This window comes from Pelobates fuscus, chromosome 1 (assembly GCF_036172605.1).
Source record: "Pelobates fuscus isolate aPelFus1 chromosome 1, aPelFus1.pri, whole genome shotgun sequence".
NCBI lineage: Eukaryota > Metazoa > Chordata > Amphibia > Anura > Pelobatidae > Pelobates > Pelobates fuscus.
Genome location: NC_086317.1, coordinates 201,053,544 through 201,125,632, shown reverse-complemented (window position 1 = coordinate 201,125,632; position 72,089 = coordinate 201,053,544). Strand labels below are relative to the sequence as shown.

Sequence of the window (72,089 nt, the reverse complement as noted above, 5' to 3'; positions counted from 1 at the left end):
CAGCAACCACGCATAGTTTTGGGAAGCCAGTGAAATACGGGTAAAAACCGTAGAAGAATCTGACTTTGTACGTCTGGAGATGGAGAATGAAACTCCTTCGGGGGGAAAGGCGAAGCCATTGCACTCAAACGCTCTAATGTCTGAAACTTGATGAAAAGAGACAAGACATAAAAGTAAATTTCGCCAATAGTTGGAGAAGAAAGAGATCGACGTTGTTTGGCCAGTTTTGTAGAAAATGGAGGACTATACTCAAGTCCCAGAGATAAGAGTATTTCAGTGCTGGAGGACGAGCCAACTTGGTGCCCTGTAGAAGTCTGCAAACTAGAGGGTCCTGGCAAACCGGAGATCCATGTAGAGGAACATGCGCAGCCAAAATGGTTGAACGTACCAGATTAATGGAATGGTAAGAGCATACTAACTCAAAAAGGTGTGAAAAAAACTTCAATACAAAGGGAATAGGAGCTGTTAGGGGATCGGAGTCCTGTACCATACACCAACAACACCAAGAGTTCAAGGCAGACAGATAGCACTTTCAAGTTCCAAGGGCCCATGAGTCCCAGAGGAGGTCCTTAGTCATCTGCGATAAGACGCCACTGTTCCAGGTACCCCAGAAAGAGTCCAAACCACCAAGTAGAGATGGTCTTCCAGTACCATGGGATGAGGATGGCACTGTGAATGTGACAGGAGATCTGGGATGGACGGAAGGAGGAGCGGATCCTGTCAAGATAGGTTTCGAAGGTCCGGAAACCAAGCTTAGCCCTGCCATAAGGGTGCCAGTAGCATCAGCTTGACCTGCTGTCAGCAAACTTGTAGTAGAACTCTGGAAATCATTGCAAAGGGGGGGGGGGGAAGCATAGGCTCCTTGTTGCGGTCACTCTTGAAGAAATGTGTCCACAGTCGAGCATTTAGTGCTTGCGTCCCAGATGCTTGCGTCCGACTTTACGATAAAGTCCGGAGTAGGACCAAAGATCCAAAGGTTGGTGGGGTGGAGAAGGAAACTCAATTGAGTAGCCCTGGACTGTATTTAATATTCAAGTGTCTGAAGACAGACGTTTCCACCTTTTGAAACAATGAGATGATCTGCCAGCATGACAAAAAATGGAAAGGTAATTAGGAACATGTCTCACCTGTAGGTCTTTTGAAAGCGACCTCGGGCTCTACTCCCTCTACCACGATCAGATCGTTGGCTGTAGAAGCCATGTGAATGGTAACTTGGGAAGAATGAGGGTGATTGGGATCTTCTTTGGCCCGATGGCCAGAAACGGCTGGATGTTTGACCCAGCTGACGGCCAGCCTTGGTAAAAATCAGAGAGGGGTTTTGATGGAAGACTTTCCTCATGGAAGATTGTGCTTTATTAAGCATTGTGTATAGATTTACATGTTTGTGGAGCTCTTTTATAAAAGGTTCTCTAAATTGCAGGCCTTTGGCCAAGGGATTCAGCTCTTTTGATCCGAGATCTGAAAGCTTGGTGTCCATGCACAGGAGTACCACTTTTCTTTCGCTCCATTTAAAGTGAGACAAATCACGGACGGGTCTAATGAACCCTCCTAAAAGAAGGTTTCATCTGCCAACATTAGGATTTTGGCATGGTGTGACATATTTATATATATATAAACTGAGACTCATACAGTAATTAAAATTTCGAGCAGGCACGCAAGATCTAAGATGGCTGGTGGGATAGACCCAAGATGATCACCATTGGTAAGAAAGGGCCGATGGAGATGTTCTCCGCGGCCCCAAGAGCCCAAGAAAACTCGAGGCAGAGAAACAACTGCAGAGATCCCGGGTAATAAGGAGCTAAAATAAATGGAAAGGACAGAAAAGTATTGTAATAGATAAAGATGTGGAAAGTGAAAGGAATAATAAAATGTGGAAAGGGAAAAAACCCAAGTAAATAAACAAAAAAGTAAATAAGTAATAAAAATAATAAGTAAGGAAATATAACATATATAATGAAATATATGCCACATTAACCCACAAGAATACAGGAGAGAGTGGCACTCTGACCTGTGCTGGTGAGGAGCTGCAAAGAAAGAGGAGAAATCTTCTTGGGAACAGAGTCTTATGGAATGTTTCTTTTTTCTGATTGGTTAACTCTGTTGCTATGTTAAATTGTGCTGCTTTGGAGGTTAAATAAAGAGAGACTTAAGCGAAATATGAAGCCTCCTGTCATGTGATAAAATTATGATTTATCAGGTTGGTACTACTATTCCCTCTGACCCATTCAATGTTTGGATAATTAAAATCTCCCATGATTACCACATTACCCAGTTGTACAGCCTTGTAAATAGCCTTGAGATAGCAGTTGCTCTTCCACATCAGTATAATGTTTGGGTGCTTGAAACATAATCCTATTATTAATTCATATCCCCTGTTTCATCCTGTAGCGGTACTTACCCTTTCCAGTGGCCGGCCGGGGTCCTCTTTTCAAGCCGCGCGCGGCTCTGCTGCTGCACGAGCCGCGCGCGTCACTGTTCTTGTCCCATTTGGTCACTGTTTTTGTGGTCACTGTTTTTGTCCCATTTCAATTATATTATCACCTATAGGCCAGGTGATCGCAACACTAAAGCAGACGCTCTGTCCAGACAGTTCGAAACTGCTGACAAACAGGAGATTGATGTTACTCCTGTCATTCCCCCAGACAGGATAATAGCTACTACTATTTTGTCTATTTCCTCGTCCCTCTTGCAGACCATACAAGCGAAACAAAGCATGGCACCTAGCGAGAGGCCTACTGATAAACTATTCATTGATGTTCCCGAGAGACGGGAAATTCTGTCGATGTATCATGACACTAAGACTGCTGGACATCCTGGTATTTCCTAAACGGTGTCAGCTGTTTCTCTGTATTTTTGGTGGGATTCCTTGCGCAAGGATGTCACCGACTATATAGGTGCTTGTACTACTTGTGTCTGTATGAAATCTTCTCGTAGAGTTCCTTGTGGGCTGTTGCATCCGTTACCCGTTCCCGAGAGACCTTTGTCTAACCTGTCCATGGATTTTATTGTTGAATTACCCCCTTCGAATGGTAACTCAGTTATCCTATGATAGTGGATCATCCATGATAGTGGATCGGTTTTTCAAGATGGCTCACTTTGTGTCTCTTTGCAAGCTGCCCACGTCTAAGGAACTGGCACTTATCTTTGCTAGGGAAGTGTTTTGGTTGCATGGCATTCCCGTATCTATTGTGTCCGATAGGGGTAGCCAATTTATTTCCAGGTTCTGGAAAGCCTTTTGTTCGGAAATGGGTATTACTCTCTCATTTTCTTCCGCTTACCACCCCAAGTCTAATGGAGCTGCTGAACGTGCCAATCAATCTCTGGAGCAGTACCTTCGTTGTTTCATATCCCATCATCAGAACAATTGGGCTGACCTTCTTCCTTGGGCTGAGTTTGCTCGGAATAACGCTACTCATGATTCTTCTGGCAAAAGTCCTTTTTATGTTGTCTATGGCCAGCATCCCGTTGTTCTTCCGGCTGCTTTCTCCTCACAGGGCATGCCAGTTCTGGATGAGCATTTGGCTGGTTTGCGTAACACTTGGGAGCAGGTTCAGCGTTCTTTGGCGGATTCCGTTGCTCGCCAGAAGGTGCAGGCTGACAAGCATCGCCCCGGGTGCCTTCTATGAAATTGGCTCCCCGCTTTATTGGTCCTTATCGTGTTTTGCATAAGGTTAATCCTGTTTCGTAAGCCTTGGGTCTTCCTAAGAATCTGCGTATTCCTAATGTATTTCACACTTCATTGTTGAAGCCTTACGTACGCAACCGCTATACCCGGCATACTCCTCCTCCCCCTCCTGTTTCTGTGGAGGGTCATGAGGAGTTTGAAGTTTCTGCAGTTCTTGAATCTCGTTTCCTTAGAGGTCGACTTCAATACCTGGAGCATTGGAAGGGCTATGGGCCTGAGGAGCACAGTTGGATTTCCGCTGACGCTGTTCACGCTCCTCGTCTTGTGCGTTCCTTCCATTCTCGTTTTCCTGCCAGGCCTGGCCCTCCCCGCCCGGAGGGCGTGTCCTCGGGGGGGTACTGTAGCGGTACTTACCTTTTCCAGGGGCCGGCCGGGGTCCTCTGTTCAAGCCGCGCGCGGCCCTGCTGCTGCATGAGCCGCGCGTGGCTCATCCGACGGCTGCAACATGAAGGCAGGCAGTGACCGCGAGAAGTGGTCACGTGTCCCGCCTGACTCTAAGAGCGTGCCGCGGGTCTCGGGCGCGCTCTTAAAGGGACAGTGGGAGCCTAAATTAGCAAAGGCCTCCCATTGGTCCCTGTCATGCCACATTCCCCATACACTTACCTTTCGGGGCGTGGATGTGACAGGGACCAATCAAAATAGATGTTAAGATATTTATACTCACCTCTTTCCCTTAGTTCCTTACCCTATCGTGGTTTCTGTTTCAGTTCCCTTTAGCGCTTGTTGTACTCAGTTGTGTTCCTTCGTACCTGACCTTGGCTTTGTTTTCTGACTACGTTATCTCTTTATTCTTATCTGTTCTGTTTGCCGGCTTGCTGTTTACTGTGTATCAGACCCCGGCTAGTCCTAGTTTACACTGTCTCTTTGTGCCCTTAACCTCGGATCGCTCCTGACTCTGTACTTCTCCTATATACGTCGAGTCCGGCCACTCTAAGGTCCGGTAGACGTATCTTCCCCCTGTGTTGTCTTCTGTTTAGTTGAATCCTGCGTGTTGGGGTATATTTTCGTTACACCTCCCAGGCATATTTCTACCCATAAAGCTTCCACATCCTCACATATATCATCGCATACAATTAATTTGACACTGCCACTTTGCTTTAAATCAGGTTTAATATACATACCCTCGAACGTTTCTATTTTTTTCTATCCTTCTTAAAAATATATACCATATATACTAGAGTATAAGCCGAGTTTTTCAGCACATTTTTTGTGCTGAAAAAACCCAACTCGGCTTATACTCGAGTCAGAGTCTGTATTATGGCAATTTGCATGCCATAATACAGACTGGGGGAGAGGGGTGCTGGCAGAGCTGTACTTACCTTTCCTGCAGCTCCTGTCAGCTCTCTCCTCCTCCGCGCCGTCCGTTCAGCACCTCGGTCAGCTCCCAGTGTAAGTCTCGCGAGAGCCGCGGCTCTCGCGAGACTTACACTGGGAGCTGACAGAGGGAGCTGCACAGACCGCGCGGAGGAGGAGATAGCTGACAGGAGCTGCAGGAAAGGTAAGTACAGCTCTGCCAGCACCCCTCTCCCCCAACTGAACTACCAATGACACTGGACCACCAGGGAAGGAGCCCCCCTCCCTGGCCAGCTAGCAAGCAGGGAGGGGGGACGAAAAAAAAAAGATAATTAAAAAAAATAATAATAATAATAATTAAATAATAAATAATAATAAAAAATAATAATATAAAAAAATTAAAAAAAATAATAATTAATAATATATCAAATGCCCATCAACACATACACATACACAAACACACACTGCATCACACACTCACACTTCATTCATATACACACACTGCACTCACACACACTGCATTCACACACACACTGCATTCACACACACACTGCATTCACACACACACTGCACTCACACACACACTGCACTCACACACACACTGCACTCACACACACTGCACTCACACACACACTGCACTCACACACACACTGCACTCACACACACACACTGCACTCATACACACACACTGCACTCATACACACTGCACTCATACACACACACTGCATTCATTATATACACACACTGGAAATAAATATTCAATTAATATATACGCACACACACTGCACTCATACACACACACACTGCACTCATACGCACACACTGCATTCATACGCACACACTGCATTCATTATATACACACACTGTAAATAAATATTCAATTAATATAATTTTTTTAGGATCTAATTTTATTTAGAAATTTACCAGTAGCTGCTGCATTTCCCACCCTAGTCTTATACTCGAGTCAATACGTTTTCCCAGTTTTTTGGGGTAAAATTAGGGGCCTCGGCTTATATTCGGGTCGGCTTATACTCGAGTATATACGGTATATCCATTGCATTTAGTCTCTGGTTGGTCTTCAGCTTGCTCATAATATTGTACAAGACCAGAAACGTTGGTGGCACAGACTTTTCTCTTCACATGATAGATCATTCAGCACAAGCTCCCCATTCCTTCACTTTCTTCCCATATACCTATTCAATCCTGTGTATGTACATACTGTAGTTATCTACTGCTCCTCTCAACATTTTTATCGTTTCCTTGAATGTGTCTTACGGTGGTTTCCTCATTTCCTCTACTCAGACTCAACTTTTAAGCATCCCTATTGACATTCCTGAATCATATTAGACTGCAAATTTCTATATCTTGCTCATATGGTCTCGCAGAGTGGATTAACTTACTGACTGCTAAGTTCTGTCCTGGGGAATTTAGTAGACGCTCAAATTTTTTTACTTGGACTTGAATCAATATTTGCTAAATCTCTGCATCCTCTTAGCTGTAGTCAGAACAGATGTGACATGCTTGGGATTGGTGTGGACACGGATCCTTTTAGAATTGTAATAAGATCAGTATTGTATTGTACAAACGGAAACCAAGATAGTTATATAGGCATTTAGGAAAAGTATAGGAAAAGTAATTTTAAGTGATAGCAGTTAACTTTGTATCCAGTAGGTGACAGCAGAGTATAACCAAGCACAATAGCAAAGATTAAATAAAAAGTTCTCAAGACACAGGAACGAAACCCATCAAGCCAAGTCTGTCAGGTTTATTCGCTAAACACCAGATTTTTTTTCTGAATGGACATAATCTGGTGATAATTCCCAATTGCCATATTCTGACTGGAATGACAATTCTCATATTAACTAAAGCTAATACCAGTGGGAATTTGATCAACCAGACCCCATCTGTTAACAACTGACCAGATGCATTCAATGTTATACAGGCTGCACACTTACTACTTTACATTGTTGCAGAGTGTCATTTCTTCAGTGTTGTCACATGAAAAGATACAATAAAATATTTACAAAACTGTGAGGGTGTACTCACTTTTGTGAGATACTGAATATATAATTAAATTACAGAATAATTTTTGACACATGAGAGGTAGGCCTTAAATAAAACCTTTTAAAGAAGATTCCAAAGACCAATCTGCAGCTTTTAATTTTCAAGCCTCCTGCTTGAAAAAGCTTAGTAGACATATAGAGATGTCAACACCTGCCATAAACATAGTTTGTCTCACCCACCTGGTTTAGTCTGCTTGCCTTCAGCAAAACTGCGGGCTTTCTTTTGCATCATCTCTAGAAGATGTAGAAGTAATAGGGAGTAAAGGTTTACGAAAATAAATTAATAGTTGAGACAAATTAGAGTGTCTTATAGAAGAGGTTTTAAGCTCATAAGTTTGAAGACAATTAACCACACACAAAAGAGAATGATCAGGGAAAGGGTAAAAAACAGAATGCAGATTAGTTTTAGTACATCTAACAATAGAAAATTGAACATCATCCGGTGTATATTGTCTAGGTCTAAAGCCTTAACATTGGAAACTCTTTTGAAAGAAATTAGACAAAGTAAAACAGTGAGTTTAAAAGAAAGATAATGAATCATTGTCACCCCAAGTTTAGATTGATTGGAGAACCAGATTGACATCCCAAGTAGAATTATATTTAGGGCATGGAGGGCATTTGAATTTAATGCCCTTTAAAAGTCTGCATACTAGGGGGTGCTTGCCAACAGGAAATTACTCAATTGGGTTTGCTGACATCGTTGAACGATATACATGAATAGTGCGTTATGCTTTACCCGAATGAAATTACAAATACAAAAAAAATTAGGATTTGCTAAATTGAAATGTACGGGATCCGCAGCCCGTTCCAAGCACCAATTAAGCCAAATTTTCCAGGCTGATCCATTACTTGCACGGGTACATGGTGCCCATGCTTCTGAGAGTATGTTTCGAGTTGAATCTGTGTGACTCAAAATTAGTGATGCCATTAGAGGTCGTTGGTCTGATATTACCAGGGGGTGAAGATTCCTTGTGTTTCAGTTGGGACCAGGCTGGCCAGGTACAGCTCAAGGACAGGAGCTGCAATAGCAGCTGCGGGATGTTCTACTACAGTACGGATTTCCATTCACAAGTGCTGGGAGGAAGTGACCTGAGATCACCTCCTCTACGTGCTGCAATGCATAAATTGAGGATTGTCTTTTTATTATTATTATTATTATTATATTTATATAGCGGCAACAAATTCCGTAGCGCTTTACAATGGGTGGACTAACAAACATGTAATTGTAACCAGACAAGTTTGACGCACAAAAAACAGAGTGGTTGAGGGCCCTGCTCAATGAGCTTGCATGCTAGAGGGAGTGGGGTAAAGTGACACAAACGGTAAGGGAAGTAGATAGGTAGAATAGTATTCACTGAAGACTTAGTGTGGTTTTTTTTGTCGCCATTAACAGTTTAATTGATATGCTTTTGTGAAAAAAGTGAGTTCTTAATGATTTTTTTTAAGTAGTGGAGACTGGGTGAGCGTCTAACGGAGAAGAGAAGGGCGTTCCACAGGAACGTGCAGCCCTAGAGAAATCTTGAATGCGAGCATCAGAGGTGGGAGTACGAACACAGGATAGACGCAGGTCTTCGACACATACTTGTGTATTAAGAAGGATAGAGTAGCAAGAACCAGAATTTTATATTGAGTCCTATATCTTACGGGAATCCAATGCAGGGACTGACAGAGGGGTGAGGCATAGGAGGTGCAGGCGGACAAGAAGATGAGCCTCGCCGTGAATCCTGATAGGCCAGAGCCTGTTTGGCTCTAGCAGCCTTGAGTACCGTGCAAATACACCACGATTGCCGTGCATGGCACTGGTGCCATAGGTTGCCTACCCCTGCCCAAGGGTGTACAGTAAATGCGTAAGAGGAAAAATGACAGCTAAACACAAACAACGCAGAAATGTAAAAAGAGCCTTGGAGAAAATTGAAAAACGGTCTGGTCACTAAGGGGTTACATTTCTTTGCTGCTGGAGTTAAGTAAATAAAGTTTATGCATAATATGAGCCTTCTGTCTTGTTATAAAATCAGTGCTTACTGCCCAATCAAGATGTTTTTTAAAAGATAATTTTATTAAAGGACATGGAGGCTCATATTAGGCTTTATCTATTTCTTTATTCCTCAGCAGCAAAGAAAGAATATTAAGATATTAATAGAAAACAAAAACAAATACCCTTAAAGGGTTAACCATATAACATATTCAACCAATGGGAGCAGTCCTCCTTTCATTTACTTCCATGTGACCCTGAGCCACTCCTCTTTCTTTGCTGCTACCTCAGCTAAGTACCTCATATTTTTCTTGGTCTGCAGATTTGTGATTGTATATTGTTATTAAAGACCAATCTACTGTAATTGTCTGTGTTTTTATTTGGTTGTCTATTTGGGGTGGGCCCTTTGCTTGTTTTTTTGGGGCTCCCCCCCCCACCTTTGCTTGGTTTTGTTTCCCTCACAGGGTTCTCCACCCCCTCTCCCAGGGCTAACCCTTACCCCTTGCGACTTCGGGTTGTTCATAACCTGGTTTAGCAGTTCGCTGGATGACCTCGGGGTTCCAAGGTTTTCCTCAGGGTGAGTCTCCCTGGCCGCCATCCAGATTGCGGCCTAAACCGCTTCCAGCGCCGCCCGTGCATGCGCGGTTCGCTCCCGCGCATTGCGTCAGCCATGTTGTGACATATTTTTTGCAGCTCATTCAAGGGCGTGGGTGAGCCGATTGGCTGCCTGGGTTGTCAGGCAGTTTATCAGTGTTCCCCAGAGGCCATTTCTGAGGGAACACTCGGCAAGTTAGCCATAAAAGTTTGTGCTGCCCTAATTGTTCTCTGCCCTTTAGTACCTGGCTTTAGTTACCCCTAGGGCTGAGCAAGGGAGGACTGTTCCCTTTTGCTAGTCTAGTGCCATTATGCAGAACCCTTCTGATATGCAGGCTGCTACTTCCAACGCCTCAGTTAAGCCCAGTAAACACCGCCTACCCACTATGTCCGCTGGTCATACCACCTCTGGGGGGAAAAGAGGAAGCGTCCTAGGAGCAAATGAACTGAGGAGTTCCACTCACTCCTGGATGCTACAATGAGCAAATCAGTTACCCAGGCCATTTACACTGCCATGGGAGTGATGTTGGACAAGTTGTCCCACTCCATCTCTACGGCTATCATAGCGTCTAGCCATGCCTCTGGCTCGACACTTCCTGCAGCCTCTGATAATATGCCGATGGTTCCTAGCAGCCTTAAGGCTACGAAAAAATCCCATTATGTGGGTAAAAATACCTCCAAAAATGCTTTTACGGACAGGTTGCGCCCTGTTGTTACTGAGGACGTGGTGCTCCCACATAAAAGAGCCACCCACCGGGTAAAAGTGGTGCGTACTTGGAAGAGGGCTAAAGCCCGGTCTGATTCGTTCGACTTTGATTGGGACTCAGAGGAGGTTTCTGATGGGTCCGATGCGATCAACCCTGTTTACTCGGAGGACTCATCTCCCGAACGCAGTGTGACTGCGACGCCAGCTATTGAAGCTAGACGGGAGGCGGATAACTATCTTAGACCCTCAAGGGGAACCCCTTTTTGACCCTGATGACCTGCATAACCCTCGTTAGGCTGAATGGTACCCCACGGACCATGGCCAAATACATTACAACTAGAGTTAGAAAACCCCTAGATAAGGCCCGAGAAATAAACTTAGAGCGGACTGCGGAGTGCCCACATCCTATGGTCCCTGACATGGCCTGTGTTACGCCAAATGTGATCACCCAACTCCTGGGATAATCCGGGTGGAAGGCCAAAAGGGATTGGACTATTCCCTGCGACACTTTCAGGACAAAGTCTTAGACGTGTTAGGGCCTGTAGCCAAGATCTTCGACATGGTCGAAGCAGCCTTGCCCGAGGGGGCACCAATAGACCTTTTGGCCATCAGAGGATGGATTCAATGTTCCATATGCTTGATAGGCAACGCTAACACCGCGTTTGGCACCAAACGGCGTAAAGCCATCCTGATGAAAATTGAGCCAAAACTCCTCAATCTGGCAATATCTGAGCCTGGCACACAGGCAAAAGGTCTCCTGTTTAGAGATTATTTTGTTAAAGACCTGGGCAAATATGTCAATACCTTCACGGCACTAGACAAAGCACAAACGAATATGAAACGTGTGTTCTCTTAGAAGGTTTTCGGTGGGGCTGGCAGACATTGAGGCCGTCTGTATGGCCGCTCTTCCTGGATTTCGTACCGGGGCTATTGGGGCTCCGTCACATCTAGATTTCAACCTCCGGAACCCAGGGTACTGTCACCTTTCTTCCCGACCATGGGCAGGTCGTGGCAACCCCGTGGGACCAGGGGATCCTCCTATGGCTGTCGGCCTTATGGGGAGTTACTTACCATCACACACCCTTTCTCTGTCATATGTGGGGGGCAGGCTATCCCATTTTATCGATGCATGGCACAACATCAGATGTTTGGGTCCTAGATACCATTCTAGGAAATCTGTTATGCTTCCTATGGATTTGGAGTGGAACTCAACTGCAGAATAGTGTTTGAGGAAGTGATGAGAGTATAGGTCGATGGGGAGGTTCCTGTAGACTTAAGGAACATAATATAGAGATAGTTTGATGAGAGTTCCTGTAGCTTTAAGGATTGCAATATGAAGATAGTTTGATGAGACGAGTTCCTGTAGCTTTAAGGAATAATATAAGAAAGTAGTTCATTGAGACGAGTTCCTGTAGCTTTAAGGAACACAATAAGAAGGTAGTTCGTTGAGACAAGTTCCTGTAGCATTAGGAATACAATAAGAAGGTAGTTCGTTGAGACAAGTTCCTGTAGCTTTAACCCCTTAAGGACCGGCCTGTTTTGGCCATGTTGTACATTAAGGACCAGAGCGGTTTTAACACTTTTGTGGTGTTTGTGTTTAGCTGTAATTTTCCGCTCTCTCATTTACGGTTCCCATACAAATTATATATTGTTTTTTTCAGGACAAGAAGGGATTTCTTTACATACCATTATTTGTATCATGTCATATATTTTACTTTAAAAAAAATAATAATAATATATGGTGAAAAAAAAAATGTTTTTGGACTTTTACTTGAAAAATCTTTTACTTATCTACAAAAGCTAATGAAAAAAAAATAGATTAAAAATTATGTCCTGAGTTTAAAAACACCCAGTGTTTACATGCTTTTTTTTTGCAAGTTTTAGGGCTATATGTACAAGTAGGAAATTGCTGTTTCAATATATATTTTTTTAAAATTTATAATAGTGACATTGTAACACTGTTATCTGTCATAAATCCCCGAATCACACCTCACATATACATATATTTTTTTTAAAGCAGACAACCCAGGGTATTCAATATGGGGTATGTCCAGTCTTTTTTAGTAGCCATTTACTCACAAACACTGGCCAAAGTTAGCATTTATATTTGTGTGTGTGTTAAAAATGCATCTAACGATGCTAAATTTGGTGTTTGTGAAAAAGTGGCTACTAAAAAAGGCTGAACATACCCCATTTGCAATACCTTAGGTTGTCTTCTTTTGTAAATGGTATGCCATCATGGGGGTAATTCTCCTTCCTGGGCTACCATACGCTCTCAAAGGCAACATAACCAATCTGACAAATTTCAATAAAAAAAAAAAAAAAAGAAAGGAAAATCAAGCATTATATTTGACCCTGTAACTTTCAAAAACACTATAAAACCTCTACATGTGGGGTACTGTTATACTCGGGAGAATTCGCTGAACACAAATATTAGTGTTTCAGAACAGTAAAATGTATCACAGCAATAATATCATCAGTGAAAGGGCTGTTTGTGTTTGAAATAAACGTCACTTTCACTGACAATATCATCGCTGTGATATGTTTTACTGTTTTGAAAGACTAATATTTGTGTTCAGCGAAGTCTCCTGAGTAAAACAGTACCCCCCCATGTACAGGTTTTAGGGTGTCATAGAAAGTTACAGGGTTAAACACAGTGCTAGCAAATTAAATTATCTGGACTTTCGGCATGGGTTGTCAGGCATGTCCCTCAAATTGCAATCAATAAAATTACTTAATTATGTAAAAATATTACATAAACACGTAGAATTTAAATATATGTACATATTTATATATTTGAAGTCTACGTGTATATTTATGAAATTATTTATGCATATGGACACATTTATATTTCGTATTATATTTATTTATACATAGATACCGTATATACTCGAGTATAAACCCACACGAATATAAGCCGAGGCCCCTAATTTTACCCCAAAAAACTGGGAAAACTTATTGACTCAAGTATAAGACTAGGGTGGGAAATGCAGCAGCTACTGGTAAATTTCTAAATAAAATTAGATCCTAAAAAAATTATATTAATTGAATATTTATTTACAGTGTGTGTATATAATGAATGAAGTGTGTGTGTATGAGTGCAGTGTGTGTGTGTGTATGAGTGCAGTGTGTGTGTGTATGAGTGTAGTGTGTGTATGAGTGCAGTGTGTGTGTGAATGAATGCAGTGTGTGTGTGTGTGTGTGTGTGTGTATGAATGCAGTGTGTGTGTGTGTGTGTGTGTGTATTGTCAGGGTATTTATATCGGCAGACATTTTGTGCTATGATAGAAATTAAAAGTGTATATTCTGAGTCACTCTGAACAGACCAGACTCCATTTTGTTATTTTCAAGTTAACAAAAGACACAAGATTTCAATCCCTTCTGTAAAACTGACCGCTTTGCCAGAGATAAGGAATGTATAGTATAAACAAACCAAGTGATAAGAGGCTGTCTAAAATGCTAATGGAATAGAATAAATTCTAAACCCAGACATTGTGACAGAGAAGATTAAATAATTTAATTTTACTTTCTATATCTAACAAGATCCCATTGTATTGAAGGGGTCATATTTAGTATTACGAACTATCATATTAGGAATTACTACAAAAAATGGAAACACATAGTCTGGACAAAACTTAAAGAAACCGTTTGATCTGACGAGTAAACTTAAAATATAGTAACCATAAAGATAACGAAAATGACGTCAAAATAGCCACCAGGAAAAGTTAACTCTTTCCTGGATAGGTATGTTTAGTGGGGCGAGACTGCCCTCTATAGAACAAATATTAAGTTGCTATCTAAAAGGTAAGCACACCTCCAATTTTATATTGGTCTACGAACAGAGAATCTTTCCCTTTAAAAAGTTAAGACAAAGGGAAGAGAGAGGTAATCAAGAGAGAAAGCAGGGGCAAGGCAGTCGGAAGCAGGCTAAGTGAGAAGCAAGCAGAGTAAGAGCGAGAAAGAAACATTCATTGACACTTAGCAACCTGAGAACATCTGGTGAGAATATCTATTTAACTGGTAAATATACTGGTTTCATTTAATTAATCTAATTTAATTAAAATTTTCTAATAGCATGATATATGACTGGATAGATCACAATCATATTTTGATATTTAGAAATCTTAATTAATAAGAAATACTGTAACGGACCGTTTCACTTACAAGAGGATAAAACCCAGTTTAGGCGATATCCCCCTTTTCCATAGACCAGCAGTTACTGCAAGCACCAATCTCCCGGACTGCAAACTGTACAAATTTTCCAACTCCCGAACTGGAAACACACGAACCCTGGAATAGCTGAACAGGAAAAGCATATAATCCGCTTACACTCCTGGCAGTCAGCATACAATCCAATTCCCCCCAAAACGAAACGACACATCGGTTTGAGGGTCAAGCAGAATCTCAGGTCTGGAACACCCAGCCTGCTTTTTACTACAGTTGTGCACATACAGGACACACTCAGGGGGAGGCATAAAACAACCAATCAAGTAACAGTACAACCCACACATCCCCTCCCCTCAGATAAGCAATTAACATAATTACTACATACAGTAAAAATACAGTTTCCCCACATACTCTGTAACTTTTAAACCATACATCACATTCACATAAAAAATACATATCCACAATCAATCCATTCAGGGGAACAACATATTAAAAAATGGCATGAATCAGACCAGGGGTTCAAAAGTTAGAAAAAGTATCTTTTGTTCCCCCTGGCTGGTAGTATTTTAATCTGACTCACACAGTAAAAGTAAAAACATCCCCACAATGCATCCTGGTTTCCTCCCTTCTGCCCTGGAGATAATTGGAGAAGTAGACAAAACTCCATTACACATGTGGGACCTAAATACAGGATTATGTTTTAAAATATATACAGTTACTTTTTATACATTAAACACAGACATGTAACATATCCCCAGATAGCTCAGGTCTGCGTGCACATTATTAGGTGAATGGCACGCAGACCACACAAATACAGTTTAATTGCCACGGAGCCAAAGTCTTTCCCATAGTCTTTCATTATATGAATAGACCCCATGGCATAGCTATCTGGGGGTATAATTGCTCACACTGGGCAAGTACCGAATGGCCCCACTGTGTTTAAAGGGCCAGAATGAGTGACATGCACTCTGTTAGGGCCGAATACGTTTTGTAAAAGGGCCCAATCTCCCAGGGCCATAGTCCAAAGGCAAGAGGCGGGCAAGCAGCCCCCTCCAAGGACACGTGGCGAGGTCGGTTTTGCCACAAATACATTATTAAACTTTTTATTCTGCAGATAGAAACAATAATTCTGTATTTATGTGACATATCACATGTTAGCATATTGTGATATTTATCCGGCGTATTGATTTGTTCTAAAAAAGATTAAATATCTGTTTAGGCAAATTAAAATTCAGCTTGTAGAATTTCGTAGATTTCTTTTATTGGATGGGTCCAGGAAATGAGTAATGAACTGGTTTAAATGTTATTTTATTTAAAATTTACATAAGAATAGATCTTAATTACATAGGAGGTCTAGCCAGCATTGAAAGGGTTATTCTAACTGTCAGCTAAAGTTTTATGGCTTTACGCTGCACGCTGAGGAATTCTGTTCTCTGTGTGAAACTTTTTGTTTGTCTCTGCGAAAGGCAGTCGTAAATCTTGTCTTAGCCATTAGGAGATGTTTTTATATTACCGTATTGTATTGCATACTCATGTTATACTGAATTTCCATTGATTATTGTCACGCATGTTACTTATTATCATTATTTGAATATAAAAATAAATTGTATCTATTTTTATAACAAATTGTGATTTTATTTATATGAAATACATTTCACTTACACGATAACGATCTTTGGGATCTGAGAATTAAAATAGTGGGTAATTCTCAACTGTTTACTATTATTATCCCATAAATATCCCCACAGTATGAATGCAGTGTGTGTATGAATGCAGTGTGTGTGTATGAATGCAGTGTGTGTGTGTGTGTATGAATGCAGTGGGTGTATATGAATGCAGTGTGTGTGTGTGTATGAGTGCAGTGTGTGTGTGTGTGTGATGCAGAGTGTGTTGCAGAGCCTTGGTGGGGTTTGGGCATTTTTATTATTATTTTTTAAATTATTATTTTAATATTATTTTTTGTTGTTTTATTAGTAATTTTTTTTTATTATTAATATTTTATTATTATTTATATATTTTTTTTTTCGTCCCCCCTCCCTGCTTGATACGTGGCAGGGAGGGGGGCTCTCACTCCCTGGTGGTCTAGTGGTGTGCCCTGTGTAGGAGGGGGCTGGCAGGAAGCTCTTACTTACCTGTCCTGCAGCTCCTGTCAGCTCCCTTCTCCTCCGCGCCGGTCCGGTCAGCTCCCTCTGCAAGTCCCAGTGTAAGTCTCGCGAGAGCCGCGCTATGACCCCGCGGCTCTCGCGAGACTTACACTGGGAGCTGGCAGAGGTGCTGACCGGACCGGCGCGGAGGAGAAGGGAGCTGACAGGAGCTGCAGGACAGGTAAGTAAATGCTCTCTGCAGCCCCCACAGCCCCCTGTCTCTATTATGGCCATAATACAGACATTGACTCGAGTATAAGTCGAGTTGGGGTTTTTCAGCACAAAAAATGTCGAGTATATACGGTATATATATCATTTCATTCTAAGTGTATTTTAATATAAATATATATATTAATATCAAAATACCGTTAGAATTACATATATATATAATTTAATTATAAGTGTATTTTTATATTAATATATGTATATATAAATATAAAAATACACTTAGTGTGACGAGACCAATCTCGCCACATTGCATTGGAGGAACCTGGTCGCCCGCCTGCTGCCTTTGGATTATGGACCGGCAGCTAAAGGGTTAATTTTACTGTGCAGAAGGATTTATTTCTCCCTTTCTGCACAGCCGTTTGGTAGATTCTATCTACCGAACAAACAGCTTCTTTTCAGCCTCCCCAGAGCCGTGGGAAGCCGGCCGGCGCTGTTAATGGGCCACCCAGAAGCTGGAGTGCGCCCTCCATTTACCTCCCTGAAGCCGCGGTTATTAAGAAGCGTGTGCCGGCAATTGACTTCCCAGTAGCTGCGGTTAACCGCAGCTTAATTGATTGTTACTGGGTGGTCGCGGTTACACTTAGCCGCCACACGATGGCGGTGTTCTGGAGCTCCCCGGGCAGCCAGCGCTTTTCTGCCCGGCTTTCCTGCACTATAAGTGGACACTTTTGCGTGCAGGCACTGCTGAGCCTCCAGCCCCCTGGTTCTTATTCGGGACTTTGAATTTATATCCCAATCTATGTGGAAGTACCCAGATAGCCTGCCATGGAGCCTGTTCATGGAATTAAAGACTTTGGCTCCATGGCAATTAAAATGTATTTGTGTGGTCTGAGTGCCATTCACCTAATAATGTGCACTCAGACTTGAGCTATCTGGGGATATGTTAAATGCCTGTGTGTTATATGTAAAATGTAACTTTATGTATTTTATGGTGTTTCACTGTCTTTGTGTCCCCACGTGCATAATGGCGATTTGCCTTTGTCCTGGGAGATAATTGAATTACTTCTCAATTATCTCCAGGGCATAAGGGAGGAAGCCAGGATGCATTGTGGGGATGTTTTACTTCTGTATGTCCTGAAATGCTAAATGTCTGTCTTTCGTTACAGTCTTCCATCTGGTCCCCTAGGGGAGTGTACACCAGGTGGGAGACCTGCATAAATACAGGGGCAGGTAGCCCTCAATTAACAGACCACTGCTTGACCCTCAACACGGAGCCTTGTCTCGTTCTTGGGGGGATTCACTGTATGCTGATAGGGACTGATTGCCAGGAGTGTAAGCCGCTTGGGAGCTTTTCCTGTTCGTCTGCTAGCAGCTATTCGTGAGGTTCCAGTTCGGGAGTTTGGAGTGCTACCTTATTCCCTTGTATGCAGTTCGGGAGTTTGGTGCATTCACTTATATCCAATTCGTGAGTTTTGGTGATTTTACAGTAGCTGTGCCTGTCTTTGAAAAGGGGATTATCGCCTAAACGATTTTAACCCCTTGTCTGCTGAAACGGTCCATTACAATTGGTGGCAAGCGGCGGGATCGTTCCTACAGCCAGAAGGACAGCTACAGGAGACACCATTTCTTGGGATTTTTACAAATTGAGGGTAACGCATGTCTGAGTACAGCGACCCTGACAGCACCAGAATGGAACCAGCAGTGGAATATGATGAGGGTGACATGGATGACCGAGATGCAGTCCGTAAAGGCATCTGGTACCAGGCACTGGGTATTGTGGAATACCAGCGGGACGGGAGATTCCCCAAGGAAGACCAGCGGTTGCAGAAGCGAGTAGCCCTGCGGATGCCCTTCCTGGGAGAACAGCCCCTGTAGGGGATTGGGTGAGGAAATTGGAACACCTAGTATGGCAGGAGATGTGGCTAGAAGATGCCTACCAGCAAAAGAGTTTTGGCACTTCTGCCTGGATCGCAACATATCTGTACAAGCAGAATACCTTCCGGGTTTATCCAACATCGCAGCAGACATATGTAAGACAACAGCGCCTGGCGACTGAACCACACAATATTCCTGCAGCTCCAACAACTCTGAGGCACGATTCATATCGACCTCTTCGCCTCCGGGCTGAATTCTCAACTCCAGTCATTCTTCAGCTGGAGACCGGACCCAGATGCCCTGGTGGTGGATGCCTTCCTCCAACCTTGGCCAAACAAACGACTCTATGCATTTCCTCCCTTCTCTCTACTGGCTCGCACCCTATTGCATCTAAAATGCTCCCAAGCATCACCGGCCATGATAGCGCCGTTCTGGACGGCACAGCCATGTTCCCTTCGCTAATGGAAATGTCTATCGACCTTCTCAACTAATCCATGGACCTACTATCGGATCCCAATTGGAACTCTCACCCCCTTCTGGTTTAGAGGCATCTAAGACTTCTGGCATGGCTCCTCTCCGGGGACATTGGGTCGTGCCGAACGTTTCACAAGCAACTTGTGACTTATTGGCAGGAGCTTGGGCACGTATTGATCCCATACGTGCTTCTGTAAACCACATCTTGAGTTTCCTTACCGCCCTGTATGACCAAGGTTTGACCTACTTCACGATAAACGTATATAGATCAGCGATCTCAGCTGGTCACAACGGAATGGATGGTTTCCCGGCTGGGAAACACTTGTTGGTCTGTCGCCTTCTGCGAGGCATTAGATTTTCACATCCACCCCAACCCCGATACATGGCTCTGTGGGACGTCAACCTAGTTCTTCATCTGTTGGAGGATTGACCTACAAACCTGGACCTTACGCTCAAACAAGTGTCTGCAAAATTGGCCATGCTCTTGTGTTTAATTTCCTGCAAAAGGGTGTCGGTTGTCCGAGCTCTGGATATTGACGCACATTCCTTCACTCTGACTGGTGTTTTGTTTAATATCACCAGATGTACGAAATCGAAGATTACTTCAGTCTTCTACCCCTCTTTTCCTCATAATGTTAATCTCTGCCCGGTGGCATGCCTCCAGGAGTATGAACTACGGACTCAGTCATTCAGGAACCCAACACACCACGACTTGCACATAGAAGGCTTATCAATAAACTGCAATCTTTGAGTTTGGATTCCAATATTGTTGAATGGGTAAGGCAGTGGCTGAGTGACAGGCAACAGAGGGTTGTAGTCAATGGAGTATATTCGTAGCTTGGGCTTGTCACCAGTGGGGTACCTCAGGGATCTGTACTTGGACCCATTCTCTTTAATATTTTTATTAGTGATATTGCAGAAGGTCTTGATGGTAAGGTGTGTCTTTTTGCGGATGATACTAAGATATGTAACAGGGTTGATGTTCCAGGAGGGATAAGCCAAATGGCAAATGATTTAGGTAAACTAGAAAAATGGTCAGACTTGTGGCAACTGACATTTAATGTGGATAAGTGCAAGATAATGCATCTTGGACGTAAAAACCCAAGGGCAGAGTACAGAATATTTGATAGAGTCCTAACCTCAACATCTGAGGAAAGGGATTTAGGGGTGATTATTTCTGAGGACTTAAAGGTAGGCAGACAATGTAATAGAGCAGCAGGAAATGCTAGCAGAATGCTTGGTTGTATAGGGAGAGGTATTAGCAGTAGAAAGAGGGAAGTGCTCATGCCATTGTACAGAACACTGGTGAGACCTCACTTGGAGTATTGTACGCAGTACTGGAGACCATATCTTCAGAAGGATATTGATACCTTAGAGAGAGTTCAAAGAAGGGCTACTAAACTTGTTCATGGATTACAGGATAAAACTTACCAGGAAAGGTTAAAGGATCTTAACATGTATAGCTTGGAGGAAAGACGAGACAGGGGGGATATGATAGAAACATTTAAATACATAAAGGGAATCAACACAGTAAAGGAGGAGACTATATTTAAAAGAAGAAAAACTACCACAACCAGAGGACATAGTCTAAAATTAGAAGGACAAAGGTTTAAAAATAATATCAGGAAGTATTACTTTACTGAGAGGGTAGTGGATGCATGGAATAGTCTTCCAGCTGAAGTGGTAGAGGTTAACACAGTAAAGGAGTTTAAGCATGCGTGGGATAGGCATAAGGCTATCCTAACTATAAGATAATGCCAGGGACTAATGAAAGTATTTAGAAAACTGGGCAGACTAGATGGGCCGAATGGTTCTTATCTGCCGTCACATTCTATGTTTCTATGTTTCTATGTTCCTGGCTTTGAAACAACCTCATCACCCAGTATCCACTGTGACTTTGGCCCGTTGGGTGAAATAAATAATGTTGTCTGCCTACAGTGACACATCAGTTTATGGAGCTCATTCCACTAGAGGCGCTATGGCTTCAAAAGCATTCACATTGGGTTATATATTCGTCAGCAGAACACATCTCTTCTATGGTTATTTCACAGCTTTAAACTAGCCTAATAAGAGCCTCGTTATCCTTTAATAAAATTACCAGATTTTACTAATTACATGACGTAAAGCAGGGCTCGAGTCCTGCAGGAACGCGTGGGAACGGCGTTCCTGCACTTTTTTCACAGCAGGAACGCCGTTCCCCCTGCAGGCACTCAGGGGGCGGCAAAAAAAGCCGCCCCCAAATGCCCTGTGTTCCCCCTGTCATGGGGGGGGGGGACCACCTGATTGCCTGTTCCACCCTCCCCCCGGCGGGCTGCTCTCTCCCTGTCACACGCGGCAAGGGAGCTGTGTCCTCTCTGCTCCCTCTCGCCGCGCGCCGTTTTCTGATGCAGGAAGGCGGAATATGACGTCATATTCCTGCTCCCTGCATCAGGAGACAACCCACGCGGCGAGAGGGAGCAGAGAGGACACAGCTCCCTTGCCGCGTGTGACAGGGAGAGAGTCGCCCGCTTCACTGCAGCCCCACTGGACCCCAGGGACCCATCCATGCCAGCTTTCCTAAAAGGTAGGGAGGCTGGGTGGGTGGGAAATGTTAATTTTAATAATTTGTATATATGTATATCTGTGTGTATGTCTGTTAGTGTATGTGTATGTATGTCTGTTAGTGTATGTGTATTTAGTGTGTGTGTGACTATTAGTGTGTGTCTGTCAGTGTGTTTGTGTGTGTCTCTCTGTCAATGAATGAGTGTGTGTCAGTGAATGTGTGTGTGTGTCAAATCAGTGACGTCTGTGTGTTACTGTCAGTGTGTATCTGCCAGTGTGGGTGTCTGTCAGAGAGTGTGCTTAGAGGGACACTATAGGCACCCAGACAACTTCAGCTCATTGAAGTGGTCTGGGTGCAGTGTCCCAGTCCCCTTAAACCTGCAAGTGTAATTATTGCGGTTTCTCAGAAACTGCAATAATTACCTTGAGGGGTAACTCCACCTCTAGTGGCTGTCTATCAGACTGTCTAACTGATGCTGGACGTCCTCACCCTGTGCATGAGGACATCCAGCATCTGCTAAATACCCATAGGATTTTAACCCCATCAGTGTCGAGTGGGGGAGGGGGGGCACTACAGGGAATTATAGTGCCAGGAAAACAGCTTTGTTTTCCTGGCACTATAGTATTTCTTTAAAAGGAGCAGGAAAAGGTGGAGTCTAAAGAGGAAGGGGTGGGTTCTTAATCAGGAAGCGGGGGGAGCCCATGACAGGAAGGGGTGGTAAATTTAGATTAGGGGGTGCTCAGGTATAGTCATGCCTAGGGCAGCACAAAATTAAAATACACCACTGTGTGAGTGTCTGAGTATGTGTGTGCGTCTGTAAGTGTCTGAGTGCATGTGTGTGTCTGTGAGTGTATGTGTGTGCACGCGTTTATATATGCAAACGAGTGGGTTTTTTTTTGTGTGGGGGAGTTCCCACACTTTTTTCCCCAGGACTTGACCCCTGACGTAAAGTCATGATTTTATTAAGGACACGGAGGCGAGTATAAGCCCATCCAGAAGACAGGTAAGTCTTACGTTTTGTCTTCCCACCCAAATTTTTGGCATCATGCATGGTTTTGACTTCACTTTAGTTTGGTTTACCGAATACTTAGAATAAGTATAATTTGTCTTTTGCTGGACTCACGCTGACATGTTCAATTTTATATGTTTTAATTGTCACGGATACAAATGTACGACATCAGTATTAAACATATTTTACCACCTGTTTCTCTGTCTCTTACAGCTTGAACCTTTACAATGGGTTAATCGGGACCGTTTTTCTTCCCATGATTGCAATGGAGGTGCTCTCTAGGATCCACTACCATTAGATTATGTTTACGCATATTTCGGATGTTGGACTCTTGGTCATGTTGAGTCAGTTGTTTTATCTCGGTTGCTTATCATTGAATTTTCGACTTCGGCATCATCAAGAAAGAGGAATGGCTTAGGGTCACATGGAAGTATATGGAATGAGGACTGCTCCTATTGGTTGAATAAGTTATATGTATATGGTTAACCCTTTAAGGGTATTTGTTTTCTATTAATATCTTAAGATTGTTTCTTTGCTGCTGAGGAATAAAGAAAGATAAAGCCTAATATGAGCCTCCATGTCCCTAATAAAATCATGACTAAAACTACAGGGGGAGGGCGAGAGAAGTTGCAGTAAAAAATTGACACTTCCAAGCAGGAATGTTTCAGACACTTTAACTGCATCTATTGAGGAGCAGTGATACTGTCATGGTAACTTACTAAAATAATTCAAAGTCAATTTAATATTTAAGGCCAGAGTAGCTGTAGTGAATGCATAGGTGACTTAGAAAAGTTTTCCAGTTCAGCTATTTTGACCTTCAATTTAAAATTCACTATGAATTCTCACTTTGGTGAATAACCCTTTTTGTTTTACCACTACTATGCCTGTGTGGGAATGAAAGATAGTGTCATTGATCTTGTGTGAGACTTCAGTGGCGGATCCAGAGCCTGATCTCGGGAGGGGCACTTGTAAATTATTTAAAGAAATAATCCAGGCACAATAACCACTACAGCTTAGTGTAGTAGTTATGGTGCCAGCAGTGCCAGGATCCCATCCCAGAGTAAGTAGTCAAACCGTTTAAGAACAGTTTGACAACTTACCTGGGGTCTGCTGGGATATAGGGCATAGGAGCCTTATATCCCATGTGTGAAGAGTGAAGTGTGTGAAAGGTGCAGTGTGTGTGTGGGGGTGTGTGAGCAGTGAAGTGTGTGTGTGTGTGTGTGTGTGCGTGAGGGCGGCAGTGTATGTCAGGGTTGCAGCGTGTGTGTTAGGGGGCAGTGTATGTGTGGTGCAGTGTGTGTATGAGGGAGCTGCAGTGTGTATGTGAGGGGGAAGTGTGTGTGAGACTTGCAGTGTATGTGTGTTTAGGGCAGTGTGTATATGGGGGGCAGTGTGTGTATGGGGGGGCAATGTGTGTATGGGAGTAGTGTGTGTATGGGGAGCACTGTATGTGTGTGTGGGGCAGTGTGTGTATGGGGGCAGTGTGTGTATATGGGGGGGTCGTGTGTGTGGGGCAATGTGCGTATGGGGGGGCAGCAGTGTGTGTGGGGCACTGTATGTATGGGGGCAATGGGTGTGCAGTGTATATGTGTGGGGGGAATGTGTCTATGGGTGTGAGGCACTGTGTGTATGGGGGGCGGTGTTTGTGGGGCAATGTGTGTATGGGGGTAGTGTTTGTATGGGGAGCAGTGTGTATATTGGGGCAAGGAGGCTTTTTAATAATGTTTTCTTTTTTTTAAATAAAAATAAATATATTTATGTGTCGTCACCCCCCCTCCCCCCCCCCCCCTTCTTACCTTTTACATTTCTTGATCCCTGGTGATCCAGGGGGGAATCCCTGGTGGTTCCAGTGGTTATAGTGAACTCTAGCCCGTAGCTCCAGGTCTAGAGTTCACTCTCACGAGATCCGTGCTCACGAGAATAGGACCCGGAGGAGCTGCAGGTTGAGCTCCCGAGTCCTCTCTCCCTCCCCTGCCGGCTACCAGCAATGTGCTTGTGGACCGGGGAGGGACATCTCTGATCTCCCCACCGGTCTGTGAAGGCACATTGCAGGGCTGGCACTTGGACAATGCCATCCCTGCATTAGCCGGCAGGGTAGAATCTCGGGTGGGGAGAGGGGGGGGGCATGGATCAGCCACTGGACTGGCTAGGATTAGGTTACTGCTGTACCTACCTACCTACAGTTGCATACCCTTGGAGAATCGGTAATATATGTACCATTTTTAAAGAAAACATGAATGAGCAGGCAAAACACATTTCTTTTATTTCTTATGGGATTCATATTCAACTGTTTGTTATAACAGAATTGCACAATCAGAAAACAAAACATGGCAACAAAGAAAACAATTAAATGACCACTGTTCAAAAGTCTGCATACCCTTAGTTCTTAATACTGTGTATTTCTCCATTTAGCATCAATGACATCGTGCAGTCTATTGTAATAGTTGTCTATGAGGCCCCTAATTCTTGTAGGAGGTATAGGTGCCCATTCTTTCATCTTGGCAAAATGCCTCCAGGTGTCATGTTTTTTCTTGTATCCAGAACAAGTTGTGGCTGAAATCTTTCTTGGTCTACCTGACCTTGGCTTGGTATCAATAAATCTCCAAATGTTATACTTCTTAATAAGTGATTGAACAGTACTGACTGGCATTTGCAATGCTAATATCTTGTTATATCCTTTTCCATCTTTATAAAGTTCCATTACCTTGTTACGCAGCTCTTTTGACAGTTCTTCTCTGATTCCCATGGCTCAGTATCTAGCCTGCTTAGTGCATCTACGTGAGAGCTAACAAACCCATTGACTATTTTTACACAGACACAAATTGCAATTCAAAGAGTCACAGGTATGGGAAATTAAACTATATTTCCTATTTTAACCTGTGTGTGTCACCTTGTGTGACTGTAACAAGGCCAAACATTCAAGGGTATGTAAACTTTTTATCAGGGCCATTTGGGTGATTTCTGTTATCATTATGCTTTAAAAAGAACCAAACAACTTTGTGATAATAAATGGCTTAATAGAATCACTATCCTCCAATAAAATTTTTTTTTTTTTTTGCATGATCAGACATATTTTCAAAATCAATGCAACAATTTCTCCAGGGTATGCAAACTTTGTAGCACAACTGATTATTGCAGGGAAGGTAGTCTGACTGGGAATTGAACCTAGGTTTCCTAGTTCTAAGGCAGTAACATTACTACTGTTCTATGTTTAAAATATATTTGATTCAAATTAACACTGAATGGAGCTCTAAGGCATTAGGAGTAAAAACCTGTAATACTAAAGCTAGTGTGCCCCTGTCTCTACCTAGCTGAGTGCCCTCTCCCCCATTCACCATAACATTACAGTATTTTTCCATGTTTTTTCCTAATTTGTTTTAGTCTAAAATTGTCTTATACACAGAATGTCACTGCATTGGTTAGAAAACAAACACTTTTGCACAGGGGTAAAACATGATGGTGGTCCCTATATGTGTGGGAGCTGCAGCAGACGTCAGCACTTACCACTAACCAGTGGCGGATCCAGAGCCTGATCTCCGGAGGGGCACTTGTAGATTAATTAAATAAATAATGCTGACATAATAACCACTACAGCTCAGTGTAGTGGTTATGGTGCCAATAATGCCGGGTCCCCTCCCAGAGTAAGTAATCAAACCGTTTAAGAACAGGTTGACAACTTTCCTGAGGTCTGCTGGGAAATGGGGCTGTAGTAGGGCATAGGAGCACTGGTGTGTGTGAGTGGTGCAATGTGTGAGGGGTGCAGTGTGTGTGTGTGTGAGGGGGACAGTGTGTGAGGAGTGTGTGTGTGAAAGTTGCAGTGTGCGAGTGAGGGTGGCAGTGTATGTTAGGGGTGTAGTGTGTGTGTTAGGGGGAAGTGTATGTGAGACAGTTGCAGTGTGTGTGTATGTGTGTGGATTGCAGTGTATATGTGAGTGTGGGTCTGTCAGGATCGGGACAGGGATCCAACACGCAAAGTACAAACAGGTACAGGGTACGTATACCGGACCTTAGAATGGCCGGACTAACGTACGGAGAGTATAGAGAATGGTCAGAGACAAGCCGAGGTCGAGGGAACGAGAGGACAGGTAAGCGAGGAACAAGCCGGGTCAAGGATAACAGAGGTAAACAGAGTAAGACAAACGAGCCGGGTCGGAACCAAAAGGATAACTGAAAAACACCAGAGCACTGTGTGACTAGACAGGCTAGAACCACGACAGGGCAATGAGCAACAGGGCGAAGTATGTTTAAATACCCTGGCTAGAGGGGATAGACACGCCTCCGACGAGTCCTGATTAGTCTCCAATGGATTGAGTGACAGGTCGTTCCGGATTGGCGTCATGACGTCGGTCTCCGGGCGCCATGCTACATAAGGAAGTGACTCCCTCGCGGCCGGCGTTTATGTGACCGGGTCGACCGCGAGGAACAGGAGAAACCTGGCGTCCGGACGGATAAACGTTTAAGTCTCTACCTCTCTCGGAGGCAGAGACTTCAGGTACCCTGACAGTACCCCCCCTCTCAGATACGCCCACCGGGCGGCAGGAACCGGGACGAGATGGGAAGCGGGCGTGATACGCCCTGCGGAGACGAGGAGCATGAACATCCTCTTGAGGTACCCAACTCCTCTCCTCAGGACCATATCCCTTCCAATCGACCAGGTATTGTACCTTCCCCCGGGATATTCGAGAATCAATAATAGAGTTAACCTCATACTCCTCCTGACCCTCCACCTGAACAGAGCGAGGAGGGGCTGTTGTGGAGGAAAATCTGTTGCATATAAGTGGTTTCAGCAATGAAACATGAAATGAGTTAGGGATGCGTAAGGTAGTAGGCAGAGCTAGACGATACGCAACTGGATTGATACGAGTCAGCACCCTGTAAGGTCCAATATAACGGGGAGCGAACTTCATGGAAGGCACTTTTAAACCGATGTTCCTTGTGCTCAGCCATACCCTATCACCTGGAACAAAGACCGGAGCCGCCCTTCTACGTTTATCAGCGTGTTTCTTAACCAGCATAGAGTTGTGCATAAGGATTTGTCGAGTCTGATCCCACAACTTCCTCAAATTGGCAACATGAACATCAACCGACGGCACCCCCTGGGAAGGGGAAGCCGACGGAAGAATAGACGGATGAAAGCCATAATTCATGAAGAAGGGGCTTGAATGAGTAGAATCGCAAACGAGATTATTGTGTGCAAACTCCGCCCAAGGAATCAAACCGACCCAATCATCCTGGTGTTCGGAAACAAAACATCGTAAATATTGTTCAATTTTCTGGTTGGTACGTTCAGCAGCTCCGTTAGACTGAGGATGATAGGCAGAAGAAAAGTTCAATTTGATACCAAGTTGCGAACAGAAGGACCTCCAAAAACGGGAAATAAATTGGGAGCCTCTGTCAGATACAATTTGAGAGGGTATCCCATGTAGGCGAAAAATCTCCCTAGCGAATATCTCTGCCAATTCGGGAGAAGACGGGAGTTTAGGCAGAGGAATGAAGTGAGCCATCTTAGTGAATCTGTCAACCACGGTGAGGATAACAGTCTGTTTTTTAGAGATAGGTAGATCGACAATAAAGTCCATGGCCAAACAGGACCATGGTTTCTCTGGAACCTCTAAGGGGTGCAGGAATCCACATGGGAGCGTATGGGGTTGTTTGGTTTTAGTACAAACCTCACATGCAGCGATGAAATCTTTAGTATCCCTACGTAAAGCAGGCCACCAGAAGTCTTTAGAGATCAAAGCATACGTCTTGCGAATACCAGGATGTCCCGCCACTTTGCTGTCATGGAAACACTGCAACAGTTCCAGTTGAAGAGCAGGAGGAACGAAATGTCGACCCGCAGGAGTCTGTTTAGGTGCTAGAGGTTGCAGCTTAATGATCTCGGCCAGTAACGGGGAATGAATCCTGAGATTCGTATTAGCAACAATATTGCATTTCGGAACTATAGAAGAAAGAACCGGTTCAGGTACAGTAGAAGGTTCATATTGGCGAGATAAAGCATCGGCTTTAGAGTTCTTAGAACCAGGTCTGTAAGTCAGCACATAATTGAAGTGAGTCAGGAATAAGGACCAACGAGCTTGCCTAGAGGACAAACGCTTAGCCTCCCCAATATAGGACAAGTTCTTGTGGTCCGTCAAAATAGTAACAGGGTGTAAGGTCCCCTCCAATAAATGTCTCCACTCCTTTAGGGCTTTAATGACCGCTAACAGTTCCCTGTCTCCGATGTCATATCTGCTCCTAGGCCCAGAAAGTTTCTTGGAAAAAAAACCACAGGGGTGTAATGGTTTGTCCACCCCTAATCTTTGTGACAAAACCGCACCTACTCCTGTCTCAGAGGCATCGAACTCGAGTAGAAACGGCAAAGTCGTATCAGGATGGATTAATATCGGAGCAGAAGCAAAAAGTTATTTGAGATTCTTGAAAGCAGCGAGAGCTTCAGTAGACCACGTCTTAGTATCCGCGCCCTGTTTGGTCATATTGGTAATGGGCGCAATAATAGAAGAATAACCCTTAATGAAGCGCCTATAATAATTGGAAAACCCAATAAACCTCTGAATAGCCTTGAGTCCCTTAGGCAATGGCCAATCTAAAATAGACTGAAGTTTGTCAGGGTCCATTTTAAAGCCTTCCCCAGAAATCACGTATCCAAGAAAGTCTATCTGGGTCTGGTCAAAACTGCATTTTTCCAACTTACAGTATAAACCGTGTTGCAGAAGTTTGTGTAATACCTTTCTGACTTGTCTATGGTGGGTTTCAATCTCTCTAGAGTGTATGAGTATGTCATCCAGGTAGACAATAACACAATCATGTTGAAACTCCCTAAGAACTTCGTTAATCAAATCTTGAAAAACTGCAGGTGCATTACAAAGACCAAAAGGCATGACCGTGTACTCATAATGACCATAGCGGGTATTAAACGCTGTCTTCCACTCGTGGCCTTGCTGAATTCTCACCAAGTTGTATGCCCCTCTGAGGTCCAACTTGGTGAAAATTTTAGAGCCCTTTAGCCGATCAAAGAGCTCGGTAATCAAGGGGATAGGATAGGCATTTCTGATGGTTATTTTATTCAGACCTCGGTAATCGATACAAGGTCTGAGTGAACCATCCTTCTTTTTTACAAAAAAAAAATCCAGCCCCGGCAGGAGAGGAAGATCTCCTAATGAATCCCTTGTCTAAATTCTCCTGAATATACTCCTCTAAAACAGAATTCTCTTTAGTAGATAGAGGGTATACATTGCCCCTGGGAGGCATGGTACCAGGTAATAGATTAATTTTACAATCAAATGTCCTGTGTGGAGGTAGTGTATCAGCGTTCTTCTTGTCGAACACTGCTTTTAAGTCCAGGTACAGAGGAGGTATCTGTATCCCCGTAGACTGGTTAGAACTGTCTGGTGTGTTAATTACAGCCAAAGGAGATACCCTGCGTAAACACCTCTCCTGACAACCCTGGCCCCATGAGAGTATTTCCCCTCTCTCCCAATCGATATTAGGGTTATATCTCTTTAACCATGGGTACCCCAGGACTATGGGAACAGAAGGAGACGAAATGAGCATAAGTGATAAGTTCTCCTCGTGTAAGATACCAACCGTTAGGTTAATGGATATAGTCTCACGAGAGATAACAGGCTCGAGTAGCGGTCTACCATCTATGGCCTCAACGGCCAAGGGTGTATCTCTTAACTGGGATGGGATAGTGTTTTTAGTAGCAAAGGCTTGGTCGATAAAATTCTCAGCAGCTCCGGAATCTATCAAGGCCATAGTCTTTAGTACTCCCTTCTCCCACGTTAAAGAAACTGGTAGCAGAAGCCTGTGATCTTTATAATTATGCGTAGAGGACAAAATAGAAACACCCAAGGCCTGTCCTCTAGAGAAACTTAGGTGCGGGCGTTTCCCGAGCGAATGGGACAATTCAGGCGCAAGTGACCTCTGACTCCACAATATATACATAATCCCTCCCTTCTCCTGTACTGTCTCTCCTCTTCTGAGAGGCGAGTATTGCCTATCTGCATAGGTTCAGGAAACAGTGGGGTATTGGAATCAGGGCTTAGAAATGCGGGTGCTAATTTAAAGGCAGGTCTCAGGTTCCTCTCTCGAGTGTTCTGTCTCTCTCTTAAACGCTCATCAATACGAGAAATGAACGAAATTAAATCCTCTAAATTCTCAGGGAGCTCCCTAGTAGCAACCTCGTCAAGGATAACATCTGATAGCCCGTTCAAGAATACATCCATATAAGCCTGCTCATTCCACTTGACTTCTGCCGCCAGAGACCTGAACTCTAGTGCATAATCCACTAGTGTTCGGTTCTCCTGTCTCAGGCGCAACAGTAATCTGGCTGCATTGACCTTTCTACCAGGCGGGTCAAAAGTTCTTCTAAAGGCAGCTACAAAGGCATTATAATTATATACCAACGGGTTATCGTTCTCCCATAATGGGTTGGCCCATCTCAGAGCTTTCTCAATGAGTAAGGTGATAATAAATCCAACCTTTGCCCTATCGGTAGGTTGCAATTCAAAGTGAATACTGATCTTGTTTAAAAAACCACGACACTTCTCAGGTGAACCACCATAGCGTACTGGTGGGGTAATACGGGAAGAGGCACCTACAGTGGCTACCTCTAGGCCTGAACTTACAGAGGAAATTGGAGTAGGACGCGTCTCCTCTGGTGGGTTATTAGCACGAGATAATAACGCCTGTAGTGCTAAGGCCATTTGGTCCATTCTGTGTTCCATGGCGTCAAACCTGGAATCAGAGGAACCAACCTGACTGTTTGTACCTGCAGGATCCATTGGCCCTGTCGTAATGTCAGGATCGGGACAGGGATCCAACACGCAAAGTACAAACAGGTACAGGGTACGTATACCGGACCTTAGAATGGCCGGACTAACGTACGGAGAGTATAGAGAATGGTCAGAGAATGGTCAGAGACAAGCCGAGGTCGAGGGAACGAGAGGACAGGTAAGCGAGGAACAAGCCGGGTCAAGGATAACAGAGGTAAACAGAGTAAGACAAACGAGCCGGGTCGGAACCAAAAGGATAACTGAAAAACACCAGAGCACTGTGTGACTAGACAGGCTAGAACCACGACAGGGCAATGAGCAACAGGGCGAAGTATGTTTAAATACCCTGGCTAGAGGGGATAGACACGCCTCCGACGAGTCCTGATTAGTCTCCAATGGATTGAGTGACAGGTCCTTCCGGATTGGCGTCATGACGTCGGTCTCCGGGCGCCATGCTACATAAGGAAGTGACTCCCTCGCGGCCGGCGTTTATGTGACCGGGTCGACCGCGAGGAACAGGAGAAACCTGGCGTCCGGACGGATAAACGTTTAAGTCTCTACCTCTCTCGGAGGCAGAGACTTCAGGTACCCTGACAGGGTCTATGTGAGTGTATGTGTAGGGCAATGTGTGTATGAGCGGCAGTGTAGGTTTGTGGGGGCAGTGTGTGTATGGGGGGCAGTGTATGTGTGTGTGGGAAAATTGTGGATGAAGGCAGAGTGTGTGGGGGCAGTGTGTGTGTGGGGGGGGCAGTGTGTGTGTGTTGGGGTGCAATGTGTGTATGTGGGGTAGTATATGTGTGTGAGGGGGCAATGTGTGTGTGTAGGGTGTGAGTGTGTGTGATAAGAAGGGTAAGGGGGCTTTTTTTTATAATATGTGTTGTTGATTTTTAATTAAATTAAAATAAAAATACAATAGGAGGAGGGGGAACATTTTTCTATCCCTGGTGGTCCGGTGGGGATCCCTGTTGGTCCCAGTAGTGAGAGTGAATTCTAGCCCGCAGCTCCAGGGCTAGAGTTCACTCTCGCGAGATCCGGAGCGTTGCCGTGGTAACCGTAGCAACGCTCTGTGCTCGCAAGAAAAGGACCTGGAGGAGCTGCAGGCTGAGCTCCCGGGTCCTTTCTTCCTCCCTCCCCAGCCAGCTGCCAGCACAGTGCCTCCGGACCGGGAAGGGGGATCTCTGATCTCCCCTGCGGTCCGTGAAGGCACATTGCAGGGCCGGCGCCTGCATGTGCTGGCAGGGGAGAGGGAGTCACCTCTAAAATATAAAATATTTGATGTTTAAAATATTTATTTCTTAATTTTGGGCTAAAAAAACATGGTTTGTTTTATACATTTTATAAATGGTGTTTTATAAATGGAAAAATATAGTAATTTAATATAGTAATTTTTTTTCATGTAGGCTCTGTCAATCATAGCCAGGGGAGGTGTGGCTAGGGCTGCATAAACAGAAACGAAGTGATTTAACTCCTAAATGGCAGTGAATTGAGAAGTGAAATTGAAGGGGAATGATCTATATACTAAAACTGCTTTATTTAGCTAAAGTAATTTAGGTGACTATAGTGTTCCTTTAAACATTGTTTTTTTTCTCACAAGTTTCCCTATTGTAACTCGAAGAGCTAAAATTACAGGACCATTTTAGTTCGTTCGAATCAGTTTTCCTTAAATGAACGGATAAATGAAATTCGGACAAACCAAAACGCCACATAGATGATACCCGAGTCGGCCAAAACAACTTTTTTCCGGATAAACAAAATCTTGGCATATAATATTAAAAAAAAAGAAAAAGAAATACAGCAGTTCATTCATTACATTTAGGAAATATTTTTAAATGTACACTTTTCGTGTCATCTAAATTTCACAAGTTACACTATAATTGCTGTTTCTAATATTATTATTACTATGTTCATTTACATACTAGAGTAATTATTTTTTTTTTTAACAATTAAAGAGCAAATAATTTAAATACTAAAGTGAACACATAAAATAAAAGGTGAAAGGGATCTTACCTAAATAAGCTTACTACAAATTAAGGCTGCTTTTTATGCTGGTGATATATTACTTCCCTGCACAATTTACAAATGAACTTGGTGCCTGGCATATATTTTACTAAAATGGAACACTCTGCTACAGTATGCAGAAACCAGGAGCTAACCTATGATGTTGGCTGAGTATGGTAAACGGTACAAGTATAGAGATTGCGGGTATATAAATATGTACTGTGCCTTTAAGATATAATAAATGTGTGCTGTGCCTTTAAAACTCACAAAATGTGCGTGGCAGGTCTATTAACAAGAAAGAAAATAAAATAAAATAAAGAGAACAAAGGAAGAGTCCAATAAGTCACAGAAAAAGAGATGAAAAAATAGGGAGAAAAAAGATGAAGAAAAAGATAATATGGTGAATAAAAGCACAAAAAATAAGAAAAATAGATAAAATAAAATAAAAATAAGATCTATCTATTTATCTACTTATTCTTATTTTTATCTTATTCTTATTTTTATTTCATTTTATCTATTTTTCTTATTTTTTGTGCTTTTATTCACCATATTATCTTTTTCTTCATCTTTTTTCTCCCTATTTTTTCATCTCTTTTTCTGTGACTTATTGGACTCTTCCTTTGTTCTCTTTATTTTATTTTATTTTCTTTCTTGTTAATAGACCTGCCACGCACATTTTGTGAGTTTTAAAGGCACAGCACACATTTATTATATCTTAAAGGCACAGTACATATTTATATACCCGCAATCTCTATACTTGTACCGTTTACCATACTCAGCCAACATCATAGGTTAGCTCCTGGTTTCTGCATACTGTAGCAGAGTGTTCCATTTATGTATAGGTTTTAGTGAATCCCTATTTTTCCAGTTTTTGAGCGACCTACTGCTAGTCGGACTCCCTCTCCCCTGGGCATTACATTAGGTATACCAGCACTGTTTATTTACATATATTTTACTTAGAACTTTGAATTAAAAAAAAAAACAAAAAAAAAACACCACTGTTCCTCAGTACCGCTCTTCATTGACACACTGACATTTGACTTGTAGAAGAATTTTCATGAAAACTACAACTCCCGTGATTCCACGATTTGCACAGGGTGTTTCTCAAACTACGCCACTGTTTGGCCTCTCAGGCATTCTAACCTGATAGCTAATTCCAGCGCTCTCATTGGTTAGGCTGCACATCGCTCTCTATCCAACTGTCTTGTTATTGGTCAACTAGTCCCTTCCTTTCCCTGTCCCGTTGCCTGGGCGGCGAAGTTATCAAGTTTGCAATTCCCGAAGATGCGGTTGCGCTGTTAGCGTAGAGTAGGTGCTATGTCAAGATAGGTGAGTTACGCGTATTGCGCAGCAGGAGAGTGCCCACTGTGAGATCCGGCCGGGAAGGTAAACACGGGAACAGATCAGACGGGCCCGTTGGGTCGGAAAGAGTGATGTCGGACATGGAGCCTACTCCTTGAATCTATACGTAGGCAAAAATGTATTGTCTGACACTTGGTTTACATAAAGTTATAGATATTCAGGATCCGGTGTAGTGGAGCAGGAAAGGGAGCCATGTACCCAGTGAGTGAGCACTGCTGGCAGGGCTGACAGTGTACTGCCTGTGTGCTGGGCAGCTGGCAGGGCTGACAGTGTGCCTGTGTGGTGGCACACATTAACAACTCACTATTATTTGGGTGTTGGTGAAGGAGGCACACATATAATACAATGACCATAATGGCTGTACACCTGCACATTCCAAGGGGGCAGGCTGTGGTCATTGTGTTAGTATTACACCCCTGCAGGGTTAGTAGGTGGGTGGTTTGTGTGAATTGTTGATGTCTGTTTATTGCACATTATGTTATGTTTTAGTGTTTAGACATGTTATGGGGAGCTTTTTTGGCAGAGAAGGGGTTACTGGATTGTATTTTGTCTCTCTGGCAAGCAAGGGGTTACTGGGTTGTATTTTGTCTCTCTGGCAAGCAAGGGGTTACTGGGTTGTATTTTGTCTCTCTTGTTTGGAATGGTAGAATTTGGTAAATGCCAGATCTGGATGTGTCATGTTGGTGTAACAAAGGGTTAATATATGGCATGTGGGATGTTTGCTTAGAAGACCTTGCATTGGCAAGGAAGGTTTTTTTTTTGTCATGCCTCTGACAGGGAAGGGGCATAACAACAAAGCACTCCAGTTTCAAATAAATGTATACGATGCATTTTCATAGAAATGCGCATAGACAAAACTTTGCATAAATATATTTTAAATACACATTTTTTTGTAAAAAAATAATTGTTTGTTTTCTTCCCCCAAAGTTGCACTTTTACGTCAAGGTTTGAGACTAAACTGCAATGCCAAAGCTTAGCTGTGCTCTAATCACTTTTACAGGGAGCAGGACAAACAGCACTGACCCCAGAATTTTCTCCCACTCTGTTATATACAAGCTGAAGTCCTTTTATGTGTTTGGAGTTTTTCGTTAAATGTCAGGGATTCTCCCTCTGGAGAGAAGGGTAAAATGTCACATTTAGCCTGAAAGCAAGGAAAGGTTCACACATCAGTATTAGGAACTCTGATTGGTAGTGGGTCCTCTATTTGTGAATGAGATTTTTTTGCAGAGCAGGATGATCCATAAGGCGACCATAGATAGCTGCGTAAGACAGGGGCTACAAAAGCATGCCCTTGCTTGGCCAAACTAACCATTACTTTTTGAAGGGCTCTGAGATCTTAAAGTGTCACTGTCTGGGGGACTTTGCCAAATTGGCAAAAACACCAGACGGTGACATTCCCACTGGTGGTTCGGTGGTGCAGTAGGGTAGGCATGTAAGAGAGAGTTGCCAGCCTAAGACAAGTAAACCTATTGGGCATTGTCATTTTGCAATAGCTTGCATCTATCGTTTGGCCTACTGTAGGGATTTGTTTAAAAGGAACATTCAATGCACCATAGCCACTACAGCATGTAGTTTGTATGGTGCCAGAAGTGTCCTTGTGCCCCACCCCCTTGTAAGCTGTAAAATTTGAAATGGAACCATATCCATGGTATTTGGAGTGTTCCCTTTAATTATAAATTCTGTTTTTAGGAGGGCTAAATGAGTTTTACTGCATTTTCTGATAGACTGCAATATTTTGATTCCACAGATGACAAGAGAAATAAAGTAAAAGACGTGGAGATGGTGCTGATGGTTTCTGTGGCCTCTTGAGCCACTACCTATCCTCGTTCTGACATGGCCAGAGTCAATATAGCTCAGGGCATAATCCATAGGCAAATAAAGGTAAGTTAAGCAGTGTATTGGTAGACAATTAAGTGATGTATTTATTTATTTATTTTGTGTGTGTGTCTGGTGAATCATATCCAACTCCACATCCCTCAAATGTTTTAACAATGTTAGTTTTGGGTGGTGGTGGTGGGGGGCTACTATTTGATTTGCACAAGACACCCATTTTGAAGGTGAAAGATTGCTGTATAGTGATAGAATTCACAGAAATGTATTATTCACTTCTTTTTAAAGCATTCAATATTAATTAAAAAGTAGTACTTTCCTTTTTAAGGTACTTAAATTCCGCCCAAGCCAGGTAGAGGTTCCACCATTCAGGAGTCTCTTATTCTGGTCCATCCACTAGAAGTTTATAAAATAATTACCGGTAGTTTATTTCACAGCTGCAGTTCCACACCTTGTATAAGATGAGTGCAATTGTTTTATAAACTGATAGCAGCCATCAAATAGATGCTATCCATTTATAAACAGTGTTATTCACATTGAGTTTCCGAGTTGCTAACTGCAACTGGGCCTTGGCATTTCTCAATTGGAGAAGAGAAACTTATCCTAGTTGGACTTACTCATTTATATGTCATTGCTTTTATATACTTTGGTCCCACCTCGAGTTTCCAAGTCATCCTGAAGGGTAACCGTGACTTTTGGTCGTTTTAAACACCAATCTATATAAAGGTGTTTATAAAAATGTTTTTATATCTTGCCATACATCTGGTACAGAAATAAGTTTACACATGTGAAATTGTCACAATTTATCTGTTCTAAAGACCTATTGCAAGACCGTTCTCAACTTAAAATAGCTGACTTTCCTAATTCCCCCAAACAACTTGAGGTACATTGGTCATGTTTGGACTTCAACACACAATTGTTCACCTCTAGATTATTATTAATGTTTTTTGGTTATGATTAATAGCCATAAAAATTGGTTATGATTCATAATTCAGAAATATTTATTCCTAATTTCCCATTGTCGATTAGCATACCAAAAGGACTCAAGCTCTGTGGAGGAGTACAATAAAAATGTGTGGAGACAGCAAATCTGGGAAAAAGTACACCTGGCCATAGTAACGCAACTTCAAAGGAAGGAATCCAACTAGCAATTTTTTTTATATATGATCTGACACATAACATAACAGCGACATATAACAGCGGCTACTCCAGATCAGGGGCACACAGCATGGGCATCCACATGGTGGCCACCAAAAGACTTACCGGTCCGTCTTGGCTTGGCTCTCACTATGGGACTGTGGGGCTCGGAGGCCAGATGAGGGAGACCAGGTGAGTGAGTCGGCGGAAGTGAGACCAGGTGTGTGTGGGCTGTGGCATACTGAAATGCAGCAAGCGCCATCTTTGCTTAGACCTTGCATGCAAGTTTTTTTTTGTTTGTTTTTAAAGCCCTGCAGTGACATTCCGTGTATAAGACGACCCCAATTTTAGACTAACATTCTCTTATACACGTAAAAATACGGTAAGTAAGAAAATAGATTGTCTTTCAACACTAATATATTAAAACCTAACTCAATAACCGGAATTATAAATGAGCGAGGCAATAACTGTCTAAAAAATAAATAAAAAAGATTTGTGGAGTAGTCCTGTTAAGTGAATGAGGATCTGTCACGCAATACCTGCTGATGGAAGGCAGTAATAACTCCACACACAAGCAGCTGGTCGCTTTGTTGCAACTTTGACTGCCAGTCTTGAACATCACAATACGTATGCAAGTACATTTAGGGACATATCTGATAATACCTGTGAAAGGGAGCTTTGGTGTGGTTTGGCACCTGTAAAGGCCTGCAGGGCCTGGGCAACTTTCTCCCCAACCCTTTTCCAGTTTTCCAGGTGGTGAGGTATATGATGTAGATATATTGGGGCTTGTCCTCAAGTATTTTTCAACCCAGTAGATTGCAAATACCCTGTTTGAGGCTGTCTCTAGACTCTGAAATTGCCTAGTAGGTACCATGCAAGTTACCTCCTTCTTCAACCTTGGAGTAGGAGCCATTTGGCCTCCGTTTGCTTTGAATATATTATTTCAGCAGTGTTAGCTTCTTGAGACTGTGATAATCCCTAATGATCTGGGGGGAAGCAATGCATACTGAAGACTGACAGATAAGAGTGCTTATTTAAGGAGGCAGAGATGTGTCAGTCAAGCTGCAGCAGACCTCAGATTTGTCAGTTTTGCAACCCAGGACCATTATCTGTTTGCTAAAAAGTAAACTATTTTGAAATCATGTTAAGCAATAAATTATCATTGGTTTCATTCTGCTTTTAACATTATTCAAAAAGTGGCAATACTGTTTCTCAGTTCAAGAGTTGACTTTGACATGTACCCTATTGAAAAGTTTAGGGTTAAGAATGTTTCTGCATTTAGTTGTTTATTCAGTTTAATTACTCATGTAGTATAGATTGTCTTTCATTTTATAGGTCTTAAGTAGGCCTCAGTCTGGACTGCTAGTGACATTCAGCGTGAATGACTTTGGTTCTTATTGTAAAAATTGTGAAATTGTTTGTAGGAAAGAAGTCGGAGTACAAATATATTGAGCCAAACATTATACATCAGCTAGTTTCCATAATTATCCCTGTACAATATTCAGCTAACGTAATATGTAAAATAACAGCGAAAGTAGTAGTCGTAAACCCATCTTTTAGTCTAGATAGTCAGATTATTGATCATCGTAGGACCCCTGACCTTACCGCTTAATGCCACGATCACACAGGTCATCTACTTAATCATTGCATCAAGCTGAAACATAAAGCCAAACCACTAGGGTTGTGTAAAGCCTTTTTATTCTCTGGTAAATATTGATTTCCTTGTTTTGTATAACTTGTTTTTACTTTTGGAATACTATTCATCTATCAATTTCAAACTAATTTATGGAGTCAAATCAAGTTTGTAAAATTTCTTTCACATACGTATGGATATCAAGAAGATATAAGAGCATCAGAAAGCTCCCTTTTTTTTTTTTTTTTTCTTCTCTATAGTATAAATGTGGGCAAGTGAATCGTTCTGGTCTAGATTTCGTTCTGCAAAATATGTGAAAATAAAACCTTTTTTTTTTTTTTTTTTTAATTCTTTATTTTGTTGTGCAGGTGGTTACATATCGATTCAATGACGCCACAACAGCGTAATCGTTGATATAGTAGTAAGAACAGTGGCATGCAAGGCAATGCACATTTTTATAATATTATTGAGCTTAAACAATCTTTCACGATACAGTAGATAACATAAATTAAAAAATTAAACATTACAGAGAGGCTAGAGTAAAGATCCACTTGGCACATTCAGCAATGACAGCTGGGGGTATATAATTGCTATGGTCTGCGATATAAGTCTGAAGTCAGTGCTGCAACCTAGGGTAACTCCTGAGGCTCTTTGTATCATTAGTCTGTTCGGTGTGGTATGGTGCTGCAGGAGATCTATATCGACTAAAGGCCGGTTTGTGGTAGATAGGTAGAAGACATATGCAGACTAGAATACCCTTTTTATACCAGGATAGAGTGCCCTGACCATTAGGTACCCACCGAGTTGCATGGATCTTGAACTGAAATAAGAGTGTTGTACTAACATTAACAGGGTTGATGTGTATCAGCCAAACATAGAACGTAAAAAGAATGCAGCAGTCCAGGCAAGGGTTAATACCTAGTCTATGGAGTACGAGCAGGGTACTAGCTGAAATGTGCCCCACAGGTAGCACGTTGCTGGAGATTCATCCTATCCCCTGGCTTGGTTTCTGCTGTCTTCGATTGGTATCAGTCTGGTGATTATGCTTCCCTCGCGCTGTCAGTAGCTCAGTACTGGGCGCAGGTACACCTGACGAGTAGCCTGTGTTCCCGGCTGGAATTTTTTGTGGGTCGCCGTAGACGCTGGCTGCTGCTGGTTCGAGGTGGTGATGTTGTGGTCGCGGTCAGCTTAGGTTTCACTCTCCGCCTTGCGCGTAGTCTGCCATAGTACGGTTTGTCCCTCTTGGGTCCACGCTGAGTCGCTGCCTTTTTGTTAGGCTGTCTGTGAGGCTGTGTCCCAGGATTTCTGCTAGTTTGAGGTGAGTTTTTGGAGGGTTGTGTTGGGCTGTGGAAGGTGCACGGTAGTGAGTGATCCAGTGCCGTGCCCAAGGGAGTGCCCCTTACGGTTGGCTGCCCGTGGTCCCTCTCACCTGCACTCTTGGGGGTTTTCCGACTTTTCTGTGCTCGGAGCTGCAGTTTCTCCCAGAACTGGGCGAACAGCTCATCAATGCGCCTATTAAGGTCGATGCTTCTGTCTGGACTCTGCTTTGGGGTTGCAGGCTGGAACCGCTGTCGTGGTGAGTACTCAGCCGCCATCTTGTGAGTGCCTTGTGTTTCGGCGGCCCTGGAGTTGCACTGCTTCTTGGCTGTCTGTGTAGGTATGTCACTCCGGGCTCACATCGAGGACCGGGACATCCCCCACCGGTCCTGGGGGGGGGAGGGGGGTAGGAGGTTAGAGGGTCGAGGTGCTGTAGCAGGCTGGCAGAGAGGAGAGTGGCCGTCTCTCCCTCTCCCTCCGTCTCACAGGCCTCGGCAACCGCAGTGTGGGTCTCCGGGTCGTCAGGCTAGTGATTTGGGTATCAGAAGATATGCCCGGATGTCCCCCTTACGGCTATGCCTCACCCGAGCAGATTTACGCCAGGTAGTGGGGTATTAACCCCCGAAATCGTTAGGTTCATGTCGGAGCTCGGACCCGACACGTCCGCTCGGTCTGGATGCTAGGCTCCGCCCCCAAAATAAAACATTTTTATACTTGATTTGGGTAGTGAAGTGCCACAGAATTGGCACCATAAGTGATTATCTCTAGAACACAAGACAGTAGTAGTTCACACGTTCCAAAAGCAAGGAAGTAACTGAACTTCATAAACTGAAAATCAAGGACATGTTTGATAAGTGTGAGAGAATTCTAAGTACAAGACATTTTCACTATTTCGCAGCAGTATAAGAGAGTACTACCAGGCGCTATTATTTTTATAGCAAACACCCAAAAACGGATAACTCGGGGTCTGGTTGGTGTTTCCACCTTCCAAACCTCTAGTTGGAGTGCAGCGCTCTATATGTATATGCAGGAAAACGTGCTTGTGTGTGTGTGTGTGTGTGTGTGTGTGTGTGTATATATATATATATATATATATATATATATATATATATATATATATATATGACTCACCCCTCTCTATGAGCTTGTTAGGGGGTGTGCATGAAAAACAGAAGAGTATATACAAAATAATGGTACAGTATTGTATATACAACAAAAAAATTGCATTATTTATTATATTATATGTGAGTTAAAATTCACTCACATTTTTAGAGCCTTTTAAGATTTTAGGCTCTAAACGTCCAGGCTTCCATGTCTTTTTTAAGGTAGACGGCTTGACCCCTTTTTTCTATCCTTGTGTATGTTCCCTTCCACAGTATGTATAGGAGACAGGAAGAGAGAAGAGCTTTTATTTTTATATCTACATCACAAGAGTTTGAAGAACATGTCGTGATGGAATCAGTCCCCCTGCTCCTAAGGATTAATGATTGTCTTGCTTATGTCTTTGATAACCAGTTATGGTTATGCTTGGCTGAGGACATCATTGAGGAAAACTGTGATGTTTTTGTAAAATTCTTCCACCCACGTGGACCAAAAACATAATTCAACATATCTAATGAGAGTTGACACAGTTTGCATTTCCTTGAACAATGTTCTCGGAAATCTGATGCCTACTGAGTTGAGTTCTGCCACTTGATGTTCCCACAATATTTCCAAGGGACTGATTGAGGAAATATCGCCGTTTCTAATCTGATATGCAGCTTAAAATTGTGGTGTGTCAATCATAAACTTAATTACTGTTATATACTGTTCTTGTTTATTATTGGTTAAGCTTATATTACAAATGTTAATTTGTCAACATAAAGCAGACTTTTCCCAAGAGCCCTAGCTCAGTAACCAGTGGAAACTCAAATTTTACTACAGCAGAGTGCTACCATAGAAGATCTTTGAAGTTCAGGTTCCTATCTGTTCCCCCATCAGGGATATTAAACCTGAGTGTGAGATAATGTTCAAATATTGTACTCTACCCCTATCAGCAAAGGTAGATCCTTAAACTTGAAATGTTCAACATAAATACATTAAGTACCTAGGTACTCTTTAAAAAAATTAGGACTGAGACTTGAATCCTTCCCATTATAAATCAACCCTTAAAGTGGAGCTTTCAGTGGATTTTAAGCTATACATTAATACTTAAATAGTAAATCTAAGGAGCAAATATGTGCAAAATTTTTATATATGTGCATGCACCTTGTAAAGTATTCTAAAGGAAATCGTATGTTACAGGTATGCTCAGAGGCCAAAACTATTCAGTTGACTTAATAACAACAAGATCAAAGCATATTATTTAATACATCATGAATCGCAGTAATATGTGATGTTCAATGTGGGTCTTAGTTTTTGGGTAACACCTAAATTAGCATAGCAACCACAGCCCCTTGTGAAAGGTCTTTTTTTTGTTTTCCCTGGTCCGTCAATTCTTTGACATGAGACTGTGCCAAAGACCTATTTTTAAATAGTTTTTTTTTTTTTTTTTCTCCAATCTATACATTTGCAAGCAAAACTGCTAGAACAATATATATATATATATATATATATATATATATATATATATATATATATATATATATATATATATCTGTATGCTCTTTTAAAATAGCTTTGACAGCCTTTGAAAATCTGTGTGCAAGTGGTGAACATACGATGGGGGCATCTCTTGCTTATACCAGTTGCTCATCACTCATCAAACGCAAGTTAAGATGATGTGGGAGGAGATGTTGGGTACTTTGTTACCAGACAAATGTTTTGTTCCCGAATCATAAAAGCTCTATTAGTACCAAATTTCAGGAGACAAATTAAAAAATTATCTCACAATGGTACCAAATGCCAATAAACTTCACAGGATTTTTCCTGCTGCCTCACCTCTGTGCTGGAGATGCGTTGACAAGGTTGGGAATATTTCCACTTATTTGGTGTTCCTTCCGGGAAAAGGTTAGGAATACTGTTTCAAAAATACTGGATCACTCTTCACCATTCAGGCCAAAGAATGTCCTTTTGCATTGTAACCAACAACCAATCACGAGGTACAAAAAATAATTTCTCACTTTTTTTTTGTACTGAATGCTGCCAAATCCACTGTTTAGAAAATTGTCAGTGATGCCACCTTTTCAACTTTGTCTTTCTAAATTTGTGATGATTGAGGCTTTAGGGCTTTGCTTGCCTAGATCGACACTCTAATGGTGCACTCTAAATAATGGTACTCCATATCTTGTAGTTTTTGGGTATTTTTTTGTCTTTTTTTTAATTTTTTTATTCTTCTAGTCTTTCTTACCAGCTTATCCTGTTATTACTATTCTACCTCTTAGATGCATCTTATTCTCAGCCCCCCTTTTTGTATTCCCCTTTCTTATTCATATGGATGAATATGAATCTGATGTGTCCCTGCATTCCTTACAAGCACTCTTCTATTCCCTATGCATACTGTATTATGAGAGCAATTACTGGATAGCTGTGTGTGTGTGTGTGTGTGTGTGTGTGTGTGTGTGTATGTATATATATATATATATATATATATATATATATATATATATATATATATATATATATATGAAACATGGGGGGATGGTTGCACTCAAACATGCTTAAATGGGGTGCTGCTGGGGGCCATATTATACAATAAACAATACACAAGATCCAGCGCACTCTCCTATCCACTAAACAGCAACTTCAATGTTGACAGATTTTATTAGTTTGTAAAAGTTTTTTTTTTTTTTTTTTTTTTAAATCAAAGATATATAATCAAAGATTAATCGGAGCACTCAAAAAGGACTTCTTTTCTGTGTTTTTAATGTGGCAAAAAATTACATCAAATCTTCAAATCGACGTTTCGACCCCTTAGGGTCTTTTTCAAGATCAAACAATATGTGAAATGACAGAGTTTAAATACAAAATAAAGATTAGCAACTCACCAATCTCGTGTGTGCAGCTACCCGAACCCGGAAGTGTTCCACCACCTCACGTGACTCCTGGGACGTTCGTCCGTACGTGCGTCATGGTTGCTAAGAGATGGAGTGTAAACTCCGTGAAACATGCAGCGTGGTTACTAGGCAATGGAGTGTAAACTCCGTGTTTGGGAAATGTACAAACCGGGAAGCCCGTGCATAAGGAAGTATAATTCAGAGGAGTTACGAGATCATAAAGTGACAGTTAAGAACAAATGAATACGAAAGCATATTCAAACGGATGATTTCCAGTATGTTGAAAATGTATCAATGAGCCGAATGCCGAAAAGATAAATAAACTAGCAGTGAAATAAAAAAGCAGTGAAATAAAAAAGGTGACTTGTGTGGATAAGTGAAAACGTGACAGAACACTAAAAGTGGTGCAATCTGCTCGGCAAAAGGTCCCATAGCATACCTCAAAAGCGGGTAGGGATAAGCAGGATAAGTATAGAACTAAGAATAGACATATCAAGATAGAATTTTAGAAAAAACAATATACAATATTATACAACTATGGTCATAAGTATCGCTGCTGATAAGTCTCAAAATTAAGTATAAAATTAAGTATATCCATATCTGAAGAGTAGGACTATTAACTGGCTGCTGAGAATAATTCACAAAAACATGGTGAATGAAATATATTCATTTAGTCTCTTTGGTGTAACAGTGTCTAGGCGATATATCCAATAGGTTTCACGTTGGAGTAATAGTTTGGATCTATCTCCTCCTCTAGGACTGGGTGGCACATGGTCAATGGCCATAAATTTGAGTGTAGGAAGTCTATGGTTCAGTTGGAGAAAATGCTTGGCGACGGGTTTATCGGATTTTTGGTCTCTAAATGCAGTGGTGATGGTTGATCTATGACCACGGATCCTTTCTCGGAGAGTGAGGTCCGTTTTTCCAACATAGGAAAGACCGCACGGACAAGTAATTAGATATATTACATGATCCGTCATGCATGTGATATATTGGGTAATGGGAATTCGGATGCCACTATGTGGGTGGGCAAATGAACTGCCTGTATTCATGTGACTGCAAGTGACACATCCGCTGCAACGATAGCAGCCTTTCTTGATGGGTCCTGTGGGTTTTTGGTAACATAAAGTGGGATCACTTTTGACTAATAGGTCTCTCAGGTTCTTGTTTCTTTTTAGGCTGATATTAGGTTTTTGAGAGAAAATTGATGGTAGGTTCTTGTCAGAACCTAAGATGCCCCAATACTTGTACATAACTCTTTGGATTTGTGAGGTACCGGTGTGAAGGGTTAGCGGTAAGTACATCTTAGTTGCAGGCGACGTTTTTCTTGTAGTCTCCATAGGTTCCTTTGTCATGTTTCTATTGGCTTTATCCATGGCTCTTTCAAGGACTTCACGGCTGTAACCTCTGGCCAGGAATCTCGCGGTCATCTCTTGCAGTTGGTTTGCTTGATTCATGGGATCACTGTTATATCTCAACACACGCATGTATTGGGATACTGGAAGTGACTCTTTCAGCTTATGTGGGTGATAACTGTTAAATTGAAGTAAAGTATTCCTCGCTGTATCTTTGCGGTAGAGAGTATATCCCAACTTGCCTTCCTCTCTGTCTTTATAGACAGAGACGTCCAAGAATTGAATAATGTGGGTATCCACTGTGAGTGTCAATTTCACCGGAAGTTCAGAGGAGTTGATTCCATTAATCATTTGTTCCAAACTGCTAGTGGTTCCCGTCCATATCAAGAAAATGTCATCTACGAAGCGATGATATACAAGTATCTGTTGATGGAATTTCTCCAAAATATGTTTGGTTTCGAAGAGGAACATATAGGCATTGGCAAATGAAGGTGCCATTGCTGCTCCCATTGAAGTACCCATCAACTGTAAGAAGAAATGATCCTCAAACTTAAAATAATTGCATGTGAGTGCTATATGTAAAAGCTCCATAAGAAATTCGATGGGTGGACCATTGTATTTAGAAGAATTACAAAGAATCTGTCGTAGTGCCTGAACACCTTCTGTGTGAGGTATTATAGTATATAGATTTTTAACATCTAATGTGACCAGTAGGTGTTGTGCTTCCACTGAGGTTACCTTTTTGATGTTTTTCAAGAAATCACTGGTATCACGTAGGCAGGTTGGAAGATCCATGACCGAAGTTTTAATATAATGGTCGATGTATTTGCCGATAGGTTCAAGTAGACTGTCTCGAGCCGAGACTATCGGTCTTCCTGGTGGATTTAATGGGTCTTTGTGAATTTTTGGCAGGGTGTATAGAACGGGATGTTTGGGATGTTCAACGTACAAGAATTTGGCCAAATTTGAGTTGATGAAGCCCATCTGGACTCCAGTATTGATAGTAGTTTGAATTCTATTTTGGAATTTCTTCACAGGGTTAAAGGTTAGTTTCTGGTAAGTAGTTGTGTCGGAGAGTTGATTGTATATCTCATCTCTGTATTTGGCATAGGACATCACTACAATAGCTCCCCCTTTGTCCGCAGGGCGGATGATAATATTAGGATCTGACATTAGGTCTTTAAGGGCCATCTTTTCAGAGCCAGTTAGATTCTGTCGATTATCGGTGGGATTCTTGAGTATTTGTTCGGATTCATTTGTTCTTAACTGTCACTTTATGATCTCGTCTAAGAGATCTCGTAACTCCTCTGAATTATACTTCCTTATGCACGGGCTTCCCGGTTTGTACATTTCCCAAACACGGAGTTTACACTCCATTGCCTAGTAATCACGCTGCATGTTTCACGGAGTTTACACTCCATCTCTTAGCAACCATGACGCACGTACGGACGAACGTCCCAGGAGTCACGTGAGGTGGTGGAACACTTCCGGGTTTGGGTAGCTGCACACACGAGATTGGTGAGTTGCTAATCTTTATTTTGTATTTAAACTCTGTCATTTCACATATTGTTTGATCTTGAAAAAGACCCTAAGGGGTCGAAACGTCGATTTGAAGATTTGATGTAATTTTTTGCCACATTAAAAACACAGAAAAGAAGTCCTTTTTGAGTGCTCCGATTAATCTTTGATTATATATTTTGGACGTGGGTAGCACCAAAGGCAAAAACAAGTCATGGCTACTTAAGGGTGAGTGCCTAATCTATACCTTTTTGTTTTATATAGATAGATATATATATATATATATATATATATATATATATATATATATATATATATATATATAATCTTGTGACTCTGGCTGCATTGTTTCCTGTTTACAATGTCCTTTATTCTTCTGTAAAGATTTTCATTCATAAAACAATTAATAAATAAAGTTACATTTAACTTGAGGTTTTGAGGAGAGGCCCATAAGAGATGTTTAAAAAAAAAAAAAAAAAAAAAAGTATAATACTCATGCGAAAGGATGACCTACACAAAAAGCATTTTTACCATAATTTTTATCTAGGCATCTGTGGGAAGGGGAACCAAACAGTGGAAGAGAAAGGTAATTTCATAATATTTGACATTGTGCAAACTATTTTTGTTTCCTAGGAGAGGGGAGCACAAAGTTTCCAGAGACGTCATCATGTAACCGATCCCTTTATCCGTCGCTTAGGTCTAGAAGCAGAACTGCAGGTAAAAGTGTTAATGGGATAAAATTAATAATGGATTAGATTAGGGGTAGGCAACCTTTGGCATCCCAGATGTTTTGGCTGTATGAGCAGTATGGGAGATGTAGCTCACATCAAGTGGCGTGCTGGTGGTTGCCTACCCCTGAGTTGGATACTAGCATGAGTGGAAAGCCTGTGTGCCAATCCAGTAATCTCTTTAATGGTTGTCCATATATATAGGGTCACACCGGCTGTGTCAATTGTCTGGAATGGAATGAGAAGGGGAAGTGAGTATTTTTTTACATTTTGTCTAATTTCTTTATATATGCATTTGCCCTTTTTCGCTGACTTTTCTGCATGTCACCTTTTCATTTATTATTCCGCCCTCTTGGCTATATCCCTTCATGACCTTTTCACATTCATTATTTCCCTCGTTATATTTTAGCAGCCCACATTGTTTTTTCCATGAAACACACTTCTTATAGTGCTGTCATTCTCCCACTTTGAATGCAATCCTCCTTTATTTTTTTTAAATGTTCTCCTTGCACCTTTTTTCTCCTTGCACCTTTTTTCTCCTTTTGACTCTTGATGATTTTGTATTAATAATTATTTATGACATTCTTTGTATGTAGAGTTTGGTTTAAGAGCATGGTCATCTAGTGGTTATTTGTATTTTCACATTTGAATGTATACGGTCATTCTACATCCCTCAAACTAGAAAGTATTTTTTTGCCAAGCACTGTTTTTCTACTTAATATATTTTTCGTTCATTCTCTAGTTTGCTGGCTTCTGGTTCAGATGACCAGCATATGATGATATGGGATCCTTTCCACCACAAGAAGCTTCTGTCTATGCACACGGGGCATACAGCTAACATCTTTTCTGTTAAAGTGAGTAGAGAACAATTGTCTGTCATGTGTTTACAATCATATAATAGTTTACTTGCTACAGTTAGGTTCAATGTAAAGGCAACTTGGTTAAATTTTCACTATACTTGTTTTTCCCATTCAACAGCGTGCATGATTTATCTAGTCTGTGCATTCTGTTTAATTGCTGTTTGTGTTTTCCTCTTGTCCCTTTACATCCCATTATAATTTTAAGTGGTTTAGTTTTTCACTTATTTTTGATTTTGAACTTGCTTCTTTTTTTTTTTTTTTTTTAAATTCATCAGTTCCTTCCTCACTCTGGCGACCGCATCCTTATCACTGGCGCTGCAGATGCCAAGGTCCATGTCCATGATGTGAACTCTAGGGAGACTCTTCATGTTTTTTCTGAACACACTAACCGGGTTAAACGCATAGCTACTGCTCCTATGTGGCCCAACACCTTCTGGAGTGCAGGCGAGGATGGCCTGATACGGTGAGGATCTTGAAATTTTAATGGGAGAAAAAATTGTGTGGCATTTTCAATTCATACTTTTTATGTAATTTATTTTTTTTACACCCCACAGACAGTATGATTTGCGAGAGAGCAGCACACACTCAGATGTCCTCATTGATCTAACAGAATACTGTGGTCAACTGGTTGAGGCCAAGTGTGTAAGTGTCAGCCCCCAGGACAATAACTGCTTGGCAGTGGGGGCTAGTGGGCCCTTCGTCAGGCTCTATGACATTCGCATGATTCACAGTCACAGGTGAGTCAGAGTTTGTGCTGGTGTTGATTGTCAAAATACTTTTTTTCAATTATTTATACTAGCCTAAATAACTACGCAAACTCTATCTGGAAGTTTGTTCCCCAGAACTGCACCTTTTTTTTTCTCAAACTTGACTTGGTTCAGTTTTCAATATTAGGGGTACATTAACAATCCTTTTTATTTTTGCAGGAAAAATCTGCAGCAGACCCAGTCTGGGATACACACATTTTGCTCAAGACAAAAACCTATCCCTGAGGGAGCTGCACAGTATTATGTGGCAGGTGGGATCTCATTAACCCTTCCTTCTTGTGACTAGCATGGCTCAACTCCGATTGACAAATAATACTACCTTTCCTTTTCATGCTTCCATTACTTAGGACACCTACCCATCAAGCTTCCGGACTATAACAACCGGTTGCGTGTGTTGGTTGCTACTTATGTAACCTTCAGCCCAGATGGGACCGAGCTACTTGTAAATATGGGTGGGGAACAGGTATGTTTTGGACACAATCTCACCTGCAGTGTTAGTTTTATTAGGCCTAAATGCAGACTTTTTACTTATTTTATGACTTATTGTGTTATATTTACATTTTTGTTATTTATTTTTGCCCTGACATTGTACAGGTATACCTCTTTGATTTGACATTCAAGCAAAGACCTTGTACTTTCTTACTTCCTAAATCCCACCATAACTCAGGAGGTAAGTGTTCTAACCGTAAGGATGTTATGTGTAAGTATGTCCTATTGATTTCTCAATCAAAGGAATATGATGTTGCTATAAGAGTAATATCAACAGATGTACTTAGGGTATGATGTATGATGTCTTTTCAACCCTGATCCACAAACAGAATTTATTGGTAAATACTTTTTTTTTTTTTTTTTTTTTCTCTTCTTGCAGATGTCCAAAATGGAAAAACATCCACTAATGGACTTCATTTGCACAGTAATGGATTTCGTGTGAATGACACCAAGACCCTTGTAGGGTAAGGATTTCTCAATTCCATTTTTCTGTCAACACTTTTGACACTACTTTGTGTTCATGCTGTCTGTCTCCCATCTTACCCGTACACATTTTTAGTTTTCTTTCTCTCTTTCTTTTCCTCCTTGTATTTTTTATTTTTTTTTAATTCTTTTTATAGGAAACATTTCAAAGTTCATGTAGAGGGTTAAACCAAGAATGCCATATCTTCCCTCCCTGGCCAAGTAAGAAGCAGGGGAGGGGGGGGGACTAAATTTATTATTTTTTAAAAATATATATATAACAATAAAAATAAAATAAAAAAAATGCCCCCCCCCATTTTACACTAATTACATACCTACTGAAACACACACACACACACACTCTGCATTATATACACACACTACACAAACACACACACTCTGCATTCATTATACACAAACACACTGCATTCACAATACACACCCTACACACACTGTGTTCACTATACACACACTGCATTCACTTTGTGCACACTACACACACTGCATTCACTTTATGCACACTTCACACACACTACATTCACTATACACACACTACACAAACACACTCTGCATTCACTATATATACACATTGCAGAAACACTCACTGCATTCACTATACACACACTACACAAAAACACTCTGCATTCATTATCTACACACTACACAAATACACACTGCATCCACTACACACACACACACACACACACACTACACAAACACACACAGCTCCCCTGTCTAAACACACTGCATCCACTACATGTGGCATGTATATTTTGTGTATTTACCTTTAGAAAGTTTATTTTTTCAAAATGGTAAATGTACAGAATATCGCAAGTTATCGGCCTGAAAGTTCAGATTATCGGTATCGGATCTAAAAAAATCAATATCGGTCGATCCCTAGTTTTAAGATAGGCAAGATGTTTGAGGGGCTGCTAGGGAAGAGTTCAGTTAGTGCATCTATAGCAACTTGGATAATCGATAGCTTAGTTCTTACATTAGGTGCCCATGAAGGCACAGACGCAGGGTTAGTTATTGTTGACAGGTAGCGGCATTAATTCACCACAAGATTTTGATCAAGCAGCTATTTCTAATAATCGTTATACCGATCGAGGCTTCTTTATACAATCAGCATAGTTACTTTTTATTTCAGTTAACCCATTAAACTCTAAGCTTAGATATCCTTACTATATGCACTATTATTTTGCTTCATTTACTTTAGGTGACCTACAGTTTGGCTCTACCAAACTAGACATTTAGATGACTTTTCCCTTTGAGATTTACTTTACTTTTGCTCATTCAATAGATAATTAACTTTGTGACATTGTCTCAAACATAAGTATACTTTCACTTAGTTACTTTTCTCCAGTCATTGACTGCATTGAAAAGTAATTTTTTAAGAAGTTCACATAACTGAAATTACTTATGGTTACATTTTGGAGAATTCAGTATTCTACATTCTCCTTTCGTTTACCATATAAAGGTACTTATCACTTGCAACTAGCCTCTGTGTATATACCTATTGAAGGAATATATACAGGGGATAAGGTATATACACAGAGGGTAGTTGCAAGTATTGCTTATATTCGGGTCGGCTTATACTCGAGTATATATGGTATATTAATTAAACGTTATATTTTATGTGTTAAATGTATTTACGAACTGATCTAATCAGGACAGATTATGTTCTCTCGCTTTCTATAATTAAATTTTCATGAAGGGTTAACCCCTCTACTCTGTCCAATATCGATAGTTATTAAATACACTAGCAGCTTCCAATAGCTCATTTTTTGTGGTAGCTAAAACTATCTTATGAAACCCCTAGCTCGAGCAGTGGGGATTTGTGCTGAACACTATAAAACTGAAAATTTCCATTCGTAGGCATAATATAACACTGGTTAGAACCTAGAAGACAATTAATCAAAACAGGCACTTTATTATAAAATAATTAGGCATTGCACAGCCTAGTTATGAAAAGGTGTCACAAATGTCAGTGGTACTATAGACAGAAATAATATATAAAATATAAACATGAGTAATTGATAAGATAAAAAAATGGGCAAATTGAGGAGCAAAGTCCCCTAGTACCGTTGTCATGGACATCCAGGACAGGCCTCAACCTGGTGCAGAAGCTGCCAAAGTCTCTGCCGTATCAGGTTGCTCAATGAGAGCTCAAATATTACTGCTCATGATTGGGAGGCCAACATGCCCTTCAAGCCCATTGAACAAAAGCATCCCCATGGGTCATCAGGGAATGAGATTTAGAATTTTCCACCTTCATAGGTGACTGGGACCTTTCTGTCTTATTGAACTACTGTTACCACTGAGTAGTGTTTACACCATTGTAGTGTCTGACAGGGCAGATCTCTGTTGACCATGAACTTGAGATTGTCGTATTCTATATGTGCTCTTGATTGGGGCACTTTCAGGAATGGCATTTTATGTGAGTTGGACAACATCATCTCGAGGAGAGCCCACTGGGGCTGTAATAGTTTTACGAATTCTGTACACCTGATCCACAGCCAGTTGATGATCAGCCCTAAATATAGCAGGGAAAACAATCAACCGACTAACAAACTGCAACAGCTGTTTCGGGTTTATATGCTTCCAATTCCAAACTTTATTTTTTTGCTGTTTGAGTAAGGACTCGACGGACAGCTCCATTCTCTCTGTGACCGTTGTGTACTGCTCAGGGCAACCCTCCTGCAGTTGGTAGAATCAGTGGTGGCACAGACCCCAAAGAAAGTAGTCTCATACATCTCATGTGCCTTAATGAGGTAGTGTTGTCTTTAGAACCTAAACAGAAATGCTGTGTAAAATATATGGCCATAGTGAGGAGCTCAAGTACCATATGTTGGATCATATGCTTAGCCTTCTCCACCCCCACCTTGTATTTTAGATTTTTTTTAATTTACTCTGCAAGTTACATTTGGCTTGAAAAACCTGAACTTAAGATGTGCTGTGAACTGTGCACTTTGCAAAGTTAATTTGAGTCATACGTTTTCAATAATTTTATTGACATGCATGTACAGTTTTGCGCAAAAGTTTGCATACCCTTGGAGAATTGGCAATATATGTACCATTTTTAAAGAAAAAAATGAGTAACCAGACAAAACACATTTCTTTTATTTCTTATGGGATTCATATTCAACTGTAGCTTATAACATAATGGCACAATTATGATATAAAACATGTCAACAAATTAAATGACCCCTGTTTAAAAGTCTGCATTAGTTTTTAATATTGTGTATTGCCCTCTTTAACATAAATAACACCATGCAGTTTTTTGTAATAGTTGTCTATGAGGCCCCTAATTCTTGCCTCCAGGTCATGCAAAGTCTTTGATCGTCTTTCATTAACCGCAGGTTTGAAATCTACCCAGTGACTTGATGATATTAAGGTCAGGAGACTGTGATGGACACTCCAGAACCTTCACCTTTTTCTGCTGTAACCACTGGAGGGTCAACTTGGCCTTGTGCTTAGGGTCCTTGTCATGGAAAGTCCAAGAGCCTTTGTGCAGAATAATGCAAATTGCCAGTATTTTCTGATTACATGCTTCATTCATCTTGCCATCAATTTTTTCACATGATTCCCCATGCCTTTAAAGCTTACACATGCCAAAAACACCAGTGGGTTATAACCATGCTTTACAGTGGGAATGGTATTTTTTTCACTTTAGGCCTTGTTGACCCCTCTCCAAACATAGCGCTTATGACCATAAAGCTTTATTTTGGTCTTGTCACTTCAAATTACAGTGTGCCAGAAGCTGTGAGGCATGTCAAGGTATTGTAACCAGGCTCTTTTGTGGCATTGGCACAGTCAAGGCTTCTTTCTGGCAACTCAACCATGAAGCTAATTTTTGTTCAAGTATTGTCGTATATTTCTCTTGAGGTTACCTGTGGGATGAGAAGTTCACTGGTGTTTCTTTATTCTGGATTGGCAAAAGTGTTTTCCCTGGTGTTTTCTTTGCTCTCTAGGCTGTTGACTAGATCCCTGCAGGTAGCAATTTTTACTGGTCAAATTTGTACTTGTATTCATTTTTTTTGGCAGGTGTTTAGTTAACTGCCATTTCATTTTTATTTATTTGTTTATAACTCAATTGTTAGTATTAATCATTCTCCCGCTTCTGCCAAGTATACTACTAGAGGTCATAGTTGAGCATAATATATTTTTTCTGTATTTATGGATTTGCTATTAAAGAGTGCATTTGAGGGTGCAGTCTCTCTTGACTTCTATTTTTACAGCTCTCAAGACTGGTCTTGCCCTAGATCTCCATCAATGAGAAGAAAAAAAGCCGGCGACGTGTCCAGGATGTGGCACCAGGCCTTTAGAAAAGTGCAGGGTTTGCAAAAGATGCATGTCTCTGACGGAGAATCTGACCAGTGTCAGGCACCACAAGCTTCTACCTCTGTCCAGGATATTGCTTCATGGATTAAGCAGGCAGTGGCAGAAGGTATTGCAGAACCCACTAGTGGAAAAAGGCCCAGATGCAAAAGTTTCCAGTTGGATTCTGACACTTCTGAGGAAGGAATGCGGGGTATTGCTGAATCCTTGGAATTTGAGCTTATTTATTTAAGTGAAGTAGTTTTATTATCCCATAGCTCATGTTCTTTAGACTCAATTGAATATCTTATTGCCTTAGAGGCCTCAGATAAGTACTTTTTTTAAACAAAAGAAAGTTGTCCTTTCCTCTACATAGATCTATTACAGATCTTATGAAGGCAGAATGGTCCACTCCTGAGAAGAGATTTTCCCTTCAGGGACGTCTCCAAGTTATACTCGATTAAGGAAAATGATTTAAAGTTGTGTCTCTCCAACCCTAAGGTGCATGATCCTGTTATAAATTTGCTGAAAAGCTCTACACTTCAAATTCAGAGCAACACCCCCCTTAGGGATCCTATGGACAAAATAATTGATGCTGACCTCTCTAAATCATTTTGGTCACTGGATTAGGCTGTCATCCAGCAGTATCCATTTCCGCCATGTCCAGGACTTTAAGATCCTGGCTTATGGATATCGAGGAAGACTTGGTTAAAGGTTTGAGAAGACATAATCTTGCATATTGTCAGGTTCCTCTGGGAGTTTTTAGGAAGAGTGGCAGGTCCTATTGTTCTTACAGCAGTGTCCTTGAACTAATTAGACCTGCTATATTAGATTGTTTCAGACATATCTTGGTAGCCTGTCTCACTCCATGACATTAGGAGATGCCAATTTTTATACCCCTATCTTAATATAGGCATTGTTTGATGTCCCTCCCTGTCCAACTATAGTCTCTCTGATGCTCAAGCGTTCTCTGATTTTTATGAGGTTAAGATTTGATTTGATTGCTGGGGCATTGGCCAGTCTATTAAAGCCTAATGTATTGCCCTTAAATCTATATAAATCTATATAACTATTACAAGGTTCCTTTTATGTTTTAGATGAGTCTTGGGGTTAAGGGCTGGGTTTATATTTTTAGAAATCAATATTTCTAATTCTATCTTTCTAAGATTATAGTGCATTTATCTTTATATGTGTAAAATTGATACTTATTATATCGAGGTGGCCCTTTCTTGCGTTCAGCAAGTGGTGTGCTTTTAGTTTATTGCTAAGTCTTTGGTCGTCTTGTATGGTGCCTCTCATGGGAAAACATTTCTAGGGTTTAACCTCTAAAAGACATATACTGGTCATCACAACATATGCCAGTCAATTCGGTTGGGAAGCCCATTTTGGAAAACTGTTTGTGCAGGCCTTCTTCAAACTAATCACTTGCCCTCAAACATAAAGGCGTAAAGAGACGCCTTCTTAGCCCTGCTTTACTTTCAGTCTCTTCTTCAGATCATTTGGGTGAAATTGAGCCTGGACAACAAAGCAGCAGTAGCATACATCAACCATCAGGGTGGTACTAGGATCAACTCCCTGAGGAAGGAGATTCAACCTAATATGATTTGGGCTCAGCAGAATGTCGCAGGTTTGTGTGAATTTTTTCTCCCAAGGAATGAAAATACGGTTGCAGATTTTATCAGCAGGCACCAGGTGAGAGGAGAGAGAATGGCACCTTTCCAAACAGGTGTTCACTTAATAGGTCAGGAGGTGGGGTCTTCCCTAGGTGTGACCTCATGGCCACAGCTCGGAATATGCTTAATTTTAAGAAGATTTCAACACCGGATGCTCTTTCAGTGGCGTGGTCTTTCTGGATGGTTTACATATTCCCTCCAATTCTTTATTCATGAAGATCTCCAGGGAGAAATGCAAGGCAATAGCCATCATTCCTTTCTGGCATCTACATCCAAGGTTCCCTCTTCTGAAGAAATTTATAATCAAGCCACCTGGGGAGATTTCAGAGGATCTGCTTTCACAGGACCCACCTCTACATCCAGAGCCTCACAGAATCAGATTCCAGGCATGGCTTATGAGAGGCAAGCATTTCCCAGGGTGTTCCAGAACAGGTGATCTCGAATTTGCGGTGTTCCCGAAAGAGTTCCACCTCCAGTACCTACCACAAAATATGGCAGGCATTTGCTGACTGGTTAAAGATAGCTGTGCAATCCTTCAGGTTCCCATCTGCCTCACATGTCCTCTGTTTTTTACAATTAGGCTTTGATAGGGGACTCCGTTTCAGTACAGTCCAGGTCCATTATTCAGCGATATCAGCTATGTTTGACATTCTAAGATGGCGATTAATTTTTTTTCAAGACAGCCTAATTATCCTCTGAATTAGACCTCCAGTAAGGACATTTACGACTCCCTGAGATCTGCCACTGGTGTTGCATGCATTTACGGATGTTGCTTTTGAACCATTGGAACCGGTTTCCATCACAATTCTATCACTGAAAACACTTCTTCTACTTGCTCTATTTTCGGCTAGATGTATGGCAGATGTTATAGCACTCAGTGGGAGAACTTTATACTTCCTTCTTTTATGCTAGAGTGGTTCTTCGCCTTAGACCTGAAGGTGGTTTCTTTATATCATCTCAACCGGGAAATCGTTCTAACTCTATATTTTCCAGACCCATCTTCACCATAGGAGGAAAGATGTCACAAGCTAGAGTTGAAAATATGCCTTTCCATTTACATTTAGCATACTGCTGCATGGAGAAAATCAAATCTGCTGTTTATTATGCCATGGGGTTCTCGTAAGTGAGAAGTTGCTTCTGTTGCCATTCTCCATTCATGGATAACTACAATTTCTACAATGGCCATGTTTTTCCTGTTTTGAAACTTATCTGTGCACACTCTAGTAGGTCCATTTCCAGCTCACAGGTTGCAGGGTCAAGAGGGAACTATAATGTAAGAAATAAAACTTTGTATTCCTTTCACTATAGAATCCATTTAAGACCCAAAAAAACAAATAAACAAGGTATACAATGGTGGTTCCGTAATCAGTCCTCATGGCCCAGCAACAGTCAAGGATTTATGTGTTTCTCTTTTCTATTTGAATGGAGATACATACAAAACCTGGACTCTTGCTGGTCACGAGGACTGATTTGTGAACCATTAGTATTTTTAAACATTCTCATGATGGTACAGAAACCATTTCTCATAACTGCTTAATTATGCGCAAACACAGTGATTTGTTGCATGCTAGCTCAGAATTATTGAAAATGTTATGGATAAATTCAATGTATTCCTTTCGGCTGAGCTATGCTTTTTATATAAAATCTGCTGATTCAATGTTGGCATCTATGTCTCAAGAAGGATAAGGTCAAAGAGAATTAAATTGTTAAATTCATTATAATATATATTATATATTTATTTGATCCTACAAGTTCCACTTCAGCTTTCTTGCCAACAGTGGATGTTTTATTTTTGTGTGTGTGTGTGTGTGTGTTGTTCTCAGTTCCTGTGTTTCTTCCTATCCAGGTCCTCTCCTGAACTCCCACCACACCTGGAGAAAGTGAAGCAGAAAGCCAATGATGCCTTTGCACATCAACAATGGAGTCAGGCGATTGAACTCTACAGCCAGGCTGTAAAGCGTGCTCCACGTAGCGCCATGCTTTATGGAAATCGAGCTGCTGCATATATGAAACGGAAATGGTTAGTAGGGAAGGAAAGGACTGTAGAGAATGACATAGGATATTTTAAATAAAATGTCTGCTATACATAGTTACATAGTTAGATAGCTGAAAAGAGACTTGCGTCCATCAAGTTAAGCCTTCCTCACACCTGTTTTTTGCTGTTGATCCAAAAGGCAAAAAAAAAAAAAAAACCCAGTTTGAAGCACAATTTTGCAACAAGCTAGGACAAAAAATTCCTTCTTGACCCCAGAATGGCAGTCTGGCAGCAATAGGTATAATAGGTAAATATACCTATTTAACTATCCTCTACATCAGTGGTTCCCAACTCAGTCCTCAAGTACCCCCTAACGGTCCAGGATCTAAGGATTACTCAATTGTGTCTAAGGTGTTTTTGGGGAAAAAACAAATAACACTTTAGACACAACAGGGTAATCCCTAAATCCAGGACTGGTAGGGGGTACTTAAGAAGTGGGTTGGGAACCCCTGCTCTACCTCAACACCCCCTTCAGGTGCATTCCCTTATCCAATTGCTTCATTCATTTTACTTTTTTGGCTTTTCTTTCTGTACCATTTGGCTTATTTTGTTGTCCTGAGCTCCCTTTTTCCTGAGTTTGTGTACCAGTCCACTTTCTTTCCCCCCCTCCCCCCCCCCCTTAATTTTAATGAAATTGATATTAAAATACATCTGCATAAGCAAATTTTTTTAAATGGACACTGTTCCCTAAAACAACTTGATGAAGTAGTTTTGATGTGTAGATCATGACCCTGCAATCTCACTGCTCAATTCTCTGCTATTTAGTAGTTAAATCACTTTGTTTATGCAGCCCTAGTTACACCTCCCTGCATGTGACTTACATAGCTTTCCTAAACACTTCCTGTAAATAGTCATCTAATGTTAACACTTCCTGTATTGCAAATTCTATTTAATGTATAATTTCTTATCTCCTGCACTGTTATTAGTTTGCTACACCTTGCAGGAGCCTCCTGTGTGTAATTAAAGTTCAATTTACAGAGCAGGAGATAAAAACTTTTAAAGTAAGTAACATCTGATGAAACCATTTTTTTCATGCAGGCTGTGTGGCTATGGCTGCATGGACAGAAACAAAAAGTGATTTAGCTCCTAAATGGCAGAGAATTGAGCAGTGAGACTTCAGAGGCATGATCTGTACACAAAACCTGCTCATTACACTAAAGTTGTTTCCATGGCTATAGTGTCCCTTTAACTAAATAGCAGAGAACTAAGCCGTGAGACTTGAGGGGCATGATGTATACACTACAACCACCTCATTAAGTTAAAGTTGTTGTGTGCTTACAGTGTCCCTTTAAAAATGTATATAAAGAAATGTAAAAAATAAAAAGATACCGTATATACTCGAGTATAAGCCGAGGCCCCTAATTTTACCCCAAAAAACTGGGAAAACTTATTGACTCGAGTATAAGACTAGGGTGGGAAATGCAGCAGCTACTGGTACATTTCTAAATAAAATTAGATCCTAAAAAAATTATATTAACTGAATATTTATTTACAGTGTGTGTATATAATTAATGCAGTGTGTATATGAATGCAGTGTGTGTATATGAGTGCAGTGTGTGTGTGTGTATATGAGTGCAGTGTGTGTGTGTGTATGAGTGCAGTGTGTGTGTGTGTATGAGTGCAGTGTGTGTGTGTGTATGAGTGCAGTGTGTGTGTGTGTGTATGAGTGCAGTGTGTGTGTGTGTGTATGAGTGCAGTGTGTATGCTGTGTGTGTGTATGAGTGCAGTGTGTGTGAGTGCAGTGTGTGTGAGTGCAGTGTGTATGTATGAGTGCAGTGTGTGTGAGTGCAGTGTGTATGAATGCAGTGTGTTTATAATGAATGCAGTGCAGTGTGTGTATGTGCAGTATGTGTGTGTGTGAGTGCAGAGCATTGGTGGGGGGTGGGCATTTTATTAATTATTATTTAATTATTATTTTAATATTTTTTTTAATGTTATTTTTTTTTTGGTAACTTTTTTTTAATTTTATTATTATTTGTATTATTATTTTTATGTTATTATTTTTATTATTTTTTCCTTATTATTATTTGTTTTATTATTATTTTTATTTTTTCGTCCCCCCTCCCTGCTTGTTAGCTGGCCAGGGAGGGGGGCTCTCACTCCCTGGTGGTCCAGTGGATGGGCTGTAGGAGGGGGGCTGTCAGGAAGCTGTAACTTACCTTCACAGCAGCTCCTGTCAGCTCCCTTCTCTCTCCTCCGGTGCGTGCAGCTCCCAGGTCAGCTCCCTCTGCAACTCTCGCGGCCGCGCGGAGCGTTGCCACGGTAACCCGTGGCAACGCTCTGACCCCGCGGCTCTCGCGAGAGTTGCAGAGGGAGCTGACCTGGGAGCTGCACGCACCGGAGGAGAGAGAAGGGAGCTGACAGGAGCTGCTGTGAAGGTAAGTTACAGCTTCCTGACAGCCCCCGGTCCTTGTCTGTATTATGGCAATGAAAATTGCCATAATACAGACAACTGACTCGAGTATAAGACGAGTGAGTGTTTTTCAGCACAAAAAATGTGCTGAAAAACTCGTCTTATACTCGAGTATATACGGTACTTGCCTTTTGAAGTTTGTATGCTTTCTGCATAGTCTCATTTTGCTTCAACTAGAGAGTAGTTGGCAGACTTAGCTTACCATTGTTTTCAGCATAGATAAACCTCTCATGCCTAGTGGAGCTTGATGGGATATATACCGTATATACTCGAGTATAAGCCGACCCGAATATAAGCCAAGGCCCCTAATTTTACCCCAAAAAACTGGGAAAACTTATTGACTCGAGTATAAGACTAGGGTGGGAAATGCAGCAGCTACTGGTACATTTCTAAATAAAATTAGATCCTAAAAAAATTATATTAATTGAATATTTATTTACAGTGTGTGTATATAATGAATGCAGTGTGTGTATGAGTGCAGTGTGTGTGTGAGTGCAGTGTGTATATAATGAATGCAGTGCAGTGTGTGTATATGAGTGCAGTGTGTATGAATGCAGTGTGTATGAGTGCAGTGTGTGTGTGTGAGTGCAGAGCATTGGTGGGGGGTGGGCATTTTATTAATTATGATTTAATTATTATTTTAATATTTTTTTTTATATTTTTTTAGGTAACTATCTTTTTTATTTTATTATTAATTGTATTATTTTTTTTGTTATTATTTTAATTTTTTTTTTTATTATTATTATTTGTTTTATTATTATGTTTTCGTCCCCCCTCCCTGCTTGTTAGCTGGCCAGGGAGGGGGGTTCGCACTCCATGGTGATCCAGTGGATGGGCTGTAGGAGGGTGCTGTCAGGAAGCTGTAACTTACCTTCACAGCAGCTCCTGTCAGCTCCCTTCTCTCTTCTCTGGTGCGTGCAGCTCCCAGGTCAGCTCCCTCTGCAACTCTCGCGGCCGCGCGGAGCGTTGCCAGGGTAACCCGTGGCAATGCTCTGACCCGCAGCTCTGGCGAGAGTTACAGAGGGAGCTGACCTGGGAGCTGCACGCACCGGAGAAGAGAGAAGGGAGCTGACAGGAGCTGCTGTGAAGGTAAGTTACAGCTTCCTGCCAGCCCCCGGTCCATGTCTGTATTATGGCAATGCAAATTGCCATAATACAGACAACTGACTCGAGTATAAGACGAGTGGGGGTTTTTCAGCACAAAAAATGTGCTGAAAAACTCGTCTTATACTCGAGTATATACGGTAGTTCAGACTTGTCATCCGTTAAAATTCATCTGAAAATATTAAACTGCTGTATAGACTAATATACTCTACTATTGGCTTTCTTGTGGTTCCATATGCAAAAAAAATTTGAGTGTAATACACAACTGTGCATGCACACGGGCACAAGATTGGCAAGGGAATCATAGGCTTCCTAATCCGATGTCTCTGAGGAGGTAGTCTTATACAAATCACTGCAGTTAAAAGCAACTGCATGCTCTCCCATTACTTTTACCACAAAGGAAAGTTCAGATGGAATCAAACTGATTTTTAGTTTTGACAAGCTTGTTTACCTTTTTTTTTATTTTTATACTATTTTACTAAATTGTCTTTATAGTATTTCATAATTGAATGATGTATAATTTTGCCTGTTTTTTTTTTCCCTCTTTCTTGATAATTTCTCAGGGATGGAGATCACTATGATGCCCTACGAGACTGCCTGCAGGCACTGGCTCTTAACCCAGCTCACCTGAAAGCTCATTTTAGATTAGCCCGCTGCCTGTTTGAGTTACGCTATGTGTCTGAAGCTTTGGAGTGTTTGGAGGAGTTCAAGATCAAATTCCCAGAGCAGGCACAGAGCAGTGCATGTGATGCTTTGGATAGAGACATCAGGGTTGCCTTATTCTCAAAGACTGAAAATTGTGAGTTTTCATTATCATTGAGATGTTCCTCCAACTTTTTTCATTTTATATGTAACACTGTTACATATGTGTACAAAGGTTCCTCATAATGGGGCAAACCATTTAGCAGTGTAGAATGCCCCTCTACTCTTTCCCCTCTTCTATAATACCGTTTTATTCAAATCCAGTGCCTGATATGCATCTAGTATTGAAGTTTGGGATCTTACCTTTGATTTATAGGCACAAAATGACTTTGTTGTGTAACAACATGAAAGGGGTTATTCCAAGCATCATAACTACTACAGCCTGCTGTAATGATTATGAGGCCAGGTGTACAAAGGCCTGGTTCCCCATAATGGCGCACACCATTTAGCAATGATTTGCCCTCTTACCTGGGTCCCCGTCAGTCTTATCGTCTATCTCCTGCATGGTAACAAGCTTCCGACTGCTGCAGAAGTCAGAAGCTGGCTCAGTTGCCACTCATTGTCTGAGTGCGTCCACTGAATGCTCGGAGTCATTGAACGCAACACTGTGCAAAAAAAAAAAAAAATGCACAGTATTTACGTTAATAATAAAAAAGCCCACAGCACACCAATCCATGCAAAATTATTTATTTTTTTATTATTTATTAAATACATTCCATATATGAAGCCAACAGTATACAACATAAAGTGCTCAAATATAGCTGCCATGTACACCTTAAACATACATTAATAAAGTGCATTAAGGTTACCCATACATGTGTAAATATATACTGACCAGGGCTGGAGACAAAGCCTCCCCAACATTTTGGCCACTGTCTTTGTCAAGACAGAATAAATGTATACAGAATAGTTTGTAATGCATTTAGTAGAAAGGGTTTGATTTTTTTTGTAAGTGTGCGTAATACTACATTGCAGTACCTTACAATTGCTGCTTTTAAAGTCCCTTGCCATTTCTGTTCTCCTTAAAGATTTATACATTCCTTTTTCCTGTTAGTCACACTATCCACCTGTTTTAGGTTCCCTTAGGTTTTTGTTCTTTTCCCTTTCCACAGTGGATGATAAAAAAGGAAATGTTCGTCTTCGGTCTGGAGTAAGGAAAGACTCTCTGTCTGAAGATGAACTGCTGCTTAGAGAGAGAAGCTTGGATTATAAACACAGATATTGTGGTCACTGTAACACCACTACAGATATCAAGGAGGCTAGCTTCATGGGGAGGTAAGCCAACCTATGTTCCGTTTTGCCTGTCCGTCTGTATATTTAGTATTTCAGCCTGCTTATTATTTGTATTTTATCTGTTAATTATGCAAGTATCTTTTTTTTTTTTTTTTTTTTTCTATCCCCTGCACCATCTTTCATAGCACTTCCTCACCTGTCTTACTATCTAAATTTCATTTTTTTCAGTAATGCCCAGTATATTGTGAGTGGTTCGGATGATGGATCATTCTTTATCTGGGAGAAAGACACTCGTGCTCTCATCCGGGTACTCCAGGGTGATGAATCCATTGTTAATTGCTTGCAACCACATCCAAGCTACTGCTTCCTGGCCACTAGCGGCATTGATCCTGTTGTCCGACTGTGGAGCCCTCGGCCTGAGGTTTGGCGGATTCTATATTCAAAAGAACTTGTAGTCCCTAAATTAACAAATCCTTTTTTTGGGGGGGGGGTTATATGTTCTCTTCTACTGTGATCTCCACCCCCTCCCCCCTTTGTTGCTAAAGTTAGGTTAAAAAAAAGTTTTCTCATTTCGTTTACAGTGCTTAGACACCTCAGCTTTAGCCGCATGCTCTGTCTCCATCTTCGTGAGCATGCTTGCTGACTTCTGCCACTTTGTCATTTAATCCTTTTCATAGAGAAGTATTGGGGATGTGATACGCATGCGCTATGAGCAGCATTTGACTGAAGAACCAAGCCTGATTCAATTCTGAAGTCAGAAAGGCAGACACTAGTGTTGTATTTAATTCTTCATTGCAAACATTGCTGTTTTTACAAAACAGCAATGTTTTACATTTGTTTATTAAAATGACAAAGTAATTGAACCAAAACCATTGAGTGCCTTCAGTGGTCCTTTGAAAATGGGAACAAAGAGAACAAATTATTCTTGCAGATTTCCAATAAATGGAAAATTACCACTGCCTACAAGGGAATGGGAAAGTTTGTTATAAAGGGACCACTTTAAAACCAGTACACAGACCTACGTTTAGTAAATTCAGATGCAAAGTTTATTGATACTAGTATATTTCACAGTCAAGTTGTAGAAAAAAACAAGTCTTGCTGTGATCTTTTATCTTTTAGATTGTATCAATTAATAATAACCCCCTTAAAAACACCACAAACCTCCATTCTTGAACCGTGAGTGATCTATACATAATCCAGTTGGTTTTTAACTAAGTGCTAGTAAAAAAAAAAAAAAATCAACAAAAAAAAAATCACATGCTCGGCAAATATCTACATAACTACATAACTTCTTTCAAGTTCTAATAATCAGACTGACAGATTAATACAAAATAATCAAACCATGATACGCATGGTACTGGTTTCTCCTCATGTGCTTCTATATATTTGCCTATATATGTTCACCATAGAGAGCAGATATAAATATATAAGAGAACAGAAATATTTAAAAGAACAGAAAAAAAACTTTAGTCTGATCGCTACAGCTAACTATTCAAGGTGGTTACATAGACTGAAGTTGAGATCTTTGAGGTACTCACAGTGCACCTGTTTGAAATACAACTGCTATGTTTATCTACTTCAAATAACTAGACTAACCTGGACGTCTTTTCCAAATGGCCAATATATTACTGAGCCTATTACCTCAGAGCTCTGTGATAACTTTCACTGGTGAGCCTGCTCATCCTACTCTTAGCTAGTTATGTAGAATCCCTTTAAGAATATATTTTTAGTTATTTTTTTTTTTTTTTATTTAAAGTGTGAAATGTTGACAAAACAACATTAATTTCAAATTTTAGGCCAAATTAATTCAATTGGAAAAAATCTCTAAGTCAGCTGTTTCCAGTTTGGCTATTTTGACCAAAATTGATTTTGAATTCTCAACATTTCACACTTTAATTAAGAACACTGCACTTCTTATTCGTTCAGTGTTTCTTCGTTCTGTGTTTCTTCATTCCGTGTTTTGTAGAGTTGTGTATCTTAAGTAGGTTCTGACTGTGTATTCTGCTGTTTCTATAAACCATTGCAAAATACACAGTTTATTCATTGTCCGCAATAAAATGCTGGATCATAAGAAATGACTACACATACAATATTATTTTAATGTATTTATTTTAGTAATTCAATAGACTTGGGGCTAAATGATTCAGAAGTGTGACTCCATTTGTTGTTTCAAAGGAAAACCATTGACCAAAAAAGTGTGAAATCAAGCTGCTGGCTCTCCTTAAAAAAAATCAATTTGTTATGGTGAAAGTATATACCTGGTGCTTACTCAATTTTAGGGGTAAACCGTTCATGAACGTTCCAGCATTAGATCGCTCTGTCCCTGTGTCCTTCCGCTTTCTGAAATCCTAGATTACGGAAGACTGTTAGAGCAGTCAGCTGATGCTTTAAGCCAATCAGTAGCTCCACATTCATTAAAAAAAAGGTATGTACGGTGTAAAGGGACACTGTAGGCACCCAAACCACTTCACCTTATTGAAGTGGTCTGGGTGCAAAGTCCCATGTCCTTTAACCTTGCAGTTGTAATTATTGCAGTTTTTGAGAAACTGCAATAATTACCTCTGAGGGTTAACTCCTCCTCTAGTGGCTGTCTACCAGACAGCCACTAGAGGGACTTCATGAATTAAAACGGAATTGGTCCATTATTTGATGCTGAACGTCCTCGCGCTATGCATGAGGGCTTCCGGCGTCAGATTTTTTTCCCATAGGAAAGCATTGAATAACGCTTTCCTATGGGGAAATCCTAATCCGATCGCGGCCATTGTCGCGCATGCGCATTAGGTTTTCCCCACCAACGTCAGCGGGGAGCGTGGACCTGACCCAGCGCCGAGGGGCAGGAGGATTTAGGTAAGTGACCTTCAGCCATACGGGAGGGGGGCACTGCAGAATTCTACAGTGCCAGGAAAATAGCTTTGTTTTCCTGGCACTATAGAATCCCTTTAACCCCCTAAAGTTCAGGGAACTCCTGGCATCATAACACCATAACTTTGATGAAGTTGTTATAGTACCCAAAATGGTCCTTTAAGTGAGCCCTGAATATGTAACTTGTGGTAAAATACGTAAGTAAATTAGCAGTGTGATTATAAAATACCTGCAAAATCCATATATAACTTTTTGCTAGTCTGATATATGCATTCAATTATTATACCTTCCTGAACCTGACTATGCCATCCTTACTTCTTTTTTTTTTTTTTATGTAGATAGCAGGTCAGGTTTACTATTGAGCTACATAGCACAATGCATGCATTGTGTGCTAATCCTGTTGCTGTTGTTTCTGATTTTGTCTGCTTCTGTGGGTTTGTTATAAACATTTGATTATGCACTACTTTTACAGAGATATTCAAAATGTTTAAAACATGTTGGAATCTTATACTCTATGTATTTTCCTTACAGAGTGAGGGACCAGACCGTCGAGTAGTGCAAGACATGGAGAGTGCATGCCAAGCCAACCAGCGGAGGATGAATGCTGACCCCCTGGAAGTGATGCTGCTGAATATGGGTTATAGGATCACAGGACTGAGTGGGGGAGGACCAGGGACTGGAAGTGGGGGATCTGACGATGAGGATACTGCCGAGGGACAAGTACAGTGCCGTCCCAGCTAACACTGCAAGGAGGGAGGTGCATTGGGCCTATATTAGAAGCACCTAAAAAGGGAGTGAGGAATTTGACCATATCTGGCTGGCCATTCCTCTTGCTCACTCAGTAGTCTGTGTGTTTGGAGCCATGTTTCTCCTAGCTCAATTTGAGCCCGCGCATTAGGATAAAGGGGACACAGAATCTCCCCTGCAAAACACACTTGCTTATCCCATCATCAAGCTGCCCCTCCACTGTAGACTTTTGAATAAACTGGATAACTAGCACTGCACAATCCCATCTTGCATTCTGAAGTATCTTCTGCAGTGCACATGACACAATAATGTGAGATGAGATGAGGAAAGGCAGCTGTGATAAACTTCAGATGGACGTGCTTTATGGATGTTCAACAAATGTTTTGTTTATGATGCAGGATTTATTTGAATTTGCATTGTTGGCCCCTGTAGTAGATAGTGTGTTCGGGGAGCCGTTTTAAGAGTAACTATTCAAGGTTGAATATTTTGCAAGGCAAATTGGTTCTAGGGTTAGGATTTGGCTTTTAAGCTTGTTCCTTATTGGATGAAGTATTCTACAGCTGTGGATGTACGTGGTGTGGTTCTATGCTTTTATGAATGCAAGTAAGCTGTCTGACTCTAGATTTCAGTACCTAGAAGAATGGACCGTAGAGGTAATCCTGGATGATTAGCATAATGAAAATTGTTTCCCTGGACCCATCTAGTTGATTTCAGTTGATATAGATTCAGGACACAGAAGGCTTCTATGGTTTGCTCAGGCCCTATCACAGTTCTATGAGGGGTATTTGCTGCTACTCCCTCACCTGTTTATAAGCTGAAATAAGGCTGTGTTGTAGGTCTACTTCCTGGTTTGTATTTGATGTATATCAATAAAAATTTCTTTATTTCCAAGCAGAAGCAGAATCCATTTTTTTATTTTTCTACATATGTTTCCCATGAGCATATTTCAACAATTTTTTTAAGCCTTATCACTAGTCACATTACATATTTATTTTACTTACTTGGATTAATGTGAGGTTAGTGTCTTTATTTTTACCATAGGGACTAATTAAAATTTCCAGATAACCTATATATTGACATTGACAGTGTCATAGACAATTTGAAGATGCATGCATCTTTAGTCACTTTATAGATTTTGCACAACCCAAAATTTAACTAAACATTAGGTATATGTTGTCCTATTTTCCTCTTCCTTAAACCCCTTAACAACCAATGATAGGACAATTTCTTTCCGTGATGTCATATCCTTAAGGACGCATGACGAAATTATTAGCACTGGCAAGCTGTGATGCTGGCGATTGTAGGGTTAATGTTGTTACTGGGTGCCTTGGCGTCTGAGGAATATCAGCAACAGCAAATCCAGATGTTACAGCATACGTCATTGCTGTAACAGCCAGTCACACCATGACATCTGATCCTCCTTGTGAAGTGCAGATCGTAGTTACATTATGTTCCTGTGAAAAATAAGTTGAATAAAATATTGCAAAACTACCATTTTGCAGCCTTTCTCGAAGACTAACCTTTCCCTGTCTGGTGACTTGCTTGCAGTTAAAATTAGATTTTTGTTTTTCATGATGATTTAGCTAGTTGGGGGTGGTAGTTAGTGGGGAAAATTGGTAGTTTGAGGTACTTAGGGGTTAAAATAAAATAAGTTAAAAATAAGATTTGTTTATAACGTTATTTAGTTAAAGTTCTTGTTTAAAAGAAGATAAAAATGCTTAGAAAATTATGTGCCAAGAATTCTGACAGGCAACATAGTGCCTCACAGTGTGACGCAGGTGCATGTGATTATTTTCCTGACTCTGCAGTGCCCACATCAGAAAGAGCGGATTCCCTGAGCGCTGCACAGGATGCAGCCTCCTGATAATTTCACCACAGAAATTCCTCTCTTTATAGAAAATCCTGACATACGGACTGACTTGGAAAACCAAAAATGTAATTGGGTGAGGGGGGTCAGACCCAGACCCAGAACATAATTTTTTTTTATATATATTTTCTTTATTTTTGTTGTGCAAATGATGACAAAGAGGGCTTGTGGAGCCACAACAGCAGTAACAAGCACATCAATAACCATGGTATTAAATATTGTCATGACCTTTAGAGAAATTGCACAGTTTTTAAAATAATAAGCAAAAACAGATAAGTTTAATACGCCGTGACAGCTATACTAAGAGTAGTGTACACAGGCTATATACCATGGCATATAGAATATCGGCACGTTTTAGTGTTTTGATAACAAAAATAGTAAAATAAAATGCAAGTGAAGAAGTCCTGACTAGCTGAGTGGCATCAAATAAGCAGGGAGTGCAAGCTAATTGTATGTGAATAAGAGAAGGATACCAGCGTTTATATGATTAGCTATGCATGAGAGTCATGACTTGTGCTCGCTCCCCTGAAATGCCAAAATAAATTGTTGTTGATATGACTTTGAAGTTCCACGCTTATTTTGTGCTAAACTGACTGTAAATACAATATGGTGAGACCACTGGCACCGAACCCAAGCTCCAAGACTATATATCACACAAAATAATAGGAAAGGCACAGCATAAAGGAAATGCGAGCGTTGCATATGGGTAAGAGCTAACTGTATGGCAACTAGCAGTGGGGCCAGTTACAGCTGACTCCCTGTTTCAACAATAGAGGGTGACAGCCTAGAGGCATTGTGAGGCAGAAGTCAAGTGTGGGGATTCCCCAGCCCCAGGCTTGTACCAAGTCCTGCATCATGGATCCACAGACTTGGATGCTCCCAGTTGAGCGCAAGTCCTTCCACTGGGGAGGGGGCTGAAGCTCCTGATGATCTGCGGCTTTGGATCTTCCGCGTGAGTGGACGATCCAAAGGGAGTTTATCCCTGCTGGCCCTCAGTCCTGGTAGGTCAAAGTGAGAAGACTCAGATACTTGTTGTGAAGCTGTGCCCAGGGAGAACCTGCTCGCCTCCTGCCTCTTCCCTCTTTGCTTGCGGCTTTCACATGGATTTCAATATCAGCGACAACATGGGTTTACTTCAGGGAGATCATGCCAAACTAATCCTATTGATTTTTTGGATTGGGTAACTAAAATAATAGATCAGGGTGGTGTAATAGACATTGCTTACCTAGATTTCAGTAAGGTTTTTGACACTGTTGCATACATAAGGCTTATCAATAAACTGCAATCTTTAAGTTTGGATTCCAATATTGTTGAATGGGTAAGGCAGTGGCTGAGTGATCGGTAACAGAGGGTTGTAGTCAATCGTATATTCAAAGCATGGTCTTGTCACCAGTGGGGTACCTCATAAATCTGTACTTGGGCCCATTCTTTTTAATATTTTTTTAAGTGATTTTGCAGAAGGTCTTGATGGTAAGGTATGTCTTTTTGCTGATGATGCTAAAATTTGCAACAGGGTTGATGTTCCAGGAGGGATAAGCCAAATGATTTAGGTAAACTAGAAAAATGGTCAGAGTTGTGGCAACTGACATTTAATGTAGATAACTGCAAGATAATTCACCTTGGACGTAAAAACCCAAGGGCAGAGTAAAGAATATTTGATACCCTACTAACCTCAACATCTGAGGAAAGGGATTTAGGAGGAATTATTTCAGATGACTTAAAGGTAGCAAGACAATGTAAAAGATCAGCTGGAAATGCTAGCAGAATGCTTGTTTGTATAGGGAGAGGTATTAGCAGTAGAGAGAAGGAAGTGCTCGTGCCATTGTACAGAACACTAGTGAGACCTCACTTTGGAGTAATGTATGCAATACTGGAGACCGAATTTTCAGAAGGATATTGATACTTTAGAGAGAGAGTTCAAAGAAGGACTACTAAACTGGTTCATGGATTGTAGGATAAAACTTACAGGAAAGGTTAAAGGAACTTAACGTGTATAGTTTGGAGGAAAGACAAGACAGGGGGGATATGATAGAAACATTTAAATACATAAAGGGAATCAACACAGTAAAGGAGGAGACTATATTTAAAAGAAGAAAAACTACCACAACAAGAGGACATAGTCTTAAATTAGAGGGGCAAAAGTTTTAAAAATAATTTCAGGAAGTATTACTTTACTGAGAGGGTAGTGGATTTATGGAATAGGCTTCCAGCTGAAGTGGTAGAGGTTAACACAG

The 72,089-nt window shown here is 41.3% G+C and overlaps 1 protein-coding gene across 4 annotated transcripts; it reads left to right on the top strand.

Annotated features, from left to right (window-relative positions):
* The first annotated feature begins 34,711 nt into the window (after positions 1-34,711).
* WDTC1 (WD and tetratricopeptide repeats 1) lies at positions 34,712-68,885 on the top strand. 4 transcript variants are annotated; one of them, XM_063453517.1, is made up of 16 exons: positions 34,712-34,796; positions 36,577-36,710; positions 48,227-48,310; positions 48,526-48,572; positions 49,064-49,175; positions 49,457-49,644; positions 49,736-49,918; positions 50,108-50,199; positions 50,296-50,411; positions 50,543-50,618; positions 50,817-50,901; positions 58,739-58,912; positions 63,008-63,243; positions 64,259-64,421; positions 64,608-64,800; positions 67,773-68,885. In XM_063453517.1, exons 2-16 carry the CDS (start codon positions 36,663-36,665, stop codon positions 67,980-67,982), a joined length of 2,007 nt encoding a protein of 668 aa, XP_063309587.1. In that variant the 5' UTR covers positions 34,712-34,796; positions 36,577-36,662; the 3' UTR covers positions 67,983-68,885. The 4 variants fall into 4 exon arrangements, with proteins under 4 accessions (XP_063309587.1, XP_063309571.1, XP_063309579.1 ...); XM_063453501.1 differs by having other exon boundaries at positions 34,759-34,853; XM_063453509.1 differs by lacking the exon at positions 34,712-34,796 and adding an exon at positions 34,853-34,935.
* Positions 68,886-72,089: the final 3,204 nt, after the last annotated feature.

Coding starts and splice junctions, on each gene's coding strand:
- WDTC1 (XM_063453517.1), top strand. CDS start 36,663: ATGGCCAGAGTCAATATAGCTCAGGGCATAATCCATAGGCAAATAAAG. Junction 49,176..49,456: donor CTAACATCTTTTCTGTTAAA/GTGAGTAGAGAA, acceptor TAAATTCATCAG/TTCCTTCCTCACTCTGGCGA. Junction 50,619..50,816: donor ATCCCACCATAACTCAGGAG/GTAAGTGTTCTA, acceptor CTCTTCTTGCAG/ATGTCCAAAATGGAAAAACA.